Consider the following 69151-nt stretch of genomic DNA (forward strand, 5'->3'; position numbering starts at 1 on the left):
TGGTGTGGATGCTTTGCTCCAAAGTTTGGTGTCATCGGTGAACTTGGCCAGTTCGCTCCTGACTCCAATGTCCACATCATTAAGATGTTGAACAATATGGGTCCAAGGACAGAGCCTTGGGGGACCCCACTGGTCACAGGACACCATGATGGGTCCGACCATGGAGCCAGTTTTCCGGCCAGTGAATTGTGGTGGACCCAAGGCCACAATTGGCCAGTTTTGGCAAGAGGTGATCATGGGATACCAGACCAAAGGCTTTTCTGAAGTCAAGATATATGACATCAATCTCTTCTCCCTTCTCCAGGTGATAGGTCACCTGGTCGTAGAAGGAAATGAGATTGGTCAAGCAAGACCTACCCGCAACAAACCCATGCTGGCTATTCCTTAGGTTGTTGGCGTTGGCCAGTCCATTAAGGGTGGCCTCTTTAATAAACTTTTATAAGATCTTCCCCAGGATAGAAGTCAGGCTGATGGGTCTGTAGTTAACCAGATCCACTTTCCTCCCTTTCTTGAAGATAGGCACCACATTGGCCTTCTTCCAGTCTTCGGGCACTACACCAGAGCACCAGGAGTTTTCAAGGATCTGTACCAGAGGTTGGGCTATGATGCTCACCAGCTTCTTGAGTACTCTGGGGTGTAGATTGTCAGGGCTGGCTGACTTGAAGGTATCCAGCTTCTCAAGGTGTTCCTTCATGAGGCCAGCATTAATGGAGGGCAGGGGATCTCCCTCAACTGGACCTCCCTGTCCCGTGGTGGGCAAGTTGTCAGTTGCCCCTTCTGGGTCAGCAGGGGTTCAGTGTTGCCGTTGCTTTTCCTCCAGCTCCCCACATATCTGAAAAAGGGGTTTTTATTGTCCTTGATGCTTGAAGCTAGTTGGAGTTCAGTTGCAGCCTTGGCTTTCCTTGTGTCCTCCCTGCAGGACCGGACCAGTGCAGGATAATCCTCCTTGGAGGTGAATCCCATCCTCCATCCTTTGTAGGCCTTTCTCTTTAGTCTCAGGAGGTCTGCTAGTTCCCTGGAGAGCCAGGGAGGCTGGTGTGCCCTCTTGCTGCCTTTTCTCTGAGATGGAATAGACTTAGCTTGTGCATTGAGGAAGCAACCACTCTTCTTGAACTCCCCTCTCCCTGGGTTCATGGTCCCTTAGGACCTCACTGACAAGCCTCCTGAGCTTGTCAAAGCCGGCTTTCCTGAAGTCAAGGACTTCTGTGTTGCTGACTGACTGGCCAGCTTTATGGCTAATGGTAAAGGTGATCAGCTCGTGGTCGCTGTCACCCAGCTTCCCATCGATCACTAGGTCACCAGTTAGGTCATCCCCAGTAGCCAGTACCAGGTCGAGCAGTGCTTTGCCTCTCATTGGCACGTAGACTTCTTGAGTCAGGTAGAGGTCATCCACCCATGAGGGGAAGATTTGCGACTGCTCGGATTTTGTTGAGTGATCCTCCCATGAGATGTCTGGGTGAACATGAGTTGTCAGTGTGACGAAGTTATCAGAAAAGCTAACTGCATTTTATCATGCATCAGCAGATGCATGACAAATCGAACCAAGGAGGTGATACTTCCCCTCTATCGGGCACTAGTCAGACCACAGTTGGAATACTGCATGCAGTTTTGGGCACCACACTTCAAGAGGGATGTGGATAACCTGGACAGGGTCCAGAGAAGAACCACTCCTATGATTAAGGGCTTGCAGGCCAAGCCCTATGAGGACAGACTAGGGCACCTGGACCTCTTCAGCCTCCACAAGAGAAGGTTGAGAGGTGACCTTGTGGCTGCCTATAAATTCATCATGAGGGCGCAGAAGGGAATTGGTGAGGCTCTACTCACCAAGGCACCCCTGGCAGGGTCACAAGAAATAATGGCCATAAGCTAGCAGAGAACAGATTGAGACTGGACATTAGGAGAAACTTCTTCACAGTTAGAGTGGCCAAGGTCTGGAATGGGCTCCCAAGGGGGGTAGTGCTCTCCCCTACCCTGGGGGTCTTTAAGAGGAGGTTGGGTGGGCATCTGGCTGGGGTCATCTGAATCCAGCACTCTTTCCTGTCTATGTAGGGGGTCAGACTTGATGATTTATTGAGGTCCCTTCTGACCCTAACATCTATGAATCTATGAATAAATTAGGAAATTCTCATTTACTTGTTTTCATGCTCTTATTAAACCAGAATTTGCTTCTGACTGACATACTCTCTAGTATTTTGGTCAAAATTTAAGGTAATCTATGATAGAATAACAGCATGTTAATCTTGTAAAGCAGTGGTTCTCAACCTTTTGGTGCAGGGGCCTGGATGAGTAGCCTGGGACCCATCTGCAGGCTGGATTGGACCCTGCATACCAGGATGGGGCCCTGCTTTGCTTCCCTTGGCCCCACACCACAGGATTGGTCCCTGTGCCACCAGATCATGGCCCCACATTGCTGGACTGAAGTCCCATGCTTCTGCCCTTAGCTCCATGCTGCCGGATCATGCCCTGCATTACCAAATTGGGACCCTATGCCTCTAGATCGAGTCCTTGTGCTGCCAGATCAGGGCCCTGTGCTGCCTTCGTGGGTCCTGTGCCTCAATTTGGCACCCATGCTTCTAGCCCCCACACCACTTCTAGCTGGCTCCTGCATGATCCAGCATGCTATCCAGCCCACGGGGCTCCTCATGGGCCTGAAAATTTGGCAGCAGGGGAGCAGCAATTGCTAGGGACCCTGGGGGCTGAATAGCATGGCTCTGCCAGCTGGATCTATTCTGCAGACTAGGGTTTGAGTACTTCTGCTGTAAAGCACAGGTCATATTAAAAGATAAGTATTTCTGCATTAGTTCACAAGGTACTTCCAGGGCACATCTACATGAGATGTGTTACTATGCAGTTGCCCAGTTTACTTCACAGTTGCTTAGTTTACTGCACAATAAGTGTACCCATTTACATGTACACACGCTTATTGTGCAGTAAAAACCCTTAATTATGCTTAAATTTGCTATCTGCAAATACATGATTAGTAACTGCACAGTAACTCACTTGCAGATGTGACTCAGCAGCAAATTTGCTACCAGATCTGCCCAGCCTCAGGGCTGAAGCCTAGGAGCCTTTCCTGTTCCAGGGCTGGGCTGCCTCTATGACAGTGCCTGCCTGGGGGCTATAAAAGCCTGCAGACATTTTGTGCCCTAGGGCACACACACCAGGGAGCAGGTCTGACCCCCTGCCCCAGGCAGGAACTGGTGCTGGGATCATATCACTCCAGCCAAATATCTGTCCAGCCTCCTCTTGAAGACCCCCAAGGTAGGAGAGAGTACCACCTTACTTGGGAGTCCATTCCAGAGCATCTCCTATTCCCTGATGCCCCCCCTTGATGAATTTATAGGCAGCCACAAGATCACCTTGTGGCAGAAGGCCACCTCTGTTTTTCCCCAAAAACTCTGCTCTGTGACAATTTGGTTAGTAAGGGCCCTGCAGAGGTTATACATCCTACCCTATCTCTTTAGGTAACCTGAATTGGATAATTCCTGAGGGAGGGGGGGAAACCTGCTCTCTCTACCTATGTGACTGGCATTACATACCTGGGTGAGGGGTTTGGGCTCCCTAGTGGGCTAGAGACTACCAGTCTGCCCAGCTATCAGCATTTCAAATTGGTTGGCTGGCAGCCAACAGGTGCTGGCCTCCATTGGACCAGGTAAATGAAGTCATAAGGGCTATATAAGTTAAGGAAGAGGGGGGGTGGGGTAGCCATGATGAAAACTCAGAGAGAAGAGCTGGACCATCTGAAACTTGCTCTCTCTGGAAACTCATGATCAATGAACTGCCTGCCTCCACAGGGAATCTCCACCTGCCTCTGGATGATACCTGAGTAAGCTACCTGAGATCTAACTAGATATATAACTTGCAGTAACTCAGATGCATGATCAAAGGCTACCCCAGCCACTTTGTTTGCTCTGTGGGATTTCTCTCATACTACTCAACTCTGTACCTTATTCCAACCCTACTCCTTGCAACCAGTAAAGTTCTCCTTTGTACCTAGCGTGGGAGACTTATTGGGAATGGGTCTAGATTATGCGTTGGCTCCCCTTGGTTTGGCTGACTAGGGGAGACCACTACTTGTATTTCCAACTGAGGGAAGCATCCCAAGTTCTTGAACTGAGTCAAGTACCCTTGAGGGCTACTAGGCCTGTGTTTCCCAGGGGGCACGGTGCCAGGATCAAGCCTGTCCCTGGATGGTGGCAGCAATACCCCCAGGCTAGTGGGTGTGCTCCAGGAAGGGTGTTGGTCAGACGTGAGGCATCCCCAGGGAGGCACTTGGAGCCTGGAAGGTGGTTGGGTGCAGTGAGGTGGGTGGCTCAGTGCAGGAGCACCCCCTACTGGCCTGCCACACACCTCTCAGCTTTCTCTTGTGGAGGCTGAAGAGATCTAGGTCCCCTAGTCTCTCCTCGTAGGGCCTTGCTTGAAGGCCTCTAACCATATGAGTGGAACCTTCTCAAGGTTCCTCACATCGCTCTTGAAGTGCGGCACCCAAAACTGGATGCAGTACTTCAACTGCGGCCTGACCAATGCTGCATAGAGGGGAAGCATCGCCTCCCTGGACCTTTTCGTCATGTATCTGCTAATACATAAGTGCAGTTAGCCTTGTTGACCATTTTGTCACATTGATAACTCATGTTCATCTTGGAGTCAACTTATTCAATTAATACAGCTTAGCCAAGGACTTTATTTGTTATTGCATATCAAAGAACAAAACTTTTGCACCCTATAACTTCTTCAGGAAGCATAAAGAATATACCAGTTGTTAACAGCTTGAAAGTACATTGAGTACACCCATTTTTCATTAATTGTAAGCAAATGGCCAGAAAAAAGTAAAAGAATTTAAAATCTATTTAAGCAGAGGGATGTTGTTAATGTTAGATGCACTGAACATACCTGAGACAGTGTACAATATTGCCTGCCTGTTTTATTTTCTAGAATCTAGATAAACAGCAGATCTTGGAATTGGGTGCTTCAGTTAGACTTAGATGTGCTTACCTTTAGAAAACAAACACTTTAGCAGCTAGATAGAATTCCCATTTTTTTGTTTATCTGTTTTTCAGTTTTAGGAGAACATCACCTGAGACTAAGAGTCATAAAGATTTTTCAGCTATTTTTCATATACAAGAATGCTTCCCCTAGTCCTATTGCAAGGGCAAACCCAATCAAACTGATCCTACTCTAAATTGATCCATTGCTCACCCACTTTTAGGTACACAATATTATACAGAGGGTGCATTTGTCCAAAGGAAGTACTAAAGCAAAGTGTAGTAACAGCATCGCTGTAGGGCAACATGTAGATGTGCCCAGCCAGCTCTAAACAGGACTTCTTACTCAAGCCCTTGCATCTAGTTTCTTGCTGTCAAATTAAGCTCTGAATATTAAGCTGAAAAATCATTATCAAAAGGCAGAATTTTTTTCAAAAAAGATTTCACTGCAATGTTTTTACTATAACCATGCTATATATATGTATGTGTGTATATGTATATGCATGTGTATGTACATACACATGCACGTGTGTATATGTGTATTCTGTATAGGATCATGTAATAAAATGGAATTAAACATATTCTCTTCTTTACAACATTCTCTATGATCAGATTAAGTTATGGAATTTTTGGCTTTGGTGCCCCAAATCTTGCCTTCAATGACCAGTCTAACTTAACTATATAGACGCATAAGTGTGAGAAGGAATCCTCTTAGGCCATGTAGTTACCCTTTACCTGTTCCTTCTGCCTCAGTGTTGCTTTAGCCTCTCATACCATTAGGGTGGAGAGATCAGAGCGTAGTCTCAGCGTATCAATGGATATTATAGCTCCTAGCACCTGCTTTGCCTTGGTGGAATTCCATTAGAAACTCCCATTAAATAGAATCCCATTGTATGTGGGAATAGAGATGGTGTGGAATATTTTTGGCCAAATTATTTTTAATCAGAAAGCATCAGGTTCTTAAAACTCAAATGTTTTATGAATTTCTGGTTTAAAAAAAAGTGAAATTGTCCAACTTCATTTCAATATTTTGTATTTTTCTGATTTGAAGCTACTTTCATTCATTTTTAAGTTTAACCTAATAATTTCATAGTTTCATAGTTAGTAGGGCTGGAAGGGGCCTGAGCAGATCATCAAGTCTGACCCCCTAACATGGCAGGAAAGAGTGCTGGGGTCAAACGACCCCAGCAAGGTGTTCATCTAGCCTTGTCTTAAGGACCCCCAGGAGCCAGCACCACTTCTCTTGGAAGTTGGTTCCAGATCCCAGCCGCCCTGACAGTAAGGTAGCACCTCCTGATGTCTAATCTGAATCTACCGTCTGCCAGCTTGTGACCGTTATTTCTAGTCACTCCTGGTAGAACTTGGGAGAACAGGGACACCCCCAATGCCTGCTGGTCCCCTCTGACTAGTTTGTAACAGGCCACTAGATCCCCCCTCAGCCTTCTCAGTTTATATGAATGGAGGCTGAACAGGTTCAAGTCCCGTAGCCTCTCCTCATAGGGCCTGCCTCAGGCCCCTTCTGACCCTACTAACTACGAAACTATGAAACTATTAGGTTAAAATTAAAAATGAATGAAAGTAGCTTCAAATCAGAAAAATACAAAATATTGAAATGAAGATAGACAAGGACCTAGTCCCAGTTCCATCTCCGCCTTGGCCTTCCTGACTGCCCCCCTGCATCCCTGCGCAACCACAGTATAGTCCTCCCTGGTGATGGCCCCTCCCTTCCATTGGGTGTACACCTCCCTTTTAGCTAGGAGACATTCCCGGATGCTTTTGGTGAGCCATGGGGGCTTTTGCGCCCTCCTGCTCCCTTCGATCCGTGTTGGGATTACCTCCCTTTGGGCTTGGAGGATTGTCTTCTTAAGGAACAACCACTCTCCTTGGACACCTGGCTCCCCTCCCTTCCAGGACCTCAGTGCTTCCCTGACTATTCTCCTTAGCTCCTTGAAGTCTGCCTCCTGAAATCTAGGGCTGCTGCCTTGCTGTAGGCCTTTTGCCACCTTGCGCTGGATGGTGAATTCCAGCAGGTGATGATCCCTGTTGCTCAGGTGATTGAGTACCCGCAGCCCCCTCACCAGGTTGTTGCCTGTGGCCAGCACCAGGTCCAACAGGGCGTCTCCCCTGGTGGGGCTGTGCACCTCCTGGGTTAGATGGAGGTCCTGTATTCTGGCTAGGAACCTACGTGAGCATTCAGACCTGGCTGACTGCTCTTCCCAGCAGATGTCTGGAAAGTTCAGGTCACCCATGACGACCATGTCTTTTGATCTAACTACCTCTGTGAGCCGACTTAAGAATTCCTGGTCTAGCTCTTCCCCTTGGTTGGGCGGTCTGTAGTAGACCCCCACCGTTAAGTCTCTTTTCCCTTGACTGTCTTGTATTCTAACCCAGAGCCCTTCAGTGTGGCCCTCCTCTGATGCTGTGCTACCTGATGAGGAAGTGTATTCTTCCTTAATGTAAAGCGCCACACCCCAACCTTTCCTCCCTGTCCTGTCCCTCCTGTACAGCCTATAGCCCTTGATATTTACCTCCTACTCATGCGTTGGGTCCCACCACGTTTCAGTGAGCCCCACAATGTCTGGGTTGGTGTCAGCTATCAGGAGGGTAACTTCCTCTTGCTTGTTTCCCATACTAGGAGCGTTTGTATAGAGGCATTTGAGGCCTCCTAATCTCAGCATTACCCTGGCCCCTGTTGCTTACCTGCATATATGTTCCGCTCGTTGGTCTAGGCTGGGCTGTACTTGTGGGTGCTGCTTGGTTTAGCAGTCCAACACTTTCTCCTCCCTCGTCTTCCCCTTCCCCCGACGAGGCTAGTTTAAAGCCTGCTGGAGGAGATCCGCCAACCTAGAAGAGAACACACGCTTACCTTTAGGGGAAAGGTGGAGCCCATCCCATCCGAGCATGTCAGTACCCAAGTGGTGAAAATTGAAAGGAAATGCTTGGAAATTATTGAACTAAAACATTTGGATCAAACTTTTTTTTGGGGGAAAAATTGATTTAAAAAATGTTTTGGGATCAGGGATATGTATACATTTTATAACCTTTTATATCGTTAAATTTATATATAGTTAAGGTAATCCTGTGTCCAGGCCTTGCTCTATAGGGGAAGGAGGGAAACTGCATGCAGCTGGCATTTTCAACCCCCACAGTGCACCTGCCCTGCTAACATTCCCTTCATTTGGTGAGGGGAATACAAACTTGGGTATCACCCAGGTTAGATTTAAACAATGAGTTTGGATAGGATGGTTTAGATGGGGATGATCCTGCCTGTGGTTGGGGTTTGGATTTAGGTGACCTCTGCAGGTTTCTTCCAGCTCTACTTTTCTATGATTCTACATGCGCTGTTGGAAATTTGAAACATTTATTCCGAGGGCCTTGGTACACAGGACGTTTAGGATGTGCTATATTTAGATCATAGTAAACATTACTTACTGTATCCCCAAGAAGATTTTGTACGGTAAAATTTAAGATGACTCTACAAAGGGAGGTTGCTCTCTATGGTGGTACCATGATGTGTGCAAACATTACATTAAGTTGTTCAACATCAAAAAAAAAAAAAAGCTGGGAGGAGTGTGCAGAATCCCACTCGATCCGAAGGGAATGTCTGGCACTGGGTGCAGTTCAGCATGAAGTGGCTTTGATCCAGAGGATGCAAACAAAGCGAGGAAGAAGAAAGCAGCATGCTGTAAACTTGGACTCCAACTCATACAGCATATGGAGCTGTGAAACTTGTAGCAAGCTGTGTTGCTCTCAAATTGGGCTTGTCAGCCACAAATGGATTAATCAGGCATCTGACTAGACCTCTTATGAGTACGCTATGATCCGGAGGATTGATAGTTGCCTACTAGTAAGCATTAATATGACTCAGAATGTTTTTTGAGTATGCTAATGCTTACTAGGGTCTAAATATAGATTTTAATATGCACTAGAGACTTGAAATGGCTCTGGTGCCATCTCAGGGCTGAGACTGAAAATCAGCTAAGGGGAATGGCATAGAATCAGGTTCCCATAGGCCTCCATGCCAGGTCCCACACCACTGCGGTCTGTGGCTAGACTTGGGACCCAGTGCAGAAATGGGGATCAGTGAGACCTGGATACTGTGGCACTCCCACCTTCATGCCAGGTCCCCACTGTGGCTTTCATGCTCCCCACTGTGGCCTGACCTGGGACCTACTGAAGAGGCAAGGGTCAGGGGAGTTCCACCCCTCACTGTTCCCTGTTGGGTGGTTTTGACTGACAAGGAGTCACATAAGAATTTTATAGCCCTTCCAGTGCAGTAGGAGGGCTGGGACTGAGCATCAGCTATTTGTTGATTGAAGTCCCCCAGTGCACTGGAGTCTTGAGCCTGCTTGGGTGCCAGATAGCTTATTGTCAGTCCCAGCCCCACTGTAACAGGGAGCCAAGGCTCCAGTTATTTTAAGGGAGAAGCAGCAGCAGGGAGATTCCTAGGTGAGGAGGAAACACTGCTCATTATGGGCTGGTTGCAGGGGACTAGGCAGCCAGGGATCCAAATGTTTACAATTGCCTATTGCAGGGCTAATGGAGCAGCAATAGGCCAATAGGGCAAAGCCCTGTTTAAACAACAAGAGCCCTGCTGTGGAAGCTAGTGTAACAACTATAAGCTGTTCATTAGGGTTAGAGAAAACAGCTGAGCTGGGGCCGGGGAGATGCCTGAGCCAAGAGGTGCTGCACTCCAGGAGCTTAAAAGCCAGCACCTGGAGAGCAGAAGGAAAAGGAGTTCTCATCTTTCTGCCTAATAAATGCTAGCAGGCACTAAAGGTCTTGGAGGCAGGGAAGTGAGACCCTGCCTGCAGATGGCTGGCTGAATGTTTGGTTGCTTGTTTACTGGGGGGGAGGGTGTTAAAAGTGATAGTGTGTTCTTCTTCTTAGTGTTGGATACTCAGAGCTTGTGTTAGAGCAGAAGCTTGTCTTTCTGTTATGCTTTACACCACAGGTCTGGGTGTGGCTATCGGGAGAGGACTGGAGCTGTGGACAGGTGCCTCAGGGGCATGTGGAGTTTTGAGCCCTGTTAGGGGCCAGGCTCAAGACACAGGCAGGCAGGGGGCAAGAGGGTCAAGCCTGCACAAGGAAGGCAATAAAAGTGGCCTGAATATGGGCGGGCTAAGGGCCAGAGCCCAAGAAGGGAAACAGTGGGGGCAGGAGACTAACACAAGGTGGGGGGCAGGAAACAAGGCAAAGGTTAGAGCCCAAGAGGAGCAGAAAGCAGGGTCAAGAGCTCCGAGCCCTTCTCATAACCTAACAATCCCAACAAAGGTCTAGCAGGCAAGAGGGAAGGGAGGGTCCACGTGGCCACCAAGGACATCACAGCTGTCTGTGAGGCTCATTCCTATCACCCCCCACACTATTTGTTGATCCTTCTACCTTTGCAGAGCAGTCGAATGTTAGTTCAGCACGTTAGGTAGATACTTCTTTTCACAAAAATCCTAATTTTGCTACACTATGACACATAGCCTGTTTACTGCTTGGACTCTAGGGGCATTTATACACATGTACTGGGGGGGAGGGGAGCTAGGGTGGCATGCTTAATTAATTAAAGCACTTGAAGCATCATGTGTATCAGCACTCCTGCACTGAAATGGCAGTGGGGGCGCTTTCGCTAAAGTTGGTTGAATGAGCTTTAGTTAAAGCGCCCCCACTGGCGTTTTTCAGTGTGGGGACACTGACACACGTGATGCTGCATCTCCAATGCCCTTGGCAAGTGCCTTAACCACTAGTCTGTTAGACAAAAGGTGATCAACACTACTCTACCAGATGTGTAAAACAGTTTCTATTTGTGTTTTTTCCTTGACTATAGTTGTGGAGGTCTTTTGTGTCATTAAGGAATCTCCATGGTAATACTGAAAGGCAACAGATTTAAATGCCTCAGTGGTTAAGCATGAGCACTAGGATAAGTTTAACTGCATAAGGAGAAAATGGAGATGGGTTAGAAATTTAGATAGCTTTTGATGGGATTCACACTGTTACTCAGAGCAAAATAAAATCTTGTTTCATGACTTAAATGCCTAAAACCTGCTAAATATCACTTAGATATCTTAGCGATGAAGAAGAATTTGGACCTGCAAGTGACCTGTAAGTGTCTTTGTGTGAGGTACCTTACTCCATTTTAAATCTGGAATACCCGAAAGGGATTTAGGAGTCATGATTGACCACAGGATGAACATGAGCCACCAATGTGATGCTGCAGCCTGCAAAGCAAACAAAATCAATCCTGGCTTGCATCTATCAATGCATCTCAAACAAGACCCAGGAAGTTATCTTCTTGCTGTACTCGGCCTTGGCAAGGCCATAGCTGGAGTACTGAATCCAGTTCTGGGCTCCATGCTTTCGGAAGGATGTGGAGAAGTTTGAGAGAGTCCAGAGGAGAGTCAAGCACATGATCAGAGGGCAAGTGAATGAGTCATATGAAACAAGGCTGAGAAGCATGGGACTCTTCAGCCTGGAGAAGCATAGGTTCAGGGGGGACTTGGTGGCAGCCTATCAGTATATAAGGGGTGTTCCCCAAGGAACTGAGAGAACATTTGTTCACCTGAGCATGATCTACTTGTCACAAACTCCGGGAAGACCATTTCAGGCTAGGCAAAAGAAAAAACTTTACAATCTGGGTTTCCAGAGTCTGGAATAGACTTCCCCCAGAAGTGGTGCAAGCACCTGCTATGGACACCATTAAGACCCTCTTGCATATCTTGCTGGGATCATTTGACCCCAGCAGACTTCCTGCCCCTTGAGCAGAGGGCTGGACCTGATGATCTTGTGAGGTCCCTTCCAGCCCTAATATCTATGAAATCTATAAGCAACTTGAGAGATGTTGCCTTTTACCATCATAAAAATGTTCATGCAGCATAAAGTCCAAGGAAACAGAGATCTATGCCAGTTGTGGCACCACAGATGCCCCAAATTGTGGCTGCAACAATAGGTAGTAAAAATTTGTGTCACTTTTTTCTTTGGCAGACATCTGTTTGCTTTATGGCAGGAGACTGAGGGCAGCCCGGAGCCCCCAGGGAAGGCACTCCTGGGACTTCAAGGGCCCAATCTTATGTGTGTTTGGAGCCTGGAGCCGTCACCTCGGGGCCACAGGGGTCCGTGCGCAGGCTCTAGGACAAGAGAACCTGGAGGCGCACAAAACAGCACCTCTCCGGCTCGGAACGCGATTGTCATTGTCTCTCTCAGGGCCGGTCTCCTTCTCCACAAAACCCCAACCCGATTATTGGGCAGCAACTAGCTCTGCGAACAAGCCCTGTGAGCTCGTGACACACGCGGCTGGTCTTCCGCGAGCAGCAGCTCTGTTCAGGCCATGGCTCGGAAAAGACCGGAAGCAAAAGCACGCCGCCTCCATTCGACTTCTCCCTGGGGCCGGGGAAAGTGAGGCAGGGCTCAAGATGAAGAGAGGAGGCGCCCCGCCAACCTGAAGGCCACTAAGGGCTGCTCAGGCCTGGGCTGGCCCTACTCAGGGGGCGGCCTGGGGCATTTCTCGCCTCAGGCAGAATACGCGTGGGCCGTGCTGGCGTGCTGCACGGTCCTGCCCCTTGGTCCCAGATCCTGAAAACATATTGCCTGGAGGCAGAACGCCCTGACCTGCTGTCCAAGGCTAACCAGACGGGCCCGGGCAGAAGAAAGGAAGGGGCGCCCTTCCACCTGGGCTCCTGAGGAATCTGTGTCCAGGGCTTGCATGGCCACCAGGAAGAGCGCTAGGGTTTTGGCCTGAGCCGGGAGCGTGGGGAGCCTGCGGGAAGGCGAGGGTTGGGAGGAGAAGAAAGGAAGCGCTGGTCCTCCGTGTGTGAGGTGCTGGCTGCCGGGCAGAGAGGCAAGCGGGTGACAAAGGCAGGGAGGCAGGCGGCCCCAGCAGAGTGGCGCAGCGGGAGCGTGCTGGGCCCATAACCCAGAGGTCGATGGATCGAAACCATCCTCTGCTAGGCCAGCGGGCTTTTGCTTCCCTACCCGATTCCCGCCCCTCCCTGCGGCTTTGCCCTTGGCACGCCTGAGAGGGCAAGGAAGTCTCCTTGTGTGCAGCTCTCTGGCCTCCCTGCCCAGAGGCCCCCAGTGGCAGCAGTGCCGAGGCAGGGTGGGGGGGGGGGGCAGCTGCGGGAGCCCCAGGGCAGCTGGCGCCACGGAGGGAAGCCAGGAGAAGGTGGTCAGAAGCAGAGAGGAGCCCCCCGGGAATGGGACCTGTGACCTGGGCTCCGGCCACCGCAGTGCAAGCAACTGACGCCACCGTGCTTGCCAGGCCGCGGACCCGTTTTCCTCGCCCCTGCCTCCGCGTTTGGGGACTCAAGAAAGGAGGGCTTGAGCACCTGTGCCCACGCTGGAGGCGGGAGGGAGAGGGTAGGATCGCAGGAGCATTTGGGGGCCGGGGTCTAGGACGTGGCGGCAGATACTCGGGAAAGGCCAGCAGAGCAGGGAGGCTGGCTGTAAAGGAAGGGCCTGGCAGGAGGAGGCCTGCCGAGAGCTGTGACTGCAGCCCCGAGGACGTACTGCTACCTGGGCAAGATGTCCGGGGAGACAGCTCCAGCCCTGAAACCTGGAGCGTAGGGGCCGAAGAGGTGGCAGGGCAGGCTTTTGGGACCCAGGCTGCCAAAGGGGCCGGAGCCAGAACCTGGCCCTCAGCCCGGCGGGGCCCCACGGCCTCCGGACTGGTGCGCGGCCCGCCTCCTCCTGCCGGGGCCGGGGAGGTGGGGGCGGCTCGCTCTCAGCACGGGCCCTTGACTTGGAGTGTGTTTCCGGCCCCTGCTCACTATGGGCCCAGAGGGCATTTGGCCCCAAATGGAGGGAGCGGAGAGAGCTAGTGGCTCCTGTGACCTCTAACACCCTGGCTTTTGAGAACTGCTCCGCCTCCCAGGCAGGCTCCCGCCACGCTTCCCTCCTTGCCATATCAGACTGCTCGTCCCCGTCCTGCCTCCTGCAGGCACCCAGGTCGCCCTCGTCCTGCTCACGACTGTGTATGGGGCAGTCCCGAAGCTGATCTCTTGGAACGAGGGGCAAGAAGGGCAGGAGGAGCCCCCAGGACTTGGGGGCAAGGGCTCCAGAAAGCAGGGGGAGAACGAGCGGAGTCGAGGCTTCGGCAGCCCACGGGGTGCCCACCACCTGGGGTCCTGCCTGCAGGGACCTTTGGGGAGACAGCTAGCTGTGAGGGACGAGGCCTCAGCAAGGGCAGCTTCCGGCTGCCCGGCTCCCGCCCTGACGCTGCCAAAAGGGTGGCAGCGGTGGGATTTGAACCCACGCCCCCGCAGAGACTGGAGCCTAAATCCAGCGCCTTGGACCGCTCGGCCACGCTACCCCAGGCCACGCCTCCCGGGGGGGGCACCGGCCGCCTGCCGCGGCCTCGCTGCTCTTCCTTCCCGCTGACACCGCACCAGCCCAGCAGAAGTGCAGCAGGTGCGGCGGCTGCCGCTACTGACCACCACTTTGCCTAAGCTCTGCCCCGAGCCTCTCCCTTCAGCAAGGGCTCCACACCTTCCAGCGTCCTCTCCAGCCCACGCGACTGCTCTCGGTCAGCCACGCGGCCGTCCTCCGCTCCCTGCACAGCTCTCCACCCCAGCCTGGCACTTTCCTCCTTCTCTGCTGCCAAGTCGGCCGTGTCTCGCAAAGGCAAAGCCTCCGGCTCAGCCCCGCCATGCGGGGCACAAGGCACCTTCCTGCTCCGCCAGGCTCCGGCACAGGATTCTTGCCCCCCCCGGCCAGGCCAATACAGTCACCTACCTGCTGCTCCAAGTGCTCCCCTGGCCACCCTGTGCTTTGCAATTCCAGTTCCCTCCGCGCTTCTCGACCCCGCGAGCCTCCCAGGCACAGAACACAGCCTTTCTCTGCGTCTCAGCCCGGGCTGGGCACGGCCGCCAGCGTTCACGGCCCGCGCTACGTCGGGCAAAGGCGGCCCAGGAAGGCCACGGCTAGCGCCGCCCGCACGGACACGCCCGCCGCCTCCCTTCTAGCCAGCACGGGGACGAAAAGCCAGCGGCAGCAGCAAGAGCCAGCCCCTGCTCCCACGCGAGGGGCCTGGCTCAGGCAGCAAGAGCCAGCCTTGCCTTCTCTGAGGCTCGAACTCAGGACCTCCAGATTATGAGACTGGCGCGCTGCCGGCTGCGCTAAGAAGGCCCCGGCGCCCCAGCCCCCTGGTGCCGCCCCACGGCCTGGAGCCGTCACCTCGGGGCCACAGGGGTCCGTGCGCAGGCTCTAGGACAAGAGAACCTGGAGGCGCACAAAACAGCACCTCTCCGGCTCGGAACGCGATTGTCATTGTCTCTCTCAGGGCCGGTCTCCTTCTCCACAAAACCCCAACCCGATTATTGGGCAGCAACTAGCTCTGCGAACAAGCCCTGTGAGCTCGTGACACACGCGGCTGGTCTTCCGCGAGCAGCAGCTCTGTTCAGGCCATGGCTCGGAAAAGACCGGAAGCAAAAGCACGCCGCCTCCATTCGACTTCTCCCTGGGGCCGGGGAAAGTGAGGCAGGGCTCAAGATGAAGAGAGGAGGCGCCCCGCCAACCTGAAGGCCACTAAGGGCTGCTCAGGCCTGGGCTGGCCCTACTCAGGGGGCGGCCTGGGGCATTTCTCGCCTCAGGCAGAATACGCGTGGGCCGTGCTGGCGTGCTGCACGGTCCTGCCCCTTGGTCCCAGATCCTGAAAACATATTGCCTGGAGGCAGAACGCCCTGACCTGCTGTCCAAGGCTAACCAGACGGGCCCGGGCAGAAGAAAGGAAGGGGCGCCCTTCCACCTGGGCTCCTGAGGAATCTGTGTCCAGGGCTTGCATGGCCACCAGGAAGAGCGCTAGGGTTTTGGCCTGAGCCGGGAGCGTGGGGAGCCTGCGGGAAGGCGAGGGTTGGGAGGAGAAGAAAGGAAGCGCTGGTCCTCCGTGTGTGAGGTGCTGGCTGCCGGGCAGAGAGGCAAGCGGGTGACAAAGGCAGGGAGGCAGGCGGCCCCAGCAGAGTGGCGCAGCGGGAGCGTGCTGGGCCCATAACCCAGAGGTCGATGGATCGAAACCATCCTCTGCTAGGCCAGCGGGCTTTTGCTTCCCTACCCGATTCCCGCCCCTCCCTGCGGCTTTGCCCTTGGCACGCCTGAGAGGGCAAGGAAGTCTCCTTGTGTGCAGCTCTCTGGCCTCCCTGCCCAGAGGCCCCCAGTGGCAGCAGTGCCGAGGCAGGGTGGGGGGGGGGGGCAGCTGCGGGAGCCCCAGGGCAGCTGGCGCCACGGAGGGAAGCCAGGAGAAGGTGGTCAGAAGCAGAGAGGAGCCCCCCGGGAATGGGACCTGTGACCTGGGCTCCGGCCACCGCAGTGCAAGCAACTGACGCCACCGTGCTTGCCAGGCCGCGGACCCGTTTTCCTCGCCCCTGCCTCCGCGTTTGGGGACTCAAGAAAGGAGGGCTTGAGCACCTGTGCCCACGCTGGAGGCGGGAGGGAGAGGGTAGGATCGCAGGAGCATTTGGGGGCCGGGGTCTAGGACGTGGCGGCAGATACTCCCGGCCTAGACGGCGCGTCCCCTACTCTGAAGGGGCTCAGAACTGCTCCGACGGGTGGCCAAGGACTCCTTGGAACGAGGGGCAAGGGGAGCCCGAGACCGGGGGCCAGCCCAGGCGGGAGGCACGTCGGGTCGCAGCCGGGACGGCCGCACACGGGGTCGCCCGGGCTTGGGGAGCAGCAGGGAGCGGTGGGCTCGACAGCCTCGGGCCCGGGCCCACCACGCCAGGGCAGGGCCGATCGACCGCCCCCGAGGACGGACCAAGCCAGCTGCCGGCCGGCCGGCCCCGCCCGACGCCTCCAGGGGCACCGGCCGCCGCCCGCCCAGCTGTGCCTACCCTGCCCGCACGCCGCCAGGCCCGCCTGCCCCGGCCACCGCCCGCCCTCCTTCGCACGCTCCTCCCACCCGCACGCTCTCGCCACACGGCCCGTCGCCCCTGCCCCTCGCCCTGCCGCCACCCTCCCTGCCGGCTCTCAGCCCTTCCTCCGCCGCCAGTCGCAAGGCTCCTGCCCCCCGCCTGCGACATCACCTCCCGCCCGGCTCCGCCGTTCTCCCTCGGCCAGTCTCACCAGCACCCGGCTCCCAGCCCCCGGCAGCACCTTCCTCTCCGCCTCCCGGCCCGCGCCCCCGCCGCCGGCCTTCGCCAGCTGCCCGGGCGGGCACGGCCGCCGCGCAGCGCCCCGCCCGCGGCCCCGAACCCACGGCAGCACCGCCGCCGCCCCCGCTGCCCGCCGCCAGGCAAAGCCAGCGCAGCGCAAGAGCCAGCCCGCCCACGGCGCGGCCTGGCTCGGCGCCAGAGCCCTTGCCGCCGGGCCCGCGCCCCAGCGAGCGCCCCGGCCCGCAGGGGCCGGCCCAGGCCAGGCGCCGGGCCGAGGCTCACTCGGCCCGGGACGGCCTCGCCCGGCTAGGCCTGCCCACCCCCGGGCGGCCACTCGGAACTCCTGTGGCCGGCGCCGGCTCCGGAACCCAACCTGTGGCGCAACACTCGGAAAAGCCCTGTAGCATGACCCTCATGGCCGCGCCTTGCGGACATGCCAGGCCGGAGAAAAGCACGCCGCGCCATCAACTCAGGGGCCAGGGAAAGGAGGCGGGCCACAGGAGGCCGAGGCCCGCACAGGCAAAGCGGGCCTCTGGCTGCCGGGCGGGAGGCCGGGCCTCAGCAGAAAGCGGGGCCGCGCTGAGCCGCCTGCCACTGGCCCGGCCGACAATCGGGGGGCCCTGGCTCCAAGGCAACCGGGGCGGGCGAGAGAGGCCGCCTCCCTTGTGCGCTGCTGGCCCAGGAAAGCGGGTTTGGCGAGCAGGAGGGGTCCCGGGGGGGGGGAAAGGAGCTGGCCCGGAGGGGTGGGTCGGCAGGGGAGTGGGGCAGGGAGGGAGGTGGCCCGAGAGGAGCGGGCTCTGGCAGCCCGGTGCGAAACCGTGCAGCAGGGCTGCTCCCCCCGTCCCCCGCGTTGCCCACCCGAGGGGGGAGCCTGCAGCCGGCCCTGCCCAGCCCCATGCCCTCCCGGGGGGCCGGGAGCCCAGGGCAGGCCCGGGGAAGCCGGGGTCAGCAGAGGCCCCCGGGAGGGCCGGCGGGCGGCCGGTGCAGAACCAGCACGGCCCGGCGCGGAGTGTCCGCCCGCCCCGGGGGAGAGCGGGCCGCTGGCACGGAGCGGTGCAGGCGCGCGTTCGCCGGCTCGCGTGGCCAGAAGGAGGCTGAGGGCTGGCGGGAGGGCGGGAGGCGCAGCTGGGGCCGGCTGAGGGCTGGGAAGGCCAGCGGAGAGCGGCTGAGAGGCTGGCAGGGAGGTGGACGCTGCCCAGGGGCCGACGACCGGCAACCCGGCCCCGCCCCGGCTGGGCGGGCCGCGGGCGGGAGGTGGGCGGCCGCCAGCGGCCGACTTGGAGGGCGGCCCCCGGCCCGGGGCGGCCCCCCGGGGGCGGGAGTGGGGCTCCCCTGACCTGCTTAGGTCCGCCCCCCCTGCCACCTGCCCCATGCGGCGTCCGCCTACCGCTTTGGACGCCCGGCCTGCTGTCCAAGGCTAACCAGACGGGCCCGGGCAGAAGAAAGGAAGGGGCGCCCTTCCACCTGGGCTCCTGAGGGAAAGGCCAGCAGAGCAGGGAGGCTGGCTGTAAAGGAAGGGCCTGGCAGGAGGAGGCCTGCCGAGAGCTGTGACTGCAGCCCCGAGGACGTACTGCTACCTGGGCAAGATGTCCGGGGAGACAGCTCCAGCCCTGAAACCTGGAGCGTAGGGGCCGAAGAGGTGGCAGGGCAGGCTTTTGGGACCCAGGCTGCCAAAGGGGCCGGAGCCAGAACCTGGCCCTCAGCCCGGCGGGGCCCCACGGCCTCCGGACTGGTGCGCGGCCCGCCTCCTCCTGCCGGGGCCGGGGAGGTGGGGGCGGCTCGCTCTCAGCACGGGCCCTTGACTTGGAGTGTGTTTCCGGCCCCTGCTCACTATGGGCCCAGAGGGCATTTGGCCCCAAATGGAGGGAGCGGAGAGAGCTAGTGGCTCCTGTGACCTCTAACACCCTGGCTTTTGAGAACTGCTCCGCCTCCCAGGCAGGCTCCCGCCACGCTTCCCTCCTTGCCATATCAGACTGCTCGTCCCCGTCCTGCCTCCTGCAGGCACCCAGGTCGCCCTCGTCCTGCTCACGACTGTGTATGGGGCAGTCCCGAAGCTGATCTCTTGGAACGAGGGGCAAGAAGGGCAGGAGGAGCCCCCAGGACTTGGGGGCAAGGGCTCCAGAAAGCAGGGGGAGAACGAGCGGAGTCGAGGCTTCGGCAGCCCACGGGGTGCCCACCACCTGGGGTCCTGCCTGCAGGGACCTTTGGGGAGACAGCTAGCTGTGAGGGACGAGGCCTCAGCAAGGGCAGCTTCCGGCTGCCCGGCTCCCGCCCTGACGCTGCCAAAAGGGTGGCAGCGGTGGGATTTGAACCCACGCCCCCGCAGAGACTGGAGCCTAAATCCAGCGCCTTGGACCGCTCGGCCACGCTACCCCAGGCCACGCCTCCCGGGGGGGGCACCGGCCGCCTGCCGCGGCCTCGCTGCTCTTCCTTCCCGCTGACACCGCACCAGCCCAGCAGAAGTGCAGCAGGTGCGGCGGCTGCCGCTACTGACCACCACTTTGCCTAAGCTCTGCCCCGAGCCTCTCCCTTCAGCAAGGGCTCCACACCTTCCAGCGTCCTCTCCAGCCCACGCGACTGCTCTCGGTCAGCCACGCGGCCGTCCTCCGCTCCCTGCACAGCTCTCCACCCCAGCCTGGCACTTTCCTCCTTCTCTGCTGCCAAGTCGGCCGTGTCTCGCAAAGGCAAAGCCTCCGGCTCAGCCCCGCCATGCGGGGCACAAGGCACCTTCCTGCTCCGCCAGGCTCCGGCACAGGATTCTTGCCCCCCCCGGCCAGGCCAATACAGTCACCTACCTGCTGCTCCAAGTGCTCCCCTGGCCACCCTGTGCTTTGCAATTCCAGTTCCCTCCGCGCTTCTCGACCCCGCGAGCCTCCCAGGCACAGAACACAGCCTTTCTCTGCGTCTCAGCCCGGGCTGGGCACGGCCGCCAGCGTTCACGGCCCGCGCTACGTCGGGCAAAGGCGGCCCAGGAAGGCCACGGCTAGCGCCGCCCGCACGGACACGCCCGCCGCCTCCCTTCTAGCCAGCACGGGGACGAAAAGCCAGCGGCAGCAGCAAGAGCCAGCCCCTGCTCCCACGCGAGGGGCCTGGCTCAGGCAGCAAGAGCCAGCCTTGCCTTCTCTGAGGCTCGAACTCAGGACCTCCAGATTATGAGACTGGCGCGCTGCCGGCTGCGCTAAGAAGGCCCCGGCGCCCCAGCCCCCTGGTGCCGCCCCACGGCCTGGAGCCGTCACCTCGGGGCCACAGGGGTCCGTGCGCAGGCTCTAGGACAAGAGAACCTGGAGGCGCACAAAACAGCACCTCTCCGGCTCGGAACGCGATTGTCATTGTCTCTCTCAGGGCCGGTCTCCTTCTCCACAAAACCCCAACCCGATTATTGGGCAGCAACTAGCTCTGCGAACAAGCCCTGTGAGCTCGTGACACACGCGGCTGGTCTTCCGCGAGCAGCAGCTCTGTTCAGGCCATGGCTCGGAAAAGACCGGAAGCAAAAGCACGCCGCCTCCATTCGACTTCTCCCTGGGGCCGGGGAAAGTGAGGCAGGGCTCAAGATGAAGAGAGGAGGCGCCCCGCCAACCTGAAGGCCACTAAGGGCTGCTCAGGCCTGGGCTGGCCCTACTCAGGGGGCGGCCTGGGGCATTTCTCGCCTCAGGCAGAATACGCGTGGGCCGTGCTGGCGTGCTGCACGGTCCTGCCCCTTGGTCCCAGATCCTGAAAACATATTGCCTGGAGGCAGAACGCCCTGACCTGCTGTCCAAGGCTAACCAGACGGGCCCGGGCAGAAGAAAGGAAGGGGCGCCCTTCCACCTGGGCTCCTGAGGAATCTGTGTCCAGGGCTTGCATGGCCACCAGGAAGAGCGCTAGGGTTTTGGCCTGAGCCGGGAGCGTGGGGAGCCTGCGGGAAGGCGAGGGTTGGGAGGAGAAGAAAGGAAGCGCTGGTCCTCCGTGTGTGAGGTGCTGGCTGCCGGGCAGAGAGGCAAGCGGGTGACAAAGGCAGGGAGGCAGGCGGCCCCAGCAGAGTGGCGCAGCGGGAGCGTGCTGGGCCCATAACCCAGAGGTCGATGGATCGAAACCATCCTCTGCTAGGCCAGCGGGCTTTTGCTTCCCTACCCGATTCCCGCCCCTCCCTGCGGCTTTGCCCTTGGCACGCCTGAGAGGGCAAGGAAGTCTCCTTGTGTGCAGCTCTCTGGCCTCCCTGCCCAGAGGCCCCCAGTGGCAGCAGTGCCGAGGCAGGGTGGGGGGGGGGGGCAGCTGCGGGAGCCCCAGGGCAGCTGGCGCCACGGAGGGAAGCCAGGAGAAGGTGGTCAGAAGCAGAGAGGAGCCCCCCGGGAATGGGACCTGTGACCTGGGCTCCGGCCACCGCAGTGCAAGCAACTGACGCCACCGTGCTTGCCAGGCCGCGGACCCGTTTTCCTCGCCCCTGCCTCCGCGTTTGGGGACTCAAGAAAGGAGGGCTTGAGCACCTGTGCCCACGCTGGAGGCGGGAGGGAGAGGGTAGGATCGCAGGAGCATTTGGGGGCCGGGGTCTAGGACGTGGCGGCAGATACTCGGGAAAGGCCAGCAGAGCAGGGAGGCTGGCTGTAAAGGAAGGGCCTGGCAGGAGGAGGCCTGCCGAGAGCTGTGACTGCAGCCCCGAGGACGTACTGCTACCTGGGCAAGATGTCCGGGGAGACAGCTCCAGCCCTGAAACCTGGAGCGTAGGGGCCGAAGAGGTGGCAGGGCAGGCTTTTGGGACCCAGGCTGCCAAAGGGGCCGGAGCCAGAACCTGGCCCTCAGCCCGGCGGGGCCCCACGGCCTCCGGACTGGTGCGCGGCCCGCCTCCTCCTGCCGGGGCCGGGGAGGTGGGGGCGGCTCGCTCTCAGCACGGGCCCTTGACTTGGAGTGTGTTTCCGGCCCCTGCTCACTATGGGCCCAGAGGGCATTTGGCCCCAAATGGAGGGAGCGGAGAGAGCTAGTGGCTCCTGTGACCTCTAACACCCTGGCTTTTGAGAACTGCTCCGCCTCCCAGGCAGGCTCCCGCCACGCTTCCCTCCTTGCCATATCAGACTGCTCGTCCCCGTCCTGCCTCCTGCAGGCACCCAGGTCGCCCTCGTCCTGCTCACGACTGTGTATGGGGCAGTCCCGAAGCTGATCTCTTGGAACGAGGGGCAAGAAGGGCAGGAGGAGCCCCCAGGACTTGGGGGCAAGGGCTCCAGAAAGCAGGGGGAGAACGAGCGGAGTCGAGGCTTCGGCAGCCCACGGGGTGCCCACCACCTGGGGTCCTGCCTGCAGGGACCTTTGGGGAGACAGCTAGCTGTGAGGGACGAGGCCTCAGCAAGGGCAGCTTCCGGCTGCCCGGCTCCCGCCCTGACGCTGCCAAAAGGGTGGCAGCGGTGGGATTTGAACCCACGCCCCCGCAGAGACTGGAGCCTAAATCCAGCGCCTTGGACCGCTCGGCCACGCTACCCCAGGCCACGCCTCCCGGGGGGGGCACCGGCCGCCTGCCGCGGCCTCGCTGCTCTTCCTTCCCGCTGACACCGCACCAGCCCAGCAGAAGTGCAGCAGGTGCGGCGGCTGCCGCTACTGACCACCACTTTGCCTAAGCTCTGCCCCGAGCCTCTCCCTTCAGCAAGGGCTCCACACCTTCCAGCGTCCTCTCCAGCCCACGCGACTGCTCTCGGTCAGCCACGCGGCCGTCCTCCGCTCCCTGCACAGCTCTCCACCCCAGCCTGGCACTTTCCTCCTTCTCTGCTGCCAAGTCGGCCGTGTCTCGCAAAGGCAAAGCCTCCGGCTCAGCCCCGCCATGCGGGGCACAAGGCACCTTCCTGCTCCGCCAGGCTCCGGCACAGGATTCTTGCCCCCCCCGGCCAGGCCAATACAGTCACCTACCTGCTGCTCCAAGTGCTCCCCTGGCCACCCTGTGCTTTGCAATTCCAGTTCCCTCCGCGCTTCTCGACCCCGCGAGCCTCCCAGGCACAGAACACAGCCTTTCTCTGCGTCTCAGCCCGGGCTGGGCACGGCCGCCAGCGTTCACGGCCCGCGCTACGTCGGGCAAAGGCGGCCCAGGAAGGCCACGGCTAGCGCCGCCCGCACGGACACGCCCGCCGCCTCCCTTCTAGCCAGCACGGGGACGAAAAGCCAGCGGCAGCAGCAAGAGCCAGCCCCTGCTCCCACGCGAGGGGCCTGGCTCAGGCAGCAAGAGCCAGCCTTGCCTTCTCTGAGGCTCGAACTCAGGACCTCCAGATTATGAGACTGGCGCGCTGCCGGCTGCGCTAAGAAGGCCCCGGCGCCCCAGCCCCCTGGTGCCGCCCCACGGCCTGGAGCCGTCACCTCGGGGCCACAGGGGTCCGTGCGCAGGCTCTAGGACAAGAGAACCTGGAGGCGCACAAAACAGCACCTCTCCGGCTCGGAACGCGATTGTCATTGTCTCTCTCAGGGCCGGTCTCCTTCTCCACAAAACCCCAACCCGATTATTGGGCAGCAACTAGCTCTGCGAACAAGCCCTGTGAGCTCGTGACACACGCGGCTGGTCTTCCGCGAGCAGCAGCTCTGTTCAGGCCATGGCTCGGAAAAGACCGGAAGCAAAAGCACGCCGCCTCCATTCGACTTCTCCCTGGGGCCGGGGAAAGTGAGGCAGGGCTCAAGATGAAGAGAGGAGGCGCCCCGCCAACCTGAAGGCCACTAAGGGCTGCTCAGGCCTGGGCTGGCCCTACTCAGGGGGCGGCCTGGGGCATTTCTCGCCTCAGGCAGAATACGCGTGGGCCGTGCTGGCGTGCTGCACGGTCCTGCCCCTTGGTCCCAGATCCTGAAAACATATTGCCTGGAGGCAGAACGCCCTGACCTGCTGTCCAAGGCTAACCAGACGGGCCCGGGCAGAAGAAAGGAAGGGGCGCCCTTCCACCTGGGCTCCTGAGGAATCTGTGTCCAGGGCTTGCATGGCCACCAGGAAGAGCGCTAGGGTTTTGGCCTGAGCCGGGAGCGTGGGGAGCCTGCGGGAAGGCGAGGGTTGGGAGGAGAAGAAAGGAAGCGCTGGTCCTCCGTGTGTGAGGTGCTGGCTGCCGGGCAGAGAGGCAAGCGGGTGACAAAGGCAGGGAGGCAGGCGGCCCCAGCAGAGTGGCGCAGCGGGAGCGTGCTGGGCCCATAACCCAGAGGTCGATGGATCGAAACCATCCTCTGCTAGGCCAGCGGGCTTTTGCTTCCCTACCCGATTCCCGCCCCTCCCTGCGGCTTTGCCCTTGGCACGCCTGAGAGGGCAAGGAAGTCTCCTTGTGTGCAGCTCTCTGGCCTCCCTGCCCAGAGGCCCCCAGTGGCAGCAGTGCCGAGGCAGGGTGGGGGGGGGGGGCAGCTGCGGGAGCCCCAGGGCAGCTGGCGCCACGGAGGGAAGCCAGGAGAAGGTGGTCAGAAGCAGAGAGGAGCCCCCCGGGAATGGGACCTGTGACCTGGGCTCCGGCCACCGCAGTGCAAGCAACTGACGCCACCGTGCTTGCCAGGCCGCGGACCCGTTTTCCTCGCCCCTGCCTCCGCGTTTGGGGACTCAAGAAAGGAGGGCTTGAGCACCTGTGCCCACGCTGGAGGCGGGAGGGAGAGGGTAGGATCGCAGGAGCATTTGGGGGCCGGGGTCTAGGACGTGGCGGCAGATACTCGGGAAAGGCCAGCAGAGCAGGGAGGCTGGCTGTAAAGGAAGGGCCTGGCAGGAGGAGGCCTGCCGAGAGCTGTGACTGCAGCCCCGAGGACGTACTGCTACCTGGGCAAGATGTCCGGGGAGACAGCTCCAGCCCTGAAACCTGGAGCGTAGGGGCCGAAGAGGTGGCAGGGCAGGCTTTTGGGACCCAGGCTGCCAAAGGGGCCGGAGCCAGAACCTGGCCCTCAGCCCGGCGGGGCCCCACGGCCTCCGGACTGGTGCGCGGCCCGCCTCCTCCTGCCGGGGCCGGGGAGGTGGGGGCGGCTCGCTCTCAGCACGGGCCCTTGACTTGGAGTGTGTTTCCGGCCCCTGCTCACTATGGGCCCAGAGGGCATTTGGCCCCAAATGGAGGGAGCGGAGAGAGCTAGTGGCTCCTGTGACCTCTAACACCCTGGCTTTTGAGAACTGCTCCGCCTCCCAGGCAGGCTCCCGCCACGCTTCCCTCCTTGCCATATCAGACTGCTCGTCCCCGTCCTGCCTCCTGCAGGCACCCAGGTCGCCCTCGTCCTGCTCACGACTGTGTATGGGGCAGTCCCGAAGCTGATCTCTTGGAACGAGGGGCAAGAAGGGCAGGAGGAGCCCCCAGGACTTGGGGGCAAGGGCTCCAGAAAGCAGGGGGAGAACGAGCGGAGTCGAGGCTTCGGCAGCCCACGGGGTGCCCACCACCTGGGGTCCTGCCTGCAGGGACCTTTGGGGAGACAGCTAGCTGTGAGGGACGAGGCCTCAGCAAGGGCAGCTTCCGGCTGCCCGGCTCCCGCCCTGACGCTGCCAAAAGGGTGGCAGCGGTGGGATTTGAACCCACGCCCCCGCAGAGACTGGAGCCTAAATCCAGCGCCTTGGACCGCTCGGCCACGCTACCCCAGGCCACGCCTCCCGGGGGGGGCACCGGCCGCCTGCCGCGGCCTCGCTGCTCTTCCTTCCCGCTGACACCGCACCAGCCCAGCAGAAGTGCAGCAGGTGCGGCGGCTGCCGCTACTGACCACCACTTTGCCTAAGCTCTGCCCCGAGCCTCTCCCTTCAGCAAGGGCTCCACACCTTCCAGCGTCCTCTCCAGCCCACGCGACTGCTCTCGGTCAGCCACGCGGCCGTCCTCCGCTCCCTGCACAGCTCTCCACCCCAGCCTGGCACTTTCCTCCTTCTCTGCTGCCAAGTCGGCCGTGTCTCGCAAAGGCAAAGCCTCCGGCTCAGCCCCGCCATGCGGGGCACAAGGCACCTTCCTGCTCCGCCAGGCTCCGGCACAGGATTCTTGCCCCCCCCGGCCAGGCCAATACAGTCACCTACCTGCTGCTCCAAGTGCTCCCCTGGCCACCCTGTGCTTTGCAATTCCAGTTCCCTCCGCGCTTCTCGACCCCGCGAGCCTCCCAGGCACAGAACACAGCCTTTCTCTGCGTCTCAGCCCGGGCTGGGCACGGCCGCCAGCGTTCACGGCCCGCGCTACGTCGGGCAAAGGCGGCCCAGGAAGGCCACGGCTAGCGCCGCCCGCACGGACACGCCCGCCGCCTCCCTTCTAGCCAGCACGGGGACGAAAAGCCAGCGGCAGCAGCAAGAGCCAGCCCCTGCTCCCACGCGAGGGGCCTGGCTCAGGCAGCAAGAGCCAGCCTTGCCTTCTCTGAGGCTCGAACTCAGGACCTCCAGATTATGAGACTGGCGCGCTGCCGGCTGCGCTAAGAAGGCCCCGGCGCCCCAGCCCCCTGGTGCCGCCCCACGGCCTGGAGCCGTCACCTCGGGGCCACAGGGGTCCGTGCGCAGGCTCTAGGACAAGAGAACCTGGAGGCGCACAAAACAGCACCTCTCCGGCTCGGAACGCGATTGTCATTGTCTCTCTCAGGGCCGGTCTCCTTCTCCACAAAACCCCAACCCGATTATTGGGCAGCAACTAGCTCTGCGAACAAGCCCTGTGAGCTCGTGACACACGCGGCTGGTCTTCCGCGAGCAGCAGCTCTGTTCAGGCCATGGCTCGGAAAAGACCGGAAGCAAAAGCACGCCGCCTCCATTCGACTTCTCCCTGGGGCCGGGGAAAGTGAGGCAGGGCTCAAGATGAAGAGAGGAGGCGCCCCGCCAACCTGAAGGCCACTAAGGGCTGCTCAGGCCTGGGCTGGCCCTACTCAGGGGGCGGCCTGGGGCATTTCTCGCCTCAGGCAGAATACGCGTGGGCCGTGCTGGCGTGCTGCACGGTCCTGCCCCTTGGTCCCAGATCCTGAAAACATATTGCCTGGAGGCAGAACGCCCTGACCTGCTGTCCAAGGCTAACCAGACGGGCCCGGGCAGAAGAAAGGAAGGGGCGCCCTTCCACCTGGGCTCCTGAGGAATCTGTGTCCAGGGCTTGCATGGCCACCAGGAAGAGCGCTAGGGTTTTGGCCTGAGCCGGGAGCGTGGGGAGCCTGCGGGAAGGCGAGGGTTGGGAGGAGAAGAAAGGAAGCGCTGGTCCTCCGTGTGTGAGGTGCTGGCTGCCGGGCAGAGAGGCAAGCGGGTGACAAAGGCAGGGAGGCAGGCGGCCCCAGCAGAGTGGCGCAGCGGGAGCGTGCTGGGCCCATAACCCAGAGGTCGATGGATCGAAACCATCCTCTGCTAGGCCAGCGGGCTTTTGCTTCCCTACCCGATTCCCGCCCCTCCCTGCGGCTTTGCCCTTGGCACGCCTGAGAGGGCAAGGAAGTCTCCTTGTGTGCAGCTCTCTGGCCTCCCTGCCCAGAGGCCCCCAGTGGCAGCAGTGCCGAGGCAGGGTGGGGGGGGGGGGCAGCTGCGGGAGCCCCAGGGCAGCTGGCGCCACGGAGGGAAGCCAGGAGAAGGTGGTCAGAAGCAGAGAGGAGCCCCCCGGGAATGGGACCTGTGACCTGGGCTCCGGCCACCGCAGTGCAAGCAACTGACGCCACCGTGCTTGCCAGGCCGCGGACCCGTTTTCCTCGCCCCTGCCTCCGCGTTTGGGGACTCAAGAAAGGAGGGCTTGAGCACCTGTGCCCACGCTGGAGGCGGGAGGGAGAGGGTAGGATCGCAGGAGCATTTGGGGGCCGGGGTCTAGGACGTGGCGGCAGATACTCGGGAAAGGCCAGCAGAGCAGGGAGGCTGGCTGTAAAGGAAGGGCCTGGCAGGAGGAGGCCTGCCGAGAGCTGTGACTGCAGCCCCGAGGACGTACTGCTACCTGGGCAAGATGTCCGGGGAGACAGCTCCAGCCCTGAAACCTGGAGCGTAGGGGCCGAAGAGGTGGCAGGGCAGGCTTTTGGGACCCAGGCTGCCAAAGGGGCCGGAGCCAGAACCTGGCCCTCAGCCCGGCGGGGCCCCACGGCCTCCGGACTGGTGCGCGGCCCGCCTCCTCCTGCCGGGGCCGGGGAGGTGGGGGCGGCTCGCTCTCAGCACGGGCCCTTGACTTGGAGTGTGTTTCCGGCCCCTGCTCACTATGGGCCCAGAGGGCATTTGGCCCCAAATGGAGGGAGCGGAGAGAGCTAGTGGCTCCTGTGACCTCTAACACCCTGGCTTTTGAGAACTGCTCCGCCTCCCAGGCAGGCTCCCGCCACGCTTCCCTCCTTGCCATATCAGACTGCTCGTCCCCGTCCTGCCTCCTGCAGGCACCCAGGTCGCCCTCGTCCTGCTCACGACTGTGTATGGGGCAGTCCCGAAGCTGATCTCTTGGAACGAGGGGCAAGAAGGGCAGGAGGAGCCCCCAGGACTTGGGGGCAAGGGCTCCAGAAAGCAGGGGGAGAACGAGCGGAGTCGAGGCTTCGGCAGCCCACGGGGTGCCCACCACCTGGGGTCCTGCCTGCAGGGACCTTTGGGGAGACAGCTAGCTGTGAGGGACGAGGCCTCAGCAAGGGCAGCTTCCGGCTGCCCGGCTCCCGCCCTGACGCTGCCAAAAGGGTGGCAGCGGTGGGATTTGAACCCACGCCCCCGCAGAGACTGGAGCCTAAATCCAGCGCCTTGGACCGCTCGGCCACGCTACCCCAGGCCACGCCTCCCGGGGGGGGCACCGGCCGCCTGCCGCGGCCTCGCTGCTCTTCCTTCCCGCTGACACCGCACCAGCCCAGCAGAAGTGCAGCAGGTGCGGCGGCTGCCGCTACTGACCACCACTTTGCCTAAGCTCTGCCCCGAGCCTCTCCCTTCAGCAAGGGCTCCACACCTTCCAGCGTCCTCTCCAGCCCACGCGACTGCTCTCGGTCAGCCACGCGGCCGTCCTCCGCTCCCTGCACAGCTCTCCACCCCAGCCTGGCACTTTCCTCCTTCTCTGCTGCCAAGTCGGCCGTGTCTCGCAAAGGCAAAGCCTCCGGCTCAGCCCCGCCATGCGGGGCACAAGGCACCTTCCTGCTCCGCCAGGCTCCGGCACAGGATTCTTGCCCCCCCCGGCCAGGCCAATACAGTCACCTACCTGCTGCTCCAAGTGCTCCCCTGGCCACCCTGTGCTTTGCAATTCCAGTTCCCTCCGCGCTTCTCGACCCCGCGAGCCTCCCAGGCACAGAACACAGCCTTTCTCTGCGTCTCAGCCCGGGCTGGGCACGGCCGCCAGCGTTCACGGCCCGCGCTACGTCGGGCAAAGGCGGCCCAGGAAGGCCACGGCTAGCGCCGCCCGCACGGACACGCCCGCCGCCTCCCTTCTAGCCAGCACGGGGACGAAAAGCCAGCGGCAGCAGCAAGAGCCAGCCCCTGCTCCCACGCGAGGGGCCTGGCTCAGGCAGCAAGAGCCAGCCTTGCCTTCTCTGAGGCTCGAACTCAGGACCTCCAGATTATGAGACTGGCGCGCTGCCGGCTGCGCTAAGAAGGCCCCGGCGCCCCAGCCCCCTGGTGCCGCCCCACGGCCTGGAGCCGTCACCTCGGGGCCACAGGGGTCCGTGCGCAGGCTCTAGGACAAGAGAACCTGGAGGCGCACAAAACAGCACCTCTCCGGCTCGGAACGCGATTGTCATTGTCTCTCTCAGGGCCGGTCTCCTTCTCCACAAAACCCCAACCCGATTATTGGGCAGCAACTAGCTCTGCGAACAAGCCCTGTGAGCTCGTGACACACGCGGCTGGTCTTCCGCGAGCAGCAGCTCTGTTCAGGCCATGGCTCGGAAAAGACCGGAAGCAAAAGCACGCCGCCTCCATTCGACTTCTCCCTGGGGCCGGGGAAAGTGAGGCAGGGCTCAAGATGAAGAGAGGAGGCGCCCCGCCAACCTGAAGGCCACTAAGGGCTGCTCAGGCCTGGGCTGGCCCTACTCAGGGGGCGGCCTGGGGCATTTCTCGCCTCAGGCAGAATACGCGTGGGCCGTGCTGGCGTGCTGCACGGTCCTGCCCCTTGGTCCCAGATCCTGAAAACATATTGCCTGGAGGCAGAACGCCCTGACCTGCTGTCCAAGGCTAACCAGACGGGCCCGGGCAGAAGAAAGGAAGGGGCGCCCTTCCACCTGGGCTCCTGAGGAATCTGTGTCCAGGGCTTGCATGGCCACCAGGAAGAGCGCTAGGGTTTTGGCCTGAGCCGGGAGCGTGGGGAGCCTGCGGGAAGGCGAGGGTTGGGAGGAGAAGAAAGGAAGCGCTGGTCCTCCGTGTGTGAGGTGCTGGCTGCCGGGCAGAGAGGCAAGCGGGTGACAAAGGCAGGGAGGCAGGCGGCCCCAGCAGAGTGGCGCAGCGGGAGCGTGCTGGGCCCATAACCCAGAGGTCGATGGATCGAAACCATCCTCTGCTAGGCCAGCGGGCTTTTGCTTCCCTACCCGATTCCCGCCCCTCCCTGCGGCTTTGCCCTTGGCACGCCTGAGAGGGCAAGGAAGTCTCCTTGTGTGCAGCTCTCTGGCCTCTGCTGATCTCAGAGACTTGATCTTGCACTGGACCTGGGTCCAGTCATAATTGTGCCCTCACGCCTGCATGCCTTTTGTGATTTTGACATAAACAGGCTTATGTCTCCTACTCTCTAGCCTGTCTATGATCCTTTGCTCTGACCAAATGTCAGTTAAGTCCTTCAGTTCTTCCCAGCTTCGGTTGGATCCATGGGCATCAGAGGTATTAGCCTCCTATGCCATCGGTTCCATCATACTGCTGGTCCTGGCTTTCTGAGACATGGCGAAGCAGTTGGTGGTCAACACCACAAGCAATTTGTGAAAGGGGCTGGCAAATTTTGCAGGGGTGCCTCTATACTCAGGCTGTGCTTGCAGGGAAGTCTGGGAAAATTCCAATAATTTTGAAGTCATTACCTATGATTATTGAAAAAACACCCGAAGGTGATGAAGCACTCTCAGTTAACAACCAAAAAGACCTGGCGATGGAGTAAATAAGGTCACTGTACTTTGGGATGGCTCCTCAATGGCCAGAAATGTTGCAAAAATCATTGACAACTGCCTGCTTGTGTAAAATAATTTTATTAGAGAAGCACAGCCTTATGTTTTCCCTTAAACTAGCAAAAGTTTTGAATAGCTAGGAGTGGAGTAGGCAAAACATTTTTTTTGTTTGGAAGCTTGATTACATCATGACACCAGTGGAAAAGCTTAAGCAAAAGGCACAATGCCCTGGGATGCTGGGGTGAAGTGTGGAAAAAGCAGCTACACCAAGCTCCAGAGTAGCCACACACACACAGTCCCTGCCATCCTGCTCAGTGCAGATGGGTGAGAGGCCGCTGGTGGGAGATGGGCAAAATGGAGAATGAGGATGAAGTACTTCTGTCCTACCAGTGAGTGGACATGGAAGACAACATGAGACCTGCATCACAGGGACCAACTGGCAGCTTCAGGAATGGTGTCTTGAGGCGGGCTTCGGCTTCCTACACAATGGCCCTCACATCACGATGAGAGACATGCTCGGATGGGATGGGTTCCACCTTTCCCCTAAAGGTAAGCGTGTGTTCTCTTCTAGACTGGTGGATCTCCCCTGGTGGGCTTTAAACTAGGCTTACCAGGGGACGGGGAAGATGAGGGCAGAGGAAGCCTTGGACCACTAAACCAAGCAAACCCACAAATACAGCCCAGCCTAAACTGATGAGCAGAACATATACCCAGGTAAGCAACAGTGGCCAGGGCAATGCTGAGATTAGGGGGCCAGTGCACACATCCTCAGGAGGCCTCAAATGCCTCCACACAAATGCTCATAATATGGGAAACAAGCAGGAGGAACTTACCCTCCTGCTAGCTGACACCAACCCAGACATAGTGGGGATCACTGAAACATGGTGGGACCCAATGCATGACTGGGCAGTGAATATCAAGGGCTATAGGCAGTACAGGAGGGACAGGACAGGGAGGAAAAGCGGGGTGCTCTACATTAAGGAGGAATACACATCCTCATCTGGTAGCACAGAGTCAAAGGAGAGGAACTCTGAAGTGCTCTGGGTTAGAATACAAGGCAGTTGAGGGGAAAGAGACTTAACAGTGGGGGTCTACTACAGACCACCCAACCAAGGGGAAGAGCTAGACCAGGAATTCTTAAGTCAGCTCATGGAGGTAGTTAGGTCAAAGGATGTGGTCATCATGGGTGACCTGAACTTTCCAGACATCTGCTGGGAAGAACAGTAAGCCAGGTCTGACCGCTCACGTAGGTTCCTAGCCAAAATGCAGGACCTCCATCTAACCCAGAAGGTGCACAGACCTACCAGGAGAGACGCCTTGTTGGACCTGGTGCTGGCCCCGGGCGATGACCTGGTGAGGGGGCTGTGGGTGCTCGACCATCTGGGTGACAGGGATCATTGCCTGCTGGAATTCACCATCCAGCGCAAGGTGGCAAAGGCCTCCAGCAAGGCAGCAGCCCTGGACTTCAGGAGGGCGTAATTCAAGGAGTTAAGGAGACTAGTTGGGCAGGCACTGAGGTCCCGGAGGGGAGGGGAGTTGGTTGTCCAAGAAGAGTGGTCGTTCTTTAAGGACACAATCCTCCAAGCTCAGAGGGAGGTAATCCCAACATGGATCAAAGGGGGCAAGAGGGTGCAAAAGCCCCTATGGCTCACCAAAAGCATCTGAGAATGTCTCCTAGCTAAAAGGGAGCCATAAACCCAATGGAAGGGAGGGGCCATCACCAGGGAGGACTATACTGCAGTTGCTCGGGGATGCACGGGGGCAGTCAGGAAGGCCAAGGTGGAGATGGAAATGGGTCTAGCTACCCAGATCAAGGACAACAATAAGTCCTTTTTTAAATACATAGGGGGTAAAAATAAGGTACCAGTTTTCGTGGGGCCCCTGTCGTCACACCAGATGACAAAGCTAACCTATTTAATGACTTCTTTGCCTCCATTTTCCTGAGCAGAGACCAGATCAGCTCCCCCACCAGGCCCTCCTCAGGCCCCAGGGGAGGCGCACCTAGGCCAAGGGTCAGTGAGGATCTAATCAGGGAACTTCTGGAGGCACTACACGTATTTAAATCAGCTGGGCCAGACAATCTCCACCCCAGAGTGCTGAGGGAATTAGTGGAGGTCATTGCGGGACCCCGGCATGGCTTTATGAGCATTCATGGTGCTCTGGTGAGGTGACAGAGGACTGGAAAAGGGCCAATATGGTTCCCATCTTCAAAAAAAGGAGGAAGGAGGACCCAGGAAAATATAGGCCAGTTAGTCTTACCTCGATCCTGGGTAAGCTTTTTGAGAGAATTATCTTAGCACATGTCCACGAGGGGCCAGCAGGGGATTTCACACTTAGGGCAACCAACATGGGTTCATTAGAGGCTGGTCCTGTCAGACCAACCTGGTGGCCTTCTATGACCAGGTCACATAATCCTTAGATGCAGGGGTAGCAGTGGACGTAGTCTTTCTGGACTTTAGGAAGACCTTCAACACTGTCTCTCACCCCATTCTCATTAAAAAACTGGGGGACACCTATACAGTCAAATGGGTCGCCAACTGGTTGGAGGACAACACCCAGAGATGGGTGGTGGATGGGTCATTTTTGACCTGGAGGGATGTGGGCAGTGGGGTCCCCCAGGGCTCGGTCCTCGGGCCTGCACTGTTCAACATCTTCATCAGTGACTTGGACAAGGGGGTAAAAAGCACCCTGTTCAAATCTGCTGATGACACTAAGCTATAGCGGGATGTGGACACACTAGAAGGGAGGAATAGGCTGCAATTGGACCTAGACAGGGCCACTCGCATGATCGGGGGCAGCAGGGAGGCCCTACGAGGAGAGGCTCAGCCTCCACAAGAGAAGGCTAAGGGGGGATCTAGTGGCCTGTTACAAACTAGTCAGAGGGGACCAACAGGCATTGGGGGAGTCCCTGTTCCCCCGAGCACTACCAGGAGTGACTAGAAATAATGGTCACAAGCTGGAAGAGGGTAAATTCAAACTAGACATCAGGAGGTGCTATTTCACTGTCAGGGCAGCTAGGATCTGGAACCAACTTGCAAGCAAAGTGGTGCTGGCTCCTACCCTGGGGGTCTTTAAGACAAGGCTAGACAATCACTTTGCTGGGGTCATTTGACCCCAGTACTTTCCTGCCACGGCAGGGGGTTGGACTTGATGATCTGCTCATGTCCCTTCTGACCCTACAAACTATGAAACCATGAAACTACATGACATGATGGAGAACATGGAGCAGGAAGATGATATGGTGAAGGCATGGAGCACAAGGAGGAGGTGGTGGAGGAGGACACAGTACTGGAAATGCTGTTTTACTGGGGACTGATGCTGGAACTCTTCAGTAGGAGTAGGACACTACACTGGTCAGTGGCAAGTTGTTGTGTTCCTGCTTTAACATTAAGAAGATACAACAAGTACTTAGGGGAGTGCACAGAGTGAAGTGAAGAAGTGGAATCTGACCAGGTTGTGTTGAGAAACCTGAGAAGGGCCAGCAGAATCCACACAAGGTGGGTCTGTGAGAGCAGCTTGGACTGGTGGGAGCAAATTGTGCTGATCACTTGGAACAACCAGCAGTGGCTGGAGATGTTCCAAATGAAAAAGGAGACGTTTTACCATATTGTTGTGATGCTGGGCCAAGACATTACAAGGCAGGGCACAAACATGTGTCAGGCCATCCCACCAGACAAGAAGGTTTCAATGGCCATTGTGAAACTGGCCAGCCCATCCAGCCTCCGCTACTTTGCCAAACAGTTTGCTGTGACTGCCTGCACAGTGGGGCAGGCGAAGTGTGAGGTATGCCAACCACTTAGGGAGATCACTTCTAACAAATTTATCCACCTGGTGAATCCACAGTAAGTCATAGATGGCTTTAATGAAAAGGGGTTCCCAAACTGCGTGGGGGCTTTAGACAGCACTCACATCCCAGTGCTGTGCCCTGCAGGGAGTGGGAAGCTTACACAAACAGGAAAGGATATGCCTCTGTGATCCTGCAAGCCAGGGTGGACCACCAGGGCTGGTTCACAAACATTTTTACAGGGTGGGTCAGCAGTGTGCATAATGTGCATGTGTTCTGAAATTCCTCTCTGGCTCCCCGCGTGGAGAAAGGAGCCTACGCACCCAGTATGGAAGAGAGAGTGATCCATGGTGTCACCATTTCCCCCATTATATTAGCGGACACTGACTACCCCCTAAAGCCCTGGCTCATAGAGTCTTATGGAAGGAATGTCACCAACCCGCAGAAGCTGGCTTTCAACTACTGCCTCAGCAGTTGCAGGATGGTGGTGAAATGTGTGTTTGGTCAACTTATAGGACAATGCAAGCCTCAACATGGATCAAGAAAATTTAACACCCTTTATTGTGAAAGCCTGTGTGCTGCACAATATCTGCAAGAGCCAAGGAGAGGTTTTCAAGGACTCATGGGAACAAGAAGCGTGACAGGCAGTGGACAGACAACAGAAACATGGGGTAGCAGCAACAGCGCAGGAACCGAGGAGATCGCTCAGGTCTGACCACTCACATAGGTTCTTAGCCAGAATGCAGGACCTCAATCTAGCCCAGGAGCTGCACAGCCCCACCAGGGGAGACGCCTTGTTGGACCTGGTGCTGGCCACTGCCGATGACCTGGTGAGGGGGCTGCGGGTGCTCGACCACCTGGGCGACAGTGATTCCCCCCCGCTCCATGACTGGCTGCCAGAAGTACACTGATCCAAAAAGTTTGAAAACCCCTGGCTTAGACAAATAAAGTTATATTGCTTTTGGTTAGATTTACTGAAATCAGTGGTTGGGTCCTTCTCAACCTGGAAGGACGTGGGCAGTGGGGTTCCGCAGGGCTTGGTCCTCGGGCCCGCACTGTTCAACATCTTCATCAGTGATTCGGATGAGGGGGTAAAAAGCACCCTGTTCAAATTTGCTGATGACACTAAGATGTGGGGGGACGTGGGCACACTAGAAGGAAGCATCAGGCTACAATCAGACCTAGAGAGGTTACAAGGGTGGGCGGATGTGAATAGGATGGGTTTCAACACAGACAAGTGCAAGGTGATGCACCTCGGGAGGAACAACCAGCACCATACCTACAGGTTGGGGAACTCCCCTCTTGTCAGCACGGAGGCAGAAAAGGATCTTGGAGTCATAATTGACTCCGAGATGAACATGGGCCGGCAGTGTGGGGAGGCAGTCAGGAAGGCCAACCATACCTTGTCACGCATCCACAGATGCATCTCGAGCAGGTCCAAGGAGGTGATCCTCCCCCTCTATGCGGCACTGGTCAGGCCACAGCTGGAGTACTGCGTCCAATTCTGGGCGCCGCACTTCAAGAGGGACGTGGACAGCATCAAGAGGGTCCAGAGGAGGGCCACTTGCATGATCAGGGACAGCAGGGCAGGCCCTACGAGGAGAGGCCATGGGACCTGAACCTGTTCAGGCTCCGGAAGAGAAGGCTGAGGGGGGATCTAGTGGCCTGTTATAAACTAGTCAGGGGGGATCAGCAGGCATTGGGGGAGTCCCTGTTCCCCTGAGCACTGCCAGGAGTGACCAGGAATAACGGTCACAAGCTGGTAGAGGGTAGATTTAGGCTAGATATCAGGAGGCACTACTTCATGGTCAGGGCGGCTAGGATCTGGAACGGACTTCCAAGAGAAGTGGTGCTGGCCCCTACCCTGGGGATCTTTAAGAGGAGGCTAAATGAACACCTTGCTGGGGTCGTTTGACCCCAGTACTCTTTCCTGCCATGGCAGGGCGGTCGGACTAGATGATCTGCTTAGGTCCCTTCTGACCCTAGAAACTATGAAACTATGAGATATCTTCAAAGAGAGGCTGGTCAGGCAGCCCTTGTGCGCGATTGTCTTGCAGGATACATTGCTGACAAGAACCCCTCAGGTGTGCTTTGTTCCAAAATAAAAAAAAAAAATTTTTTTTTTTTTTAACACTTTAATATCTGTGGCTGTCTACAGGGGCTTGTGGTGTTGTGGACAGGGGGCAGAAGTGAGGACAGTCAGGGGAAAGGGGGAGGAAATTGGAACCGGGCTAGGGGTTTGCTGCTTTTCCAAACTGTGAGTGTTTTGTGGGTGGGGGCATTACACACCATCACCCACATGTGAATGAGCCCTGCCTTGCACGTCTTAACAGGATAGGCAATGGGGGGGAGGGACCAACCTGAACATCAATCCACATTTTGAAAAAACATTCCAAAAATATTTATAAAACAATGTTATAAACATTTATAAAACAATAATTCACAACACACCTCCAAAAGCTGTATGTGGCACTACACAAACATATTTGTCCCAGGGAGCCAGAATGGGATTCACCCGCGGCAGCGGCGGAGCCCGAGTGGGACATCCGTCGCTTGTTTACACTGGCATGACTGGACGTCGGCACCGGTGCCAGCAGTTGGATACCGGCGATAAAAGCGGCCGCCGAGGAAGGACGGCTGGGGGGGATCGAGGAAGGAGCCTCACACCCGCCGAGGCAGAGGCCCCCAGGGTGGAGCGAGCTGGCAACCTATAAAACCACCGAGAGCAAGGACCCCAGAGGGGGACGGGCCATGAACCCCTCAGGAGGAGGGTCAAGGAGCGCCTGGATTGGACGAGCTGCCACCCGCCTGGCCTGAGGGATAAAGAACGGCAGCTGTAACCAAGCGGCTGACCTCCCTGAAGGTGAGACGGGGACCCCGGCGGGGAGCTACAGCCTACCCAAGCAGAAGGGAGGACACCAGAGGCGGCCAGCCCCAGCACGGCAAGCGAAGAGCGGCAGACAGACTCTGAGGGCGAGGGATCCAGCAGCGAGGAGTTCTGGGACTGAGAACCCAAGGCGCGCTGGACTTACAGGTCCGGGGTTGGGGCACCGGCACAGGAAGGCGATACCTCCAGGGAGGGTCGGGCCCGGGAGGGCGCTGAGGAGGCACAGTTGGGTGGAGGCCGTTGTCGGCCACCTATGGCCGGAGACTAAGATAAGGGCTGCCCGTAGAGGACCTAGGAAGGTCCAGGTTAAAGGCCTAGCTAGTAGGGCTGTGGAGGCCTAGCTTTAGTTTTCCAGGTTCTTTTCCATTAAAGGAGGAAACCTGGTCAAGGAGTATAACCGAGGAGTTCTGGCCAGGGGCCTGTAGTGGAAACCCCGTCTTGGCCGTGACCCGGTCCCAGGTCAACCGGGGCACGAGGAGCCCGAAGATAAGGGTTGGCCGGGCTGGCAAGGCGACCGGCCTGAGAACAGGAAGCCAGGATATTTGTTAGAAGGGGACACCCGAGGAGGCGTGAGGCTGGGGTGCAAGGGGTGGCGAAGCCCCTCAACGTGACCGCTGGTGATCCCGGGCTGCGGAGTGACCAGGAACCACCCTACTGAACCTAACAACAAGTTGTGGCGGGTGAGAACCAGGGCAGGGACTGGATGACCTAACACCTACTCCGGGGTCAGCTGTACCCCAGGGTGAGCAGCGACGGTTCTCCATCCTCAGGCGGCTACCCACGGGGAGAACCCTCCCCCCCCCCAGTCCGGCAGTCACAATATTGATGATACATCTGGCCAGGGAACTGGAGGCTTTCCCTTTGGAAACTGTAAGAAGATCAACAAGCTCAGGAATGCTGGGGAACGTAGTCCAAAAGACAAAAAAAGACAGAAGATCACCAACATATATATAGGCAGCGATCACCTATCAACCGGGTGGCAACAAATACCCATCCACTCACCCAATACTCTTATGATATAGGTAGTTATTAAGCTGTTATATTAATGAAAAATTCCATGGTGGAATGCATAGAAGAATGTACTGATCGTAAAATTGCTCCTAGGTGGAAATAAAAATTCAGATTTCACAGGAAACCTGCAGATGTTGTAAGATCTCCTGGTTGGAATAGGTCATTTTGTGTAAATTAGGCTCAGATAAAAGTTAGAACTGTCTATTTACCTCGATGTTACCTGGTATCAAGTAGGATGTTGAATTATGTTTCATTCTGGTTATGATATTTCATATTTCACAGGAGTCTGGGGTGATGGAAAGTTCTAATAAAAGTTCTTTTATTATCTTTTATTATTTTTTGGAAATATCTAGCTGGTCTAATAACAGATCTCACCTCTGCCATGAGATGTGATTCCTTTTGCCTGTAGACCAGTGCAGCTACAAATTGTACCCCTGAAATAAGGAAGATATTGAATTTAGCCATTTTTAAATGAAAATGTAGCAGCATTAATAATGGACCCACCTGAACAAACAGGAAGGGCTGCCCTGCAGAGGGACTGAGTGCGAAGAGACAGAATTTGTCCCAGTAGGGACACTGTTTGCCCTGCAGTCGAGTGAAGCTGCTGTGGAAGTGGGAAGGGTGATGTAACCCCAGCAGAGTTTGAATGAGAGATCTTAGCACAGGGGTGGGAAAAATGTGGCTCACGGGCTGGATGCAGCCTGCCAGGCCATTCTATTTGGCCCGCAGGGCTCCTAAAAAATGTAGAAAGTTAATATTTATCTGCCCCTGGCTGCCTGACATACAACCCCTGATGCCTTGCCAAAACTCAGTAAGCGGTCCTCCTCCTGAAATAATTGCCCGCCCCTGCCTCAGCAAAAGCCCGGGAAGAGTCCTGGCCTGGGATTGGCTGAGAGGCTTGGTTAAAAGAGGGGAGCAGTTTTCCGGGAGTAAGAATGTGGGTGAGAGACAGGCTGGAGAGCAGGGGAAGGATCGTCCCCACAGCCGTCCCTCCAAGAGCCCCGCAGAAGTAGCCGCAGCAGCAGGGAAGAGTGCTGCACCGTGTCTGTTCTCCCTCCCTTCACCCCAGAGCCCCGCGGGGCAGGACAAGAGAGGAGCTGCCTGTGAGGAGACTCCAAGCCTGGGAAACCCTTCTGCAAGCCTTGTGAGCACAGCAGGGGAGGGGGACGCAGGGCCAGGGGAAGAGGCTGGAGACTGCCCTGGATTTTTCCCCTGCGAGTGAGAAAGCATCGGGGAAGGGCTGCATTTGCTGGGTGCTGTGAGGCTGTGCTGGGCAGGGGAAACTGTTACAACCTGTAGCCCAGACACTGCTCCCTGCTGAGCCAGGGAAGGGGTCTGGGCAGGAATAAACTTTCTTGCAGGGACTGCAGGGGAGGAGCCACCACCTGCCGTACTGAGACCCCTGGAGCTCGTGGGAGGGATGCCAGCACCAGGGATCACCCACAGATCCTGTGCAGGGGTACAGACAGTCCTGCTTCCTGAGACACCCCGCCAGGGGCAGTGCACACAGGGTCCTCAGTACACTGTACAAGTTATAAACTGTGTAAATAAGTTCTTGATGGTTTATTAGTTGGAGTATTAATGTATTTATGTATTGGTTCCTCATTTGTTATGGGCAGTTTGCATACCTTCCCCTAGTGTAAAGTGTATCCAAAAAGCATTAACCCTTAAGCCACCATTACCAGGTCATGCGGTGTAACATTTGTTGTATTGGTTATATGTTACCTTGTAAATAATTAAATTCTTTAAATAGTTTTATAACAGTTTGCAAGGTTGGTTGATTGTAAGGGGAGGCTCTCCCTTTGGGGACCCTGCAGCAGCTACCCGAGGACCTGGGCAGGGCCACTGATTACTGGGTACCCCAGAATCCCACTATTCGGGTGAGGGCATGAGTAGTGTCATACCCAGGGTTACAAAAACTTTATAATTTTACAAGAAGGAAGCACATTCACCACCTGAACATAAAAGCTGACACCCTGGCTCCTGTCCATTGTTCCAGCAAAATCTGCATATTCACAGAGCTCAAGCTGCCTCAACACAAGATAATTTTCTGCCCAGGAAAATGTCCATCACCCCAGACTCCTGTGAAATATGAAATATTATAACCAGAAGGAAACATAATTCAACATTCTACTTGACACCAGACAACATCGAGGTAAATAGACTATTCTACCTTTTATCTGAGCCTAATTTGCACATAATGAACTATTCTAAACAGGCGATCTTCCTACACCTTCAGGTCTCCTGAGAAATATGAATTTTCACTTCCACCTAGGAGTAATTCTACAATCTTTGCATTCTCCTATCCCTGAGGAAGGGTGATTGTATCAAAAAGCTTGCAAATAAAGATTTTTTTTTTGGTAAATATCTAGTCGGTCTAATAAAAGATAATCACCTCTGCCACAAGTTCTGATTCTTTTTGTAATTTGATACTGCCTTTTCAGCCTTGCCTGTGATACTACAATGGATCCATTGTGACTTGCAACTCAGAATGTAATCAGCTGTAATGAGTTCACAAGTCTGCAAAACAGACTGAAATAGAGTTCTATACCTTTGAGAAGAATTAGTTTGTTTTAGTTTTTTCAGGATGCGACCATATCTTCCTTAGCTGTTGCTCTTGCCTCCTAATGGGCAACTCTTGCACAAAGCATATAAACCAAGATTAGTCTATTTTATATTACTGAAGGAAAATAGTGTCTAAGACAGGATTTTCATGACTCTAAGTGCATAGCACAAAATTGCATAGCTTCATCATTCCATAGGCAGATTATTTCTGCTGAGATCCAGAGGAATTGGTGCTGGGCACTGATATTGGGTAGTATTTTCATCCATCATCTGGAAACAAATATAAAATCTCTGCTGAAAAAATGTGCAGGTGATGCAAAGACAGAACAACCTGGATGTTACTAAAAGGAATCCATTCAAGAAAAAACGTGTATTGATTTGTTTGGCCAAGTGCAAGATCATCTGTGTAGGTGTAAAGGATAAAGCCAGACCTACAGAATGGGCGACTGTATCCTAAAAAAGCGTGGGCACTGACAGAAGTGACATTTGTTGTGCAATCAGCCCCCTGAAAGTGCTCAACAGCCGTGCTGTGACACATGCACAGATGCAGAGCACTTTAAAAGAGGCTGATCACACAACAAATTAATTCTCTAAAGTGGAGCACCTTAGGGAACTTGTGTTCCCTAGGGTCAATCTGTCCACACAGTTGGGGCTGGAGTAATGTACAGTTTGCCTAGCCTGAACTGAAGGAAGGATGGCAGGGGAGGACTCATTACCTGGTGATTCCAGCAAGGAAGTAGGGATCATGGTGGGAGGTGGAGGTGCAAATAATTACCCAGTTGTGGAAAACACACTAATGTGTAAGGAGCAGGAGTAGTGAGGTTATTTTACTTCTGTAGATAGACTAAGACTGATGTTGAATTATTGTCTATAGTGATGGGGTCCACATTTTAAAGGTAATATTGAAAAACTGGGAAAGCTGCAGAGAAGTGCAAGAGAGAGAATACCTTAGAATCAGAGATGTAAAGCATCCAATTAGGTTAAAAATTGTCTAAAAATATGACTTAATTGTGCTATATTGATATTGGAAAGAAAATGCCAGGTAGTAAAGGGCTCCAAATTCTCAAGGAAGGTACAACAAAAGCCAATGGTTGGAAGTTAAAACCAGATAAATGCAAGCTGGAAAAAAGCACTCATTTTTACTAGGGATGTTGACTAACCATTGGAATAAACTATCCGGGGAAATAGTGGATTTTCTGTCTCTGGAGGTCTTCAGGTCAGGATTGAATGCCTTTCTTGAATATATGCTATAGTCAAGCATAAGTTATTTTCCCCAATAGAGGCCAGTCATTTAGTCACTTCTCAATCCGAGTAAAATTTTGTGGCCTGTATTATATAGAAGGTCAGACTAGGTGATATAGTTATGCTTAATTGCTAACTTTGATTGAGGTGAATGGATTTGAAAGGCCAAAATGGGTTGATTGTGATCATGTAGCCTGACTTTGCTATACAGTACAGGTCATAGGATTTCCCTAAATTAATTCCTGTTTGAACTAGAACACATCTTTTAAGAAAATCAGCCAGTCTTGAGCTAGGTGGGAATAAAAACTTTCCTTCAAAATAATAGGTATGTTATTGGTGGGAGGTTTGATTAACATGCTAATTGTTTGGTTTTACAGTGTCGGCTCATAGCCAAGCACTTTCAGTTTCACTAGATACCTTTACTTCAGCCACATGGCAAAAGTATCTCAATCTTGGCTCTATCAGACACTTGGCATCTACCAAAAGGTGTTCCTGCATTTGCAGTTTGTCTCTGCAGAGTTCTTTTTATGTGACCATTTAAGAGTTAGAAGAACAAAAGGATATTGGGGATCATAAAGCAACATTTATTGATAACATTAAATTAAATTAGGAATCACTCCCCTCTCCTTGTACCTTTGGATTCTCCCCACCACAAACTATCACTGAGCATATTGGTACTGTCAGCACTGCACCTCATTTTCATATTGGAAGAGTCTGTAGGAAGGGCTAATGATCCAGGACTGGTGAGAAAATCTGGGAGGGAGCCTGCTCCTAGAAAAATGGGCTACTGGCACAGAATAAACCCATTTTATGCCACTTCTTGATGGTAACCCCAAAGGTAACCTGTAAAGGATTCTTTTTTTTTTAAATTGAGCATGCTTTATTTGGCAGGCTTTTTTTGAGTCAAGGGGCCTGGTAGAATTTTTAAAGGTTGTGTTTCTGATTTCATTTTACTTTTTGAATGATCAAGGATGTCAGTACTCTGGTCTGAAACATCTCAACTATCGGTAGCTTTTGCACTTTGTACTTCTACAGGTCTGGGAAATGAATCTTGAAGAAAGACCTTTTTCTCTAAAATGGCAGTTGTCTGTGGCTGTTAAATATTTGTTAACAAAGACCAAAGCTTTCAAACCATTCCAATCAATTTTTGTCAGATTTTGTGCTTTAGAGTCTTGCAGTGTAAATTGTGCATGAGTTCTCTAGTCATCCTGGGCCCTTACAGGTTAGGTAGGTCATGTAATTCCATGTCAAAAGCAAACAAATACCCTTTTCTTTTCCTTTAACATATATTTCAGGCCTGCTCTATAATCATAAAGGAACCAAGAGCATAAGCTTAATTTATTTACCTTGGCTTTCTCATAAACTGCTGCATATTGGACAAATTTATTGTCATCTGTTCTCTACTCTGGAGGATTTAGTGAAATGTTTTACCTCACCGGTGCAAAATGTACAGAAGTTCCAGGAGGGTTAGACTGGTCAAAAAATGGTTGACCTGATCTAATTTACCTTGGAGGTAGGCTAACTTAGATCAGGTATGGCTAGACCAATCTAACCTAAATTCTGTACACATTCCCAGTTGCTGGCCCCAAGCCCTGGGGCTACACTTTAACCCAATGCCAGTGGGGTAGGTATTTTTAGCTCCTTGGCTCCCCACTCCATCCCCAGATGGACAAGCCCTCAAACTCACCAACTCCCACAGCCTTGCAAGCTGGTCCCAGTGCCAGTTTTACCAGCATTTGTTGGTGCCGGGAAGCAATGGAAATAAGTCAGGATGGGAGAAGAGGCAGGCAGGATTGGGGGTTGGTTTGCTGGGATGGGGGTTGTCTGGAGAAGGAGGGACGGTCAGGGAGCTAAAAATAACCCCTGGTCATGGGGGGGGGGGGAAGGAGAGAGCTTCTCTGATCCCCCACCCCCTGCTTGACTCCCCAACCCCTCTGTGGACCCTGCTAGCCTCCCAAACAACCCCTCAAGCCCCTCCGAAGACATTGACAGCCCACCAACCCCCCAAAGCCACCTGCACTAGCCTCTACATCCTCTCACCCCTCCCCCAATTTACCTTAGGTTGGGGGCCATTTTAAAACCAGACTAACCCCCTGAACTGCTAGCTGTAATGTCTCACGCCTTAAAGTCAGGGGGAATTATTCACTTCAAGGGGGCAGAATTTTACTAAATGGCTTTTAAAAGTATTTCCAGACTTCTGTCAGGTTTTAATGCATAACTAGAGCCTAAATAGAGGAGAATGTGATGGATGAGAATAAAATACAAAAGAAGTTACTGGTAAGATAAATCTTGAAGCGGAAGTCTTTCCTAGCCAAATATTGCATGTTAATCCATGGACTGAGGCTGAGTGTAGTGATTTTGTATGCCCAGTAAGAAGCTTTGCATTATGAATCTTTTGAAGCTACTTTATAACCAGTGCCCAGGTCATTCTCCAAACTAATGCCTGGCAGGGAAATATCCAAGTGGAAATGTAGTGTAGAAATAATATTTTAGCAAATAGATCTTTGACCAGTGATAGAGTCTATCAGCAAGTTCCTCTGTAGAAGAATTAGCTCCCTTTCACTAGCCAGGTTTGAATGATTTGATTTATCTGATTTGAATTTCCACATAACGGTAAAAATGTTCAAGTCTCATTTAGTATATTGAAATAAATGTAAATTATAAATTGAATCTCCGCCTGTCAAAAGCAATTAAATGTCTCCAGATCTAATGTTGGAACAATAAATCAAGTCTTATGTAGAATCAGATTAAGAAAATCGTGCCATGTAATTATACCGATGCATTATTATTTTTTTATTTATTATTGTCCGTTAATTTCCCAGTATCCATATATTGGCAACCCATGTTGAGTTTTAGATCACTATAACCTTTGCATCTTTCTAGGCCTTGCCAGTTATCCCCCATTTTGTATAAGAGAAAAGCCAAATGCAAAAATATAGATGGGGATGGGGGGGGGGTTGGAATAAATGGATTGTCAGTAGTATTGATGAGAAGGATCTAGGGTTATAATGGATCACAGATTAAATATGAGTCAGCAATGTGAAGGAGTCACAGGAAAAGCCAATGTGGGGGTTGAATTAGCAATAGGAGTGTTTGTAAGGCATGGCTGATGATAGTACTGCTTTACTAAATGCTGGTTAGGCTTCAGCTGGAATAATTTGTCCAGTTCTAGGCACCATATTTTAAGTGTAACCCGGGCGGTACTCCAAGAGGTACCCCACCCTCCAATTGAAGGGATCAAAGCAGGTGCACAAGCACTGTGGGGACTCTCCTCCCCCTATAGAGCAGAGCCAGGTCACCAATGGGGACTTAACCATATACCTTTTAATACTGGGAACATAACAGGCATAAGTCAGAGGGTATAGTGAACACTACAGTGCCCCAAGGGGGCAGGATTCAACAAAGGTTAGACACTTACAATCACTGACAAAAAAAACAGGGTTAACAAAATATAAAACACAAACAGCAGAACAAGCAATACGGGTTGGTGAAATATAAAAAAGGCACAAAATGCAAAAAGACAAGGAAATACAGGGCCTTGGTACCTGAAGGGGGAGAAACACAATGGCACCCTTCCCACTGCAAGATTTGCTTCTTATTAGCTCACTCACCTCTGCTGGGACTTGAATGCAGATCTTCTGTGTGGGAGGCAGGAACACAGCCACACAGCCACCATTGATGGCACTGCTACACCCTGCTAGAAGTCTTGACCTTCCCAGAGCCCTGGCCTCATGTTGAGCTGCCTGGCCTCTGATTGGAGGAGTTAGAAGCAGAGCTAGGAACCTCTCAGGTCACTGCTCAGATCCTTGCTGGAGCGGAGGGGAGCCGCTCCTGCTGGCTGCAGCCTCTCCCAGGGGATCCTGGAGCCCAGTGGGGAGCCTCTCCTGCCAGCCACATGTCACGCTGTTGAGGGTCCCACTGCTGCCTGCAGGTCCTGCTCTTTCAGGCTCTTCTGGGGCACTGCTCCTGCCCCACTGGCTCAGCTCTTGCCAACTCTGTGACACTCCTTCCTTGTTGTCCCTCACTGGTCTCTCTCCTGAGTCAGCCCATGCTGCCCCTTTTATCCCCCTCCAGGTGACCTAAGGGGCCAATCAGGGGACACGAGGTGGAGGGGTGGGGAGTGAGTCTCTGGGGCCTGATTGGTGCGGAAAGGGAATCCCAAGTCCTCCAACCATATTTTACCCTTTCAAAATCCCTGGGCCAGGTTACTGCCAGCCAGCCCGTCACATAAGAAATACAAAGAACTTGGAGAGTATCCAAAACAATCTGTAATGGTGAGACAGAAGCAAACCATACTAGGGAAGGTTGAAGGAACTAAGCATATCTACATAGGAGTAAAAGAGATCTAAAGGGGCATGATAGCCATTTCCAAATATTAGAATGGCTGCTAAAAAAAGAAAAATTGTCCTTCTTTACCCCAGAAGTCAAGAGGCAATGGATATAAACAACAGCAAAGTGGATTTAAACTGAATCTCAGGGAAAACTTCCTAACCATGAGAACAAGCTATCCAGGGAAGTTGGAGATTTTCAAGAGGCTATAAAGGCATCTACCACAGAAGGTTTAAGAACAATGATTCTTGCATTTTAGCTGGGAGTTGGATTAGATGACCCTTGAAACCTGTTCCAACCATATGATTCTACAATGTACAAATTTCACATTAAATGGAAATTGCTCTTTAGCACTCATGGTGCCTTTATGCTGCCACTACCGTTTTAAGCAGCAGTAGTGAAATCAATTCTCTGCCTGTTAATTTATTTAAAGCCATTTGTGCCTCCTTTCTTTGGTCCTGCTCTAAGCACAGATTATTCAAGTAACAAACTGGTCATTAGAGTAACAGAATACTGGAAAAATGTTAGTGAGAAGAGAAAAAATTTGGCTAAGATTTCAATGTAGAGAGGGTACACTGTGTTCCAGGCATGCTGTGCTACATATGTTGAGTTATAAGATGCAACTTACTTTTGCTATGTAGTGCTCCTGTCAAGAGAACATTTGTGAATAAATTACAATAAATACAATTTCCAGGGCTTGTGCAAAACTTTCCTCACCCTTCCACCACATTCCTCTTTAAATCATGCTGCTATTAAACCTACCAGTGTTAACCCAACTTGTAACATCATTATATAAATATTAGAAAAAACTTCAGCCCTGCTGTGGATTAAATCCACCTCCTAGTCACCATTAACACTTCATTCTTTATTAATGTTAAGTATTATTATGATTATTGTGAGTGTAGTGCCTCAAAATGCTAGTCACAGACTGGAACTGTACAGATGCAGAACAAAAAAAATAGTGCTTATAACAAGACAGGTAACTAGATTATTCAAATGTGATTCCTTGATTTCAGTGGTGTTACTCCAGGTTTACACCACCATAAGTGAAAGGAGAATTAGACATTGGCATATTTTTAGACATTGCCTTTCCCACATGTTAAAAGCTCTTAAGATGGGAGTGTCCACATATTAAGGCAGGAAAAAACAAGGTAAGTGCCCTCTGACCATCTCAAAGTTATGCCTCTTCAGGCAAGGATTATCTCCTTCTGGTGTTAGGCAGCTTGTGCAGCAGTAATGTCAGTCTGCTCCAGAGGGCCAATACCAGCAATCTGCAGTATTTCAGGGGGTGACTAGGGAACTGTTGGGGAGTCATGGGAGGGAGACGGGTGAGCGGAAAACTGGAGAATGGAGAACTCGGGGCAGATTTAGTAGATCCCAACCATACCTCTGCTCCCCAGCCCTTTAGGAGCAAATTAGAGCAGTGCATATTAGAGAGGGTATTAATCCTTGATGTGCAACTGCTCAAAGCACGTGCTAACTTTAATATGGCCTAAAATGCCATAGAGTTAGCACATACAAAATGTAACATGTAACAACACCCCTAGGCTCCCTCTCTTTTTAATGTTCCATACAGAACTAAGCACATTTCGTAGATTTCATAGACATCAGGGCTGGAAGGGACCTCGGGAGATCATCAAGTCCAGCCTCCTGCCCAAAGGGCAGGAAGTCAGCTGGGGTCATAGGATTCCAGCAAGATAAGCATCCAATTTACTCTTGAAGGTGTTCAATGTAGGTGCTTGAACCACCTCCGCTGGCAGACTGTTTCAGACCTTGGGGGCTCGGACAGTAAAGAAATTCTTCCTTATGTCCAGCCTGAAACGGTCTTACAGGAGTTTGTGACCATTAGACCTCGTCATCCCTTGGGGCGTTCTGGTGAACAAACGTTCCCCCAGATCCTGGTGGTCACCCCTGATAAACTTATAGGTGGCCATCAGATCACCCCTGAGCCTGTGCTTTTCCAGGCTAAAGAGTCCCATGTCTCTCAGCCTATCATCGTAAGATCTGTTTTCCTGACCTCTGATCATGCACGTGGCTCTCCTCTGGACTCTCTCAAGCTTCTCCACATCCTTTTTGAATTGTGGAGCCCAAAACTGGACGCAGTACTCCAGCTGTGGCCTCACCAAGGCCGAGCACAAGGGGAGAATGACGTCCTGGGATTTGCTCGAGAAGCATCTATGGATGCAAGCCAGCATTTTGGTCGCTTTATTAGCCGCAGCATCGCATTGCAGGCTCATGTTCATCTTGTGGTCAATGATGACCCCCAAGTCTCTTTCTTCTGTAGTGCTAGCCAATGTAGCACTGCCGAGCCTATAAGGATGCTGCAGGTTTTTCCTCCCAAGGTGGAGAACCTTGCATTTTTCGGTGTTAAACACCATCGGGTCCACCCATTTGCTGAACATGTCCAGGTCAGCCTGGATCACCCACCTATCTTCTGGCATGGATGGTTTGCCCCAAAGTTTGGTGTCATCGGCGAACTTCGCCAGTCCACTCCTGACTCCAATGTCCACATCATTAATGAAGATGTTGAACAGTATGGGTCCCAGGACACAGCCTTGAGGGATCCCACTGGTTACAGGGCACCACGATGAGTGACTGCCATCAATTACAACCCTCTGGGTCCGACCACGGAGCCAATTTCCCAGCCAGCAGATCGTGGTGGAGCCAAGGCCACAACTGGCCAGTTTAGCCAAGAGGTGATCATGGGATACCAGATCAAAAGCTTTTTTGAAGTCGAGAAATATGACATCAATCTCTTCTCCCTCATCCAGGTGATAGGTCACCTGGTCATAGAAGGAAATGAGATTGGTCAAACAAGACCTACCCACAACAAACCCGTGTTGGCTATCCCTTAGAATGTTAGCCTGGGCCAGTTCATCAAGGATGGCCTCCTTAATAAACTTTTCTAAGATCTTCCCTAGGATAGAAGTCAGGCTAATGGGCCTGTAGTTAGCCGGATCCACTCTCTTCCTTTTCTTGAAGATCGGCACCACATTGGCCTTCTTCCAGTCTTCGGGCACTACACCAGAGTGCCAGGAGTTTTCAAAGACCCGTGCCAGGGGCTGGGCTATGACGCTCGCCAGCTCCTTCAGTACCCTGGGGTGCAGATTGTCAGGGCCGGCTGACTTGAAGGTATCCAGCTTCTCAAGATGTTCCTTCACGAGGTCAGCATTTATGGAGGGTAGGGAATTCCCATCACCCGGACCTCCCTGTCCCACAGCAGGCATGGGCGTCCCATGGGACTGATGAAAGACTGACGCAAAGTACCTATTTAATAGGTTGGCTTTTTCGTGGGCGTCAGTTGTCAGTTGCCCCATCTGGTTTATCAGGGGTCCAACGTTGCCCTTGCTTTTCCTCTGGCTCCCCACATATCTGAAAAAGGACTTTTTGTTGTCCTTGATGCTTGAAGCTAGTTGGAGTTCAGTTGCAGCCTTGGCTTTCCTGGTTTGCTCCCTGCAGGACCGGACCAGGGCAGAATAATTCTCCTTGGAGGTGAATCCCATCCTCCATCCTTTGTAGGCTTTCCTTTTCATAGTTTCATAGTTTGATAGTTTCATAGTTTGTAGGGTCGGAACGGACCTGAGCAGATCATCTAGTCCGACCCCGTGCCATGGCATGAAAGAATAATGGGGTCAAATGAGCCCAGCAAGATGCTCATCTAACCTCCTCTTAAACACCCCCAGGGTAGGAGCCTGCACCACTTCTCCTGGAAGCTGATTCCAGACCCTAGCCGCCCTGTCTGTGAAGTAGCGCCTCCTGATATCTAACCTAAACCTACCCTCTGCCAGCTTGTGACCGTTATTCCTGGTCACTCCTGGCGGTGCTCGGGTGAACAGTGACTTCCCCAATGCCTGCTGATCCCCCCTGATTAGTTTATAACAGGCCACAAGATCCCCCCTCAGCCTTCTCTTTTGGAGGCTGAACAGGTTCAGGTCCTGCAGCCTGTCCTCATAGGGCCTGCCCTGTTGTCCCCTGATCATACGAGTGGCCCTCTTCTGGACCCTCTCCATGCTGTCGACATCCCTCTTGAAGTGCGGTGCCCAGAATTGGATGCAACACTCAAGCTGCGGCCTGACCAGTGCCACATAGAGGGGGAGGATCATCTCCTTGGACCTGCTCGAGATGCATCTGTGGATGCATGCCAAGGTGCGGTTGGCCTTCCTGACTGCCTCTCCACACTGCCAGCCCATGTTCATCTTGGAGTCAATGATGACCCCCAGATCCCTTTCCGCCTCCGTGCTGACTCAGGGCTTGACCTAAGAGTTAGAGTTCCCTAACCTGTAGGTATGGTGCCGGTCGTTCCTCCCCAGGTGCATCACCTTGCACTTGTCTGTGTTGAAACCCATCCTATTCACATCCGCCCACCCTTGTAACCTGTCTAGGTCTGATTGTAGCCTGTTGCATCCTTCCAATGTTCCCACGTCCCCCGACATCTTAGTGTCATCAGCAAATTTGAACAGGGTGCTTTTTACCCCGTCGTCGAAATCGCTGATGAAGATGTTGAACAGTGCGGGCCCAAGGACCGAGCCGCGGAACCCCACTGCTCATGTCCTTCCAGGTTGAGAAGGACCCATCTACTACCACTCTCTGGGTGCGGCCCTCCAGCCAGTTTGCGACCCATTTGACTGTGTGGGTGTCTACACCACAGCCTCCCAGTTTCTTGATGAGAACAGGGTGAGAGACAGTGTCAAAAGCCTTCCGGAAGTCCAGGAAGATTATATCCACTGCTACCCCTGCGTCTAATGATCTGATGATCTGATCGTAAAAGGTCGCCAGGTTGGTCTGACAGGACCTTCCACTGATGAACCCATGTTGGTTGCCCCTAAGCATGCAGTCTCCTGCTGGCCCCTCCTGGATGTGTGCCAGCATAATTTTCTCGAACTTGCCTAGGATCGAGGTGAGACTAACCAGCCTATAGTTTCCCAGGTCCTCTTTCCTGCCTTTTTTGAAGATGGGGACCACGTTGGCCCTCTTCCAGTCCTCCGGTACCTCACCAGAGCACCACGAGTGCTCGTAAAGCCGTGCCAGGGGACTTCCAATGACCAGTTCCTTTAGAACTCTAGGGTGGAGATCATCCGGGCCAGCTGACTTGAATAGGTCCAACCCCTCCAGAAGTAAATCCTCGCTCAGCTGTGGCCCAGGTGTGCCTCCCCCGGGGCCCAAGGGGGGCCCAGCAGGGAGGTGGCTGTTCTGGCCTCTACTTAGGAAGACGGAGGCAAAGAAATCGTTAAACATGTTAGCTTTGCCGTCTGGTGTGATGACCAAGTTACCCATGTCATCCTGCAAGGGTCCCACATTAACCGGGACCTTCTTTTTACCCCCTACGTATTTAAAAAAAGACTTCTTATTGTCCTTAATCTGGGAAGCTAGTCCCAGTTCCATCTCTGCCTTGGCCTTCCTAACTGCCCCCCTACATCCCCGAGCAACTGCAGAATAGCCCTCCCTGGTGATGACCCCTTCTTTCCACTGGGTATAAGCCTCCTTTTTAGCTAGGAGACATTCCCGGATACTTTTGGTGAGCCACAGAGGCTTGTGTGCTCTCCTGCTCCCTTTGATCCTCATTGGGATTACCTTCCTTTGGGCTTGGAGGATCGTCTCCTTAAGGAGCGACCGCTCTCCTTGGACACCTGGCTCCCCTCCCCCCCGGGACCTCAGCGCTTCTCCAACTATCCTCCTTAGCTCATTGAAGTCAGCCCTCCTAAAATCTAGGGCCGCTGCCTTACTGCATGCCTTTGCCACCTTGTGGTGGATGGTGAATTCCAGCAGGCGATGATCGCTGTCACCCAGGTGGTCGAGCACTCGCAGCCCCCTCACCAGGTCATCACCCGTGGCCAACACTAGGTCCAACAAGGCGTCCCCCCTGGTGGGGCTGTGCACCTCCTGGGTTAGATGGAGGTCCTGCACTCTGGCCAAGAACCTACGTGAGCATTCAGACCTGGCTGACTGCTCTTCCCAGCAGATGTCCGGGAAATTCAGGTCCCCCATGACAACCACATACTTAGCCTTCACTACCTCTGTCAGCTGACCCAAGAATTCCTGGTCAAGCTCTTCTCCCTGGTTGGGAGGTCTGTAGTAGACTCCCACCGTTAAGTCCCTTTCCCCTTGACTGCCTTGTACTCGAACCCAAAGCACTTCAGAGTGCCCCTCTCCTGGCTCCTTGCTAATTAACGAGGATTTGTTTTCCTCCTTAATATAGAGCGCCACGCCCCCACCCCTCTTTCCTATCCTGTCCCTCCTGTACAGCCTATAGCCCTTGACATTGACCGCCCAATCATGCGTTTCATCCCACCACGTTTCCGTAATCCCCACTATGTCCGGGCCGGTGTCAGCCAGCAGGAGGGTGAGTTCCTCCTGCTTGTTGCCCATACTACAAGCATTTGTTTAGAAGCATTTGAGGCCTCCTGTGGGTGTGTGTACTGAACCCCTAGTCCCAACGTTACCATACAATGTTTAACCTTCCATATCAATAAGGAAATGTTTCACTCCCGGAGCACAGATTTTCTTGACTACTGGAAGCTGTGTCAAAGGGGAGGAGTTAATTCTGTAATAATAGTTTTATGGGCAGAACTACACAAGCCAGTGGGTTTTTGGAATGTCATTAGAGTGCAGGATTGTCTGTGAAAGTCCTTGTGTCAGTTAACCCTGATCACGTGAGAGGTTTGACTCTGCCATTAGGAATTTCTTGTCTTATCTTTAAACCAACCCAGATTTTAAGATGAGCTAAATTATAAAGGAATACAGTTTAGGATTCTTTGCAAGTCCTCCATACTGTTCTGTTGCAAGTCTGAGATTTTTCAATGAACTCATGTACAAAAGCTGTTGATAGTTGCTTTCTTCACTAGTGAATTGATAAACTTCTTGGCAAAATTCTACCCCAATATATATAGATAGAGCTTTTATTGTATGTGGTGAGAGCACATCTGAGAAATAAATCTGACCCAGATACATACTCTATTTTGTATCTATCAGGAAAGCATTGTCAGCTAAAAATAGTCAAGACGTCTGTATTAACAAGAAGTGTTGAGAAGTGTTGGGTAGCATCTGGGTATAGCACAAAGAAGATCAGGAAAACGCAGCATGATAGCTGACAGGGTAGGAAGCAAAAATGAAGTGGCAGATGAAACAGGGAGCACAGGGCAGGAAACAAAGCAGAGCAGCAAAATAAGGGAGAGCATAGATCAGGGAGTAAAAAAAAAGAGCAGAAGATCAGGCAGAGGAAGACATTGCAGTGATACTTGGGAAGGGTATTAGGTTAATTTGTGGCACTGGCCGAAAAGGTTGGTCCCCACTATCTGAAAGATGCTGGCCAGTTTGCAGTGCTCTTCAGTAGGGAAATAAAGTGCTTAGCCTTGCTAATGAAATGTTTCCAGTGTACATATAATTAGAATAATAGCTAGACATGCCAAGAATCAAAATTTCTCTCCTGGGGAAAATCTAGAGATTTTGACATTTGTCCTTCTCTTGAATGGGACCAAAAATTCAAAATCCCAGGATTTTATTGCCAAAGTTATGAAAAAAATTATTTTGAGAAGGTCAAAATAGTTATTTAGACTCTATTTCAAGTAATGTAAAAATGAAAAGATAAAGTTTAAGTGAAACACTTGCTCCATCAAAATAAAAATTTACAATAATTTCCCACAGAAAAGTGATAAATTCAGCACCTTCCCATAAAATGTTTTGATTTTGTCAAGTCAGCATTTGGACTTGTTTTATTAATGCTTTAACATTTTAGCCAGTATTTATTAAGAAGTTCTTCGTAATTAAGATAGTAAGAAATCAAACTTTATCCAAAAATTCAGGCTGTTGCTATATATGGACCATTTCAAAGTCTTCAGAAGTTTGACAAATAGTAATGACTTGTTTTATTTTTGCATGCCTGGACATCCAGGTGCCAAACCAAAACCCAGGTGAAAATAGTAGAACCCCTGAGGCAACCCAAGAGTTGGTCCTCCAAGAGAGACACTCTGGTTTCTGGCCAGAACATCTCTGTGGTGCTGCTGATGCCCTGGATGCTGTCATGGGTAAGTTAGAGACATGGGGGTGGGGGGTTTATGGGTATGGGCAGGTGTGGATGGGTGTGGGTGGGTGTGAGGAGTGGCAGGGGGATGTTGGGGGGTGTTGGGAGTAGAGGGGGATGTTGAAGGCTATGGTGAGTGGCAGGGGGATGTCAGGGGTGTGGGGAGTGGTGAGGAAGTGTCCCATCTGTGGGTGGGTTTGTGGAGGGGCTTGAGCGTGGGCTGCCTCACACCTGCCCCCCCAGCCCCCATGGGGGACAAGTGGGAGGCAGGCACATGGCAGCATCTGCTCAAACCCTTTTGCAAAGCACATGGTGGGACTGGTGCAGTCCACTAGCATGCATTTGCAGTGGACCAGGAGGAGTGCCTCTGGGATGTGCAGCTCCTTTGCAGAGGCATGCTAGCTGCATGACCTGGGCCTGGTTATGTCAATCCAACAGGGCGCATTTTCTATGAGGCTCAGGAGGTAGTGCACCATAACCATGTACCACCACCTTAGCCTCATGGAAAACATGCCCTGCCAGCCCAACCTGACCCAGGCTGTGCAACTAGCATGCCCCTGCACAGGATTCATAGATTTATAGATGTAGGGTTGGAAGGGACCTAAGTAGATCATCAAGTCTGACCCCCTGCCTCGGGCAGGAGAGAATACTGGGCTCATATGACCCCACCTAGGTAATTGTCAAGCCTCCCCTTAAAGACCCCAAGGTAGAAGCCAGCAAGGGGCAACTTCCAACTTCCCTTGGAAGTTGGTTCCAGACCCTAGCTGCCCTGACTGTGAAATTGTGTCTTCTAATGTCCAGGCTGAACCTACTCTCAAACAACTTATGGGTGTTATTCCTTGTTACTCTGGGAGCTGCACGAGTGAATGGGGTCTCTCCCATTCCCCGCTGATCCCCTCTGGTAAGTTTGTAGATGGCCACCAAGTCCCCTTTTAGCCTTCTCTTGTGAAGGTTGAACAGGTTCAGGTCCTGTAGCCTCTCCTCATAGGTTCTGCCCTGCTGTCCCCGGATTGTGCGAGTGGCTGTCCTCTGGACCCTCTCAATGCTGGCCACGTCTCTCCTAAAGTGAGGCATCCAGAACTGGACACAGTACTCCAACTGTGGCCTGACCAGTGCTGCATAGAGGGGGAGGATCACCTCCTTGGCCCTGTTTGTGATGCATCTATGGATGCATGACAAGGTGTGGTTGGCCTTACTGACTGTGTCCTCACATTGGCAGCCCGTGTTCATTTTGGAAATGATAATGACTCCGAGATCTCTTTCTGTCACTGTGCTTTCAAGAAGGGAGTTCCCAGCCTATAGGTATGGGTATCTTATATTCAAATATTATGGCTAAGTACAGATGTTCAAAAAGCCCAAGGCTCTAAGCCCTCTATGTTAGGTTGGGAGTGAACAGAACAAAATAGATGTTCTCTGTTTGGTGGGTGGGGGCTTGGAGCCTGCCTCCAGTGGCTGAAGCCAGCAGGCTGGCAGTATTCCTGCATGCCTCCCAGGAGGCTGCCCCTTGCCAGTTGCATAGGACCCAACCAAGCTCCTCCCCCTCTCCCCACAAAGACCCAAGCCAGCAAGCTGCAGGAAGGCACACAGGGAGGAAACAGAGTCTTTTCTGTCTTCTCTCTGTGACAGTTTGGGGTGGGGCTGGGCCAGTGCTCATCCAGAGTAGAGGAGCATTAGCCGAGGTTAGCAGGCTGCCAACCAAGCACCCTTAGGTTGCCAACAGAATGCAACCTATCTTGACTCACACTGGGATCTGGTTCATGAAAGTGTTCTAAACTAAAGCACTTTAGTCTGATACCACATCCATCCAGAATTATCTTGGAGTGGATTCTGCCATTTTGAAAGAGCTTTATGTGCTGTGAACATCTGTTTGCTTATTACTGTTGAGTGCTTTCTTTGTGTTCATAGCATGATAAATGTAATATGTTTACCTAACCTATATATCAGTATATAGTGTTGCCTTCATCACAAACACTGTGGGCCTGATTTACCTCTCACTCAATCGTTGGCCTCTCACTGATTTGCCTCAATAGCATATAAACAAGTACTATATGACTGCGCAGTAGCATATAACGGCTTTTTTGTGAGGCTGACTGCACAGTAGCTCAAGACTTGTGCAGTAGTGTGGTGTCATGCTTTCTGCCATGCAGTGCTACTGTACACTAGTCTTAGGTTACTGTGCAGTCAGTGTCTCGTGTAGATGTAGCCACTGCTTTTATACTTGTGCAACTGATGGACCTGATTCTGAGACCACTTAATATTGTAAGGCAGGATTAATTCCTTTGAAATCAGATTGATTTTGTACTGATTTAACTCTAACTCAGACTCTGTTAGCTTCTGTGGGGTTACTTTTGATTTACAGGGGTATAAATAAGGCGAAAATTCAGCTATATAATTGCAGAGGAAGGGTCAAACATCAAACTGCAGGCCCTATTGAACCTCAGCATATGCCCTGGGAAACTAAAAGCAGCTATGTATTGTAGCAAGGGTAAAAAACGCCGTAGAAAGTTTTGAAACATTTGAAAAATTCCAGCTCAAATTGTTTTGCAGTATTTAAAAGACATACACAATGCAGTTTGGTATGTACAACAGCTCTGGGCCCTGTAATGCACTAGAGCGGGTAAGAAGCGTCTCTCATGCATTTTGAAAGGTCTTGTATGTTTGTCCTCTAAGGCTTTAAAAACAAGTGGTATCACTTCAGAGATTAGCATCTAGAAGAATCTCTTATTAACTGAGTCACGGCACTGGGTCTTTGCATAACGCCTACATGACAATGAAAGTTAACCACAGTCAAATCAGAACCAGTTACTGTCACATTCTTGTAACTATAATTATTCTGCAAGCACAGCAACTTTTCCCCCAGGAATCAGGCAGGGCTGCAATTACAATACTCTCCTTTAGAAATGTATAAGAGTGTTTCTCAGTATATATCTCCTCTAGCTCCTGATCCAGTGACTCATTTATTTTAAAGCTATGTTATATATATCACAGAATACTGAAAATGTTGAAGATGTAAAAAAATTTTTTTAAATCCTCCATGGGTATAAATACCCTCAGACTCTTCCAATGGCCAATTGCAACACATTTGGATTCTGAATCCAAAAAGATTTATTCACTTGAGAATCTTTAAACACATGAGCTTTCCCTCTGAACAGTGGCTATTGGGATGATTGCATAAACTCTTGCAGGATTCGAGCAATAACTTGAGTCCTTTTTTCTCCCCTTAAAGTTGATAAGCATAACCACCTGGATTTTAATCCGTGAGTTTATAATGAGCAGTTAAAAAATAAATCAAACTTAAAGTATGACTCTATTCCCTACTGAATGCATCCAAATTCTGGAGGTACTAGGGCAATAAAATAATAATGTGTGGTTTTGTTTAGCCTTTGGGAAAAACTATTTTCTATCTACTTTTTCTTACTGTCTTTAGATGGCATTGTTTCCAGAATGCAGGAGGCTGGATCCTACTTATCAGAAAGGGGGAAGTGACATTTCCAAAGCAATGGCTACAGGGAAACTGCTACTCACCACCTACTTGTGCAGCTGGGGCATTCAGAACCTTGGTATGATGCTTGATCTTATTTTGTGATTTATCTTACTTTTGACTGACAGGTTTTCTTGGCTCTGTGGCAGGTGAGAGAGATTTTTGTGATGTTTGTTCTTGTGCGATGGTTCCTTAAATCTTATCTGTGTATAACAGAGATTGTAGCGATGACAGGAACATGGTACCTGGATCTCATAATAAAGCCCCTGAGGATAACTTTTCCAAAGGACATGTCTGTCATAAATGCATGAAAGTTGAAATTTGGGGGGAAATTGTGTACGTTATATATTACATATTATTAAGAGGGGATGTAGATCTGCAATACATTTTTGAAAGTGTTGTACCTAAGGCTTAACATGAGGTAAACAATTATACTGATGGGTATTACATTCCCTTCAGGTGGTGGCTGAGATCCAGCAAGTGCTTGAACAGTGGATCTCTGACAGTGTTTCTAACAGAGCAAAAGAAATGGTATTCCAGTGATTCTGGCCTTCACTGTGGAGGAGGGATTTTTTTTTTTTGTGGTCATCACTCTGTTAGCAAATGTTCAATTGAATATTTCAGCTAAAATCTCTCTCCCTCCCCCCGCCCCCCTTCCTTTTCTCACTTTTTGGGGAGCTTAAAATTGATTCAGTATTAATCATGTGGGTTACTTTGGGCACGTCTACAAGTACAATTGATGCATCTGAATTTTCTACACAGAAAATTGAGGCTCATTAAAGCATTCCTCAGCACACATCTACATGTGTGCCCCTCTCAGGAGCAAATAGACCCTGATAGGAGCAGCCCAGTCTAGAGATGCTCCTGCTCCCCTGCAGCAGTCAGGGAGAGCTCCTTAGGCTGGCAGGGGGCATGGGAGCTTAGCCCCAAGCTCCAGAGGGTGGGGGGGGAGCTGTGCCAGTTCAGTTTCATAGTAGTTTGGGGTCAGAAGGGACCTGAACAGATCATCTAGTCTGGCCCCCCGCCACTGGCAGGAGTACACGCTGGGATCACACAACCCCAGATGGGTGTTCGTTCAACCTGTTTTTGAATTTACCCAAGGTAGAAGCAAGGACCACTTTCCTAGGAAGTTGGTTCCAGATCCTAGCCACCCTAACAGTGAAATAGTGCCTCCTAATCTCTAACCTGAACCTATTCTTCAGCAGCTTCTGGCCATTGTTCTGCATCACCCCAGGTGCTGCTAGGGAGAATAGGGCTGCTCAGACTGGCCCCAAATGGGGGGAGGGAGCTATCCTGGCTGCTGGGCAGCTGCTTCCCAGCCACATGGAGATCGGGACCCATCCTGATCTCCAAATGGCTGGGAGGCAGCATTCTGCCAAGCCAGGACAGCTGTCTCAGCCGTCAGGACAGGTCCTGATCTCTACCTGGCTGGGAGGCAGCTGCCCAGCAGCTAGGGCAACTCTCCTAGCCATGTGGAGATCAGGACAGATTCATGTGGCTGGCAGGCAGCAGCCCACTGAGCCAGGACAGCTCTCCTTGCCCCCTGTGGTACCCTACTGCCTAGGCTGATGGGGAGCAATTTGCTCCTGGTCAGGGTCTACACATGTGGTATGCCACATTAGTTAATGTGCTGCTTTTCTATCTACAAGTACTAGAAAATGGCACATTAGATGAATACACTGCACACTGCACTGTGCATGTGTGATGGTGACACTATACTGTGTATTAGATTAGTTTATTGTGCAGTAAAGTGTCTCATGACTACTAAAAGCACTGAATCAGGATAGAATTCTGGTTGCTGTTGGCTTGAGGCCAGGCAAAAATACTGATAGTGGATTATCTGTGATTTTTTTTAAAGACAAAAGATTTCAGTATGTTTTCCAGATTACTTTCACAAAGGACAGTACTAAAGATTTCCTTTCTGATAAAAATTATCATTTTATGCTCGGAACTGTTGTCCACTGGCTTCACTTGGATTTATCTGAAACCATATTGGACATTGTTTCATGGTTTTATAATCAGCCATGTTTGTCAGTCTTTGCTCAAGAAAGTCTTAGACACCCTTCACATTTATTATGACCCTGGCTATTAATTTTTCACTGACCTGTGTATTAAATTCATCGGTAAAATGACAAAAACAAAAAAAAAATCCATGGTTCTTTGTTTATATGACAGAATTAATTTGAGGAATATTATGCTTAAGGGTTTTCTTGAGTTTCTATTCTTGTGTTCCAATTATTTTAGATTTAAGTGAATTGCATATAATAGTTTTTATTTCATAAAGTATTATCAGACCAGCCAGACCCAGACAATACAATTAGCATTTCCTTATTCCTTGGAGAGTTAGAATGCCTGATACTAAACTTCTATAATATCAGGGCGAATGACTCAGATACATCATTAGACAATTTTCCATTATAATTAGATTCATAATTTTGAGTACAAAATGAAGTACCTAATTAATGGTTCATATTATATTAAGAAAATTTTAATTTTATTAACTTAAGTCTTTGAGATAATTCTACAGAAATGGTAAAATGAAACTAAAGAGGGAAATTATAATTGCTGCATATTAATTATAAAAAAAAAATGTTTATAGCTAAGAGGAAGCTTAGGGACCAGTAAAAGACAGGAAACGAAGTCAGAGCATGTAGTCTGCCTTATCTCACATTTCTGAAGGAGAATTGTACAAATTAGGGACAGAGTGTAAACATGCCAAAGCAAATAGCATGTGGTATAACAATGTGGAGGGCTGGATTCACAAGGAGGGCTTAGGTATCACCTATGTTCTACCAGAAAAGTCAAAAAAGATTTATGCACCAGCATGCTGAGCAAGGATTTGCCTATGTTAGCTAGTAGAACATACAAAAGAGAGAGGTATAGTTTAAAATTAATCTTATTTTACATCCTTATCAGGAATAAGGTGTCTAACACTTTGCTGCCAGAAGATCATTCTGTCTGCTTGGGGTTCATAATCAGAACTCTCTCTAGGAGTTAGATGCTCTGCCCCTTCCTTCTCAAAAGGGAGATGAGATTAGTCCTTTCTTTCAAGGAGTGGTAAAGAAGAAGTGCAGTGAATATACCAATGGTTAGGGCATTTGCCCATGACAAGAAAGGGTTGTATTCAAACTCCTCCTCTCCTGAGGTGGACCCAATAGACTGTTAGAATATGTTGATAACTGGTCCAGGCACTTAGTTGGGTGTGCAGCTGATTGTCTAAATCTCAGTACAGGCATACCTCGGAGATATTGCGGGTTCAGTTCCAGACCACCGCAATAAAGCGAATCACACGAATTTTTTAGTTTCCCAGTGCATATAAAAGTTATGTTTACACTATACTGTAGTCTATTAAGTGTGCAATAGCATTATGTCTAAAAAACCAATGTACATACCTTAATTAAAAAATACTTTATTACTAAAAAATGCGAAGTGAGCAAATGCTGTTGGAAAAATGGCGCCGATAGACTTGCTTGACGCAGGGTTGCCACAAACCTTCAATTTGTAAAAAATGCAATATCTGCGAAGCGCAATAAAGCGAAGCGCAATAAAAAGAGGTATGCCTGTAAACCTTATGCATGAATTGGGTGTCAGCTAATCACACTGCAAGGCACAGGCATTTGGCATTCCCAGCAGCAGGAATTCAGGTGTCTTGGGGGCTTTACCAGTGGCAATTAAGATGCTGAAATACTTTAGGTGCCTAGGAGTTAGATGAAGTTGTAAATTCCAGTTATACGCAAATTACTGGCCTTTCAGACCTAAAGAGGCATTTAGCTGATTATCATCTGTAACAAACTGTAACAGAAGGGATACTCACCTATAGAGAGTGTCCTATGTGTCTAGTTCTGTGTGTGTGTGTGTCTGGTTCTCTCCCTTCTCTCTTTTTTTTCTCTTTTTTTCTTTCTCTTTCTCTCTTTTTTCTTTTACTTTTTCTTTTCCTCTCTATCTCTCTCTTTTCTCTCTCCTCTTTTTGTCTTCTTTCTCTTTCTCTTTTTTCTCTCTCTCATCACAACATTCTTAACAAAAAGAATACACAACAATAGAGGTAATATATGAAGTTTTGGTTATTGTCGCCAGGTTTAGAATTTTTAGAAAACCTGGTATTCAATATAAGCAACATTTATGATTATTAACTGCATTAATATGCAGTGCATTCTGCCATGTGCCCCCATCCCCAGTTTTGTTTTTCTGGCATGCCAGCACTCTAGCACATTACAAGGTAGACAATTGCATTTTTTCCTGGCACTCTGGCCTACCCTGGTACAAGTACATTCCCCACCAATTCTACCCTGTTTGTGAGCAGCAGGTCAAGACGAGCATGCCCCTGGTTGACTGCTCCTGCACTTGTAGCAGGAAGTTATCCTCAACACTCACCAAAAACTTCCTCGATTGCCTGCGCACTGCTGTATTGCCCTCCCATCAGATGTCAGGGCCTGCGATTGGGAAACTTCTGCTAGCTATTTGAAGAAAGCCTCATCCACCACTTCCTCCTGGTCTGATGGTTTGTAGCAGACCCTCTCCACAGGAGTTTTGCCTTCCTCTGTAGCAGGGGGCATGGCCCTTTTCCTCAGATCTCACTGGCCACCTTTGCTCAACTTGCTTTACCTGTGGCAAGTTAGGGTGTTATGTCCTGTGGGTGTGTCAGGTTGACTGTGTAGTTTTACTTATAGGTTAGACAATGAATTCATAGATGTAGGGTCGGAAGGGACCTTGTTGATCTTCTTGTCCGACCTCCTGCCCTGGGCAGGAGAGAGAACTGGGCTCAAAAGACCCCATCTAGGTAATCATCAAGCCTCCTCTTAAAGACCCCCAAGATAGGAGCCAGCACCACTTCTCTTGGAAGTTGGTTCCAGATCCTAGCCGCCCTAACTGTGAAGTAGTGCCTTCTAATGTCTAGTCTGAACCTACTCTCAAACAACTTATGGCCATTATTCCTTGTTACTCTGGGAGGCGCTTGGGGGCACAAGGTCTTTCCCATTCCCCGCTAGTCCCCCTTAGTAAGTTTATAGATGGCTACCAGGTCTCCTCTCAGCCTTCTCTTGTGAAGGCTGAACAGGTTAAGGTCCCATAGCCTCTTCTCATAGGGTCTGCCCTGCTGTCCCTGGATCATGTGAGTGGCCCTCCTCTGGACCCTCTCCATGTTGTCCACATCCCTCCTGAAGTGCAGCACCCAGAGCTGGACACAGTACTCCAACTGTGGCCTGACCAATGTCACATAGAGGGGGAGGATCACCTCCTTGGCCCTACTTGTGATGCATCTGTGGATAAAATACAAGGTATGGTTAATCCTACTGACCGTGTCCTCACATTAGCAGTCCATGTTCATCTTGGAATCGATAATGATTCCAAGATCTCTTTCTGCCACCATGCTTTCAAGAAAAGAGTTCCCCAGCCTATAGGTATGCTGCTGGTTCTTACTGCCCAAGTGCAGCACCCTGCACTTGTCAGTACTGAATCCATAGTTTCATAGTTCATAGTTTCTAGGGTCAGAAGGGACCTGAGCAGATTATCAAGTCCGACCTCCTGCCATGGCAGGAAAGAGTACTGGGGTCAAACGACCCCAGCAAGATGTTCATCTAACCTCCTCTTAAAAACCCCCAGGGTAGGAGCCTGCACCACTTCTCTTGGGAGTTGGTTCCATACCCTAGCTGCCCTGACCGTGAAGTAGCGCCTCCTGATATCTAATTTAAACCTACCCTCTGCCAGCTTGTGACCGTTATTCCTGGTCAATCCCATCCTATTCTCATTTACCCACCCCTGTAACCTGTCCAGGTCCAGCTGTATCCTGTCCCTCCTTTCTAGCATGCCCACCTCACCCCAGATCTTGGTGTCGTCCGTGAATTTAAATAGGGTGCTTTTCACCCCCTCATCCAAGTCCCTAATAAAGAAATTGAACAGTGCGGGCCCAAGGACTGAGCCCTGGGGGACTCCATGGCTCACATCCCTCCAGGTCGAATATGACCCATCCACCACCACTCTCTGGGTGCGGCTCCTCAGCCAATTTGCAATCCATCTGATTATGTAGGCATCAATGCCACACAACGCCTAGCTTTTTAATGAGAATGGGGTGGGAGACAGTGTCAAAGGCCTTCCTGAAGTCCAGAAAGACTACATCCACTACAACACCTGCGTCCAGCGATTTTGTGATCTGATCATAGAAGGCAGTCAGGTTGGTCTGACAAGACCTGCCCCTAATGAACCCATGCTGGTTGCCCCTGAGTATCATCCATGCTGCTGGCACTTCACAGATGTGCTCCTTGATAATCCTCTCAAAGAGTTTCCCCAGGATTGAAGTGTGATGGGTTAGCTGGTATTGATTTAGCCTAGGCGTTTTGAAAGGATAAAAGATGATTGGAGGGCTTGGGATTCCCTTTCCTCACCAATCAGGCCCCAGAGACTCACCCTCCATGTCCCCTGATTGGCCCCTTGGGTCACTTGGAGGGGGATAAAAGGGGCAGTGCAGCTGACTCAGGAGAGACCAGTGAGGGACCACAAGAAAGGAGCTTCAAAGAGCTGGGCCAGCAGGACAGGAGCAGTGCCCCAGAAGAACCTGAAGGAGTGGGACCCTCAGCAGTGTGGCATGCAGCCAGCAGGAGAGGCTCCCCGCTGGGCTCCGAGATCCCCTAAGAGAGGCTGCAGCCAGCAGGAGAGGCCCCCCAGCTCCAGCAAGGATCTGAACAGTGACTTTACAGGTTCCCAGCTCTGAATCCAGCTCCTCCAATAAGGAACTCCTAGTTGCTCAGCATAGTGCCAGCACTGGTGGCTGTGTGGTAGCATTTCTGCTTGCCCTATAGGAGAGCTGAGTTTAAGTCCCAGCTGGGATGACTTAGGGTGAGTAAAGTGACAGGGACAAACTCTTGTTGCAGTGGAAAGGGGTCATTCTGTCCCCCTCCTGGTAACTAGGCCCTATATTCCTTGTTATTTGACATTTTGTATTTTGTGCCTTTTATATTTCACTCACCAGTATTGTTTGTTCTGCTGTTTGTGTTTTATATTTTATTAACCCTGTCTTTTGTCGCCTGGATGAATATGTCTATGATTGTAAGTGTCTAACTTTTATTGAATCCTGCCCCCTCAGGGCGTTGTAGTGTCCCCTATACCCTCTGGTTTATACTGGTTATGTTCCCAGTACTGTTCTCTCATTAAAAGGTATATGGTTAAGTCCCCCTTAGCGATCTGGCTCTGCTCTATAGGGGGAGAAGGGTCCCTACACCTCCCACAGAGCTTGTGCACCTGCTCTGATCCCTTCAATTGGAGAGGGGGTACCTCTTGGAGTACTGGCCGGGTTACAGAAGTAAGACTAATGGGCCCACTTCCAGTCATCCGGCACCTGGCCAGAACAACACGAGTGCTCCTAAAGCCATGCCAGCGGCCCTGTGATAACCCCTGCCAATTCCCTCAACACACTGGGGTGGAGAGTATCTTGACCTGCTGATTTGAACACATTCAGCCCCTCCAGAAGTTTTCTAACTCAGTCCTTCCTGATCCTAGGCCTGGCAGAGTCTCTCCTGAGTCCATCCCGAATCTTGGTGGGGGAGTCCCGGTCCCTGCACAAAAAAATGGAGGCAAAGAAATTGTTAAAAAGGTCTGCTTTTTCCTTTGGTGCAACCACCAGATTGCCTAGCGTATCCTGCAGGAGCCCCACATTAGCCAGGGCCTTCTTTATACTCCCTATGTATTTAAAAAAGGACTTTTTGTTGTCCTTGATCCTTGATGCTAGCCCTAGTTCTGTATCTGCCTTAGCTTTCCTAACAGCCCCCCTACAGACCTGAGCGATGGAGGTATACTCTTGTTTGGTGTATACCTCCCTTCCACTGGGTCCACACCTCCTTTTTGGCAATCAGGCATTCCCGAATACCTTTGGTGAACCAGGGGGGCTTTTGAGCACTTTTGCCGGCTTTGATTCTCATTGGGATTGTCACCCCTTTGGCTCTGAGTATTGCCTCCTTAAGGAACAACCACTCATCTTGGGCACTCAGTTCCCCTACTCTCCAGGACCCCAGTGCCTCTAACTGGTGTAAGATGATTTAGATAGGGACGATCCTGGCTCTGATGGGAGGTTGGACTAGATGACCTCTAGAGGGCTCTTCCAGACCTACTTTTCTGTGATTGTATGATTCTGTAGCTTATGCCATAGGTACCACTGGTCTCTAGATACCATTCTGCCATAGTGAGACCTGTGAAGCAGCTCAATCTCCAGCTTTATCTAGCTGAACCTGCCTTTCCTGGCTAAAGCTGTACAAATAACAATATAGATCAGTGGTGCTTAACCTTTTGCCTGGCAGATTGGATTGGCAGTGCCTGGTCTGTCCACAAGCTGGATCCAGCTTGTGTTCCTGATCTGGCACCCAAGTGGGTGCAGTGGGCACCATCTGGCTATGTGGAATGAGGCAGAGGGCAGGCCAGCCCCAGTGTAACCCTGAAGGGGAAAGGAGCTTGACCTGGCCCCATGGAGAGTGAAAGGGATGTGGCCTGGCCCTGTAGGATACGGGAAGAGGGCATGGCCAGGTCCCAGCCCAGCCCTACAGAAAGGAAAGGGGGCATGGTCTGGCCCGGGGGGGGAGCATGGCCAGCCTCCAACCCAGCCTCATGGAGAAATGGGGCATGGTCCAGCAGCAACTGGGGGGGAAGGGGACATGGCCAAGACCCAAGAAAGGGGCATGACCTGGTCCCAGTCCAGGAAGTGGTTTAGCCCTGCAAGGGAGGGGGGTGCAGCCTGGCCCAGCCCAGATTGCTGTTCAGGGCTTGGGGTTTGGTGATTTGGCAAGGCGGGGCGGGGAGGAGGAGGGGGATGTGGAGGATGGCTGTATTAGTGGCCACTGCTCCCCCGCCACCCAATTTCCTGACCCAGCCAGGCTGGGACCTAACCAGAGTTTGAACACATAATGTATAGATCACATAATGGAAATAATATAGCTGGGAGGGAAGTTAACTCAACAAAGCAGACAAAGATCCCATCAAGCTGAGGCCATCTTCACTTTGTTTGACCAAACAGATACTTTACAATGATGAACTATGTAAGGAAATTTGTTTCAAACCTAGCTGCACAAAGCAGCAATCTGAGAATACCACTGTACAGAGATACCAAGAGATGCTAAATTGTAATAAAGTTGAAGTTCTTAATTAAAGAGACTCAGTTCTGAGGTACAATGATGGTAAGAGTTAAACTACATTGTTCATAGTTTCCTCCATGTTATTAGTGCAATCTTCTTACACTAGTATGGGCAAAACTGAAGACCAGCAAGACTGCATCATGGTCACTAACAAAAACTTAGCATCAGTATACTGAAATGAAGATGAAGGCTTTGTGGGTCCATGAAGTATCATGTTTCATATATTCATATTTGAAAAGCTACTGTTGGCTGAAACCGCTCATAAACCCCTTCCTGCCTTTGCCAATCTGGGCCTGGCAAGTACCCTAAGATGAGAGTTTCTTTTTAAAACTAAAAATAAATGATTAGCAGACTTAATTCAAACCTAGGAGAGACTAGAGGAAGTGCAATGGAGCAAGCGGAGGTAGATTGTGCGTATATCAAATCTAATTAAAAAATTAGCTTTGAATAAAAACTGGTATGCTTACCACACCTATTGAGTCCTTCAGCTGTAGCCAGAAACCCTGCAGGTTAGATCCACTCTATAGGAAGTCCTGAGGTGCAGACTTGGCCACCTAGCTCATTTCAGTTTGACATATCTGGCTTAAAGTTATAGTATAACTGCTACTGGCCTTTAGCCTAGGTATAGTAAAGAAATTTTAGCTGAATTGCTGGTGTGGTTAATCTAATTCCAACAGGTAGCATAAAAATATCTGGTTGTCCAGAGCAAAATATGCATACTTATTATATTCACTAGAAAAAAATAAAATAAATAAAGACAAAAGAAAAAAAGACTTGCTCAAGACTATTATTCTCATTTCTCTGAGATAGCCTTTCTAGAAAATAGTACAATTAAATAGAAGATTGTGCCTGTCAAAGCTGCCTAAATAAGATATGGTAATATATGACAATTGGTCACAATTGCTTGGTATGAGTTTAAGCAGTTTTCAGTGAAGAATGGGTTTAGACATGTGCCCTTTATCTCAAATGCAATGGTCTGATGGAACACAATGTCAAAAAACTAAAGCATTCCTTGAAAAAGAAAGTAGAAATGGACTCTGATCCATATTTAACATTATTAAATTATAGGATGGCACAAGAGAAGCATTGGTTGTCATCTGGTGGCATTTTATTAAAAAGAAAACGGAAAAGAAAAATGCCTGCAATAGTAGAAACTGATGTCAGAGTCACTGGGGACTGGCTTGTGTTTAAAGACTGACAAGGAAAAACAGAAAACTCAGTCTGGTTTAGGGTCTGGAAGTTGCCACCACTTCATGAAAGGGTGAAATAGATGTTGTGATCCAAGTCAAAACCTGGGGGTGGCACAGCCCTTTACACATGCATCTTGAATGGAAATTAATTCTAACTATGCCAGATTTTTCTGGGGAGAGCTGGGAGGGGAGGAAGTTGGACACTTAAAATGGGATGATGCATTTGTACTTATGTAGGATCCCAGAATAAAAGGTTGTGTCATGGGAAAAAGTTGACGTCAGTTTTTACTCACGATGATACTGTGCTCATCTGCAGTGGGAAACTTTGGTTATAAACAGTAGTGAAGTCACAAGAGGCAACCCACAGATGTAATAGGTTGTTTGCCTAATGGACACAAACTGCAGGAAAATAGATAATGCCTTCTCCAAATCCTGGAAGGAAGAAAATCAGAGGTACTGAGGTGATGTCTACACAGTAAAATTGTCATGTGTAATGTCATACTTCTCCACACAAGCTGCCTTGTTTACATAGTGCTGCCTGAGGGCTAATTATCATATGGAAGGACTAATTGGTACTCACACAGCTAATTAAACACTG

The 69151-nt window shown here is 52.6% G+C and overlaps 16 non-coding genes across 16 annotated transcripts; 6 read left to right on the forward strand and 10 right to left on the reverse strand.

Moving 5' to 3' along the window:
- The first annotated feature begins 12841 nt into the window (after positions 1–12841).
- TRNAM-CAU (transfer RNA methionine (anticodon CAU)) lies at positions 12842–12913 on the forward strand. Its single transcript has one exon. It is a non-coding gene; the product is annotated as a tRNA-Met (tRNA).
- Positions 12914–14192: 1279 nt separating this feature from the next.
- Positions 14193–14274, reverse strand: TRNAL-UAG (transfer RNA leucine (anticodon UAG)). Its single transcript has one exon. It is a non-coding gene; the product is annotated as a tRNA-Leu (tRNA).
- A 742-nt stretch (positions 14275–15016) lies between these two features.
- Positions 15017–15089, reverse strand: TRNAM-CAU (transfer RNA methionine (anticodon CAU)). Its single transcript has one exon. It is a non-coding gene; the product is annotated as a tRNA-Met (tRNA).
- Positions 15090–15914: 825 nt separating this feature from the next.
- TRNAM-CAU (transfer RNA methionine (anticodon CAU)) lies at positions 15915–15986 on the forward strand. The gene has a single exon. It is a non-coding gene; the product is annotated as a tRNA-Met (tRNA).
- A 3352-nt stretch (positions 15987–19338) lies between these two features.
- On the reverse strand, positions 19339–19420 carry TRNAL-UAG (transfer RNA leucine (anticodon UAG)). Its single transcript has one exon. It is a non-coding gene; the product is annotated as a tRNA-Leu (tRNA).
- A 742-nt stretch (positions 19421–20162) lies between these two features.
- Positions 20163–20235, reverse strand: TRNAM-CAU (transfer RNA methionine (anticodon CAU)). Its single transcript has one exon. It is a non-coding gene; the product is annotated as a tRNA-Met (tRNA).
- An 825-nt stretch (positions 20236–21060) lies between these two features.
- Positions 21061–21132, forward strand: TRNAM-CAU (transfer RNA methionine (anticodon CAU)). Its single transcript has one exon. It is a non-coding gene; the product is annotated as a tRNA-Met (tRNA).
- A 1279-nt stretch (positions 21133–22411) lies between these two features.
- TRNAL-UAG (transfer RNA leucine (anticodon UAG)) lies at positions 22412–22493 on the reverse strand. The gene has a single exon. It is a non-coding gene; the product is annotated as a tRNA-Leu (tRNA).
- A 742-nt stretch (positions 22494–23235) lies between these two features.
- On the reverse strand, positions 23236–23308 carry TRNAM-CAU (transfer RNA methionine (anticodon CAU)). The gene has a single exon. It is a non-coding gene; the product is annotated as a tRNA-Met (tRNA).
- An 825-nt stretch (positions 23309–24133) lies between these two features.
- Positions 24134–24205, forward strand: TRNAM-CAU (transfer RNA methionine (anticodon CAU)). The gene has a single exon. It is a non-coding gene; the product is annotated as a tRNA-Met (tRNA).
- A 1279-nt stretch (positions 24206–25484) lies between these two features.
- Positions 25485–25566, reverse strand: TRNAL-UAG (transfer RNA leucine (anticodon UAG)). The gene has a single exon. It is a non-coding gene; the product is annotated as a tRNA-Leu (tRNA).
- Positions 25567–26308: 742 nt separating this feature from the next.
- On the reverse strand, positions 26309–26381 carry TRNAM-CAU (transfer RNA methionine (anticodon CAU)). Its single transcript has one exon. It is a non-coding gene; the product is annotated as a tRNA-Met (tRNA).
- Positions 26382–27206: 825 nt separating this feature from the next.
- On the forward strand, positions 27207–27278 carry TRNAM-CAU (transfer RNA methionine (anticodon CAU)). Its single transcript has one exon. It is a non-coding gene; the product is annotated as a tRNA-Met (tRNA).
- A 1279-nt stretch (positions 27279–28557) lies between these two features.
- Positions 28558–28639, reverse strand: TRNAL-UAG (transfer RNA leucine (anticodon UAG)). Its single transcript has one exon. It is a non-coding gene; the product is annotated as a tRNA-Leu (tRNA).
- Positions 28640–29381: 742 nt separating this feature from the next.
- TRNAM-CAU (transfer RNA methionine (anticodon CAU)) lies at positions 29382–29454 on the reverse strand. The gene has a single exon. It is a non-coding gene; the product is annotated as a tRNA-Met (tRNA).
- Positions 29455–30279: 825 nt separating this feature from the next.
- Positions 30280–30351, forward strand: TRNAM-CAU (transfer RNA methionine (anticodon CAU)). The gene has a single exon. It is a non-coding gene; the product is annotated as a tRNA-Met (tRNA).
- Positions 30352–69151: the final 38800 nt, after the last annotated feature.

Source organism: Crocodylus siamensis, chromosome 2, assembly GCF_052110815.1.
Source record: "Crocodylus siamensis isolate JL-2025a chromosome 2, ASM5211081v1, whole genome shotgun sequence".
Taxonomy (NCBI): Eukaryota; Metazoa; Chordata; order Crocodylia; family Crocodylidae; genus Crocodylus; species Crocodylus siamensis.